Consider the following 60,948-nt stretch of genomic DNA (forward strand, 5'->3'; position numbering starts at 1 on the left):
AGAATATGCTTTCATCTCTCCCAGATTTTCAGGAGGAAGAAAATGGTAAGATTTGTTTCTAACCCACTGTAATTAGTACCTTTAAGAAACCTTTCAACAGCTGAATGCAGTGGAAGTTACCTACAGAAAAACTGCCCTCCCACAGGAGAGGGAAATGTTCAGCAGTTAGGAACCAAACGTGGCTCTCCTGCTAAACCACATGCTTCAGAATCAGCAAACTTGTAGTTCCAGTGCTGCTCTTTTTATCTGTAGTCCCACTATTGCTGCCTGTTCAGCGGTGGTGGTAACAAGCAGCGCTTTGACGTTTTATAGCATCATCTGCTCACCTCAGCACCCAGAGCATGTGATTTAAGCTTCAATGCACAAAGACACTCACAAGTCTGACCCCCACCGATGTTATAAGCTAGGTTTAAGACAAGGAATGTATTCCTACATTCCTTTGTAAATTCAGGCCTTAAAAGTCACCTTGTCGGACCCAATTTATTGCACCTCTTAGCTTAACAGAACATGGTAGCTTTTTAACCAGGCATAGCAAAGTGATTCAATAGTTTAGTATAGGAAGCAGAGAAAAATACCATATTCACTAATTTAGATACACAGGATGTTAATCATCAGGTTACAATGTGGCAGGAACAGTAGGAATTTTTCTTATTCTCTTAAGAGGGCTACAGACTGAAGTTAGTTTATATCCTTCCTTAGAAACATCCACAGGTTCTTCCTAATACTGTCACTGAAGCCAGTGATCTTCAAGATTTCTCATGGAAAAAAGCTCAGGCTGGTATCAGATGAGCTTTATAAGACAGATGATCAGCTTCAGGAACATAAATGGTTCACTGAATGAAGAGCAGTTTTTATTCCAATATTTGTAGGAAGATGAACCTCGAGATGTGTTCTGCAGGAGATATTGTTACCTTGACAATCAGTTCTTTCTGGAAATGCACGTATTGTCAAAAAAATGACTAACAGCTGTAGTCAGAATAGACCTGCAGGAAAGAAAACAGTTTTTAATCTAGTTTTTGAAATTGTTCACCCTGTACATTTAACACAGCTAGAGATATAGTTAGTTTCATCATTTCCTGACAAGTTCATTAGAAAGGAAAAGAACAAGTATCAGGAAAACTCTCTGAACACTGAGAGGGCAGCAAAAAGATCAATAAACATTTTTAAAAGCATTACAGAGCAAAATCTTCAGACTGACCCCTTAAAGAGTACCCTGTCAGAAAACTGCATAAATAAAGCTGGTTCAAATACAATCAAAAGATGTCATTTGTTTATCAATTTACACTTTTAAAAAAGCACGGGAAGAATTGGTTCCTCCTATCCCAACTGGTTGCTGTCTCTTCTCCTCTATGATAGGAGGAAAAACCTAAACCTTGACCTTGAGGCTTTCACGCAGACGTGAGAGTTGCTACTGGCATGAGACACATGCACCTGGGGAAAAGAGTAAACAAAGTAAGGTTAATCAAAAACAAAAAGTATCTCTGACCTTATTGCTTTATATTGAAATTAGCTACAACAACAACAACAACAAAGGAGAAAATTGATCCAAAAACTCCAATTACCCTGTCGTTCCTGCTTGCAAAGTATTGCAGTGCTTTGTAGAGCTTTGTTATTGACTTATGCTATATTTAATGAGTTATTTTTGCCTCGTGATATTATCACATTTATAGAAGTAATCTCATTACAAATGCACAAGTACATATTTTTTGATTGGTCTGCTAGATAGCATCTCTGGATTCAGCATCTTTTTCTGGTAATTTCCCCTCCTCTTTCCTTTAGGGCTGGGAATAGAGCAGTGTCAGTTGGGAAGGACCTTCAACCTTCATCATCGAGTCCTGCTGTCAGACTGCTGCCAGGCAGACCCCAAGTTAAAATGTTATTCAAAGCATTATCCTAATGCCTAATAATCCTAATATCTTAATATCCTAATAATCAGGACAAGTAGGCATCAACCACCTCTCTAGGAAGCCTGTTTGCCCCCATGTTTGACCACCCAAGTTTTACCAGCCTTTTCACCAGCTTTGTTGCCCTGGCCTCTGGATGCATTTGGGTATCTTCACGTCCTTTTTAAATTGTGGAGCCCAGAATTGCACACAGTATTCAAGGTGAGGCCACACCAATCCTAAATACAATGGGAGAAAGACCAAAAGCCTTTGCTCTAAAATACTGAAGCCAGATATGGTCAAAACTCATATTGAGAAGCTGATGTTGTACACCGAATGAAACATGTATTTGGAAATATTCATCCAGCTTTATTACAGAGTTTAATTTTCCAGGCTCCTTTCCAAAATTATTATTCTGTTTTAAAAAATGAAATACTTGTCACATTTTGAAAAATATTTTGATGGCATTTTTTTTGGACGAAGTAGAAGTGTTCTTGCAAAACGTTCTCACCAAATCACTTTGTGATGGAAGATGACTCAATGAGATTTTTTTTTTTTTTTCCTAAAGCTCCATATATGTAGCATGACTGTGATACTATGGGCAGCACAGGAACTTAGAAAATGTCCAAAACGTCAAAAGTAGTTTGAGGTTGTTGGAATACCTATTTGCTGGCTCCAGTTATACTATTCATTAGAAAGATATATAATGCCTATGTAATCAATAACATCTAATATTGAGTGAGTTTCAGTGTACATCTGTGTATCTTCATTTTGGAAAGGAATTCTGTTCATGGCTAACAACATCTTTCCTGTGAGAACAGGCTGAGAGCTGGGACTGCCCAGCCTGCAGAAGAGGAGGCACAGGGGGATCTCATCCATGTCTGAGGGGAGGCTGCAGACGGGACAGAGCCAGGTTCTTGCCAGAGGTGCCCAGTGCCAGGACCAGAGGCCCTGGGCACAACCTGGCCCCCAGGAGGCTCCCTCTGAGCTCCAGGAGCACTTCCGTGCTCTGTGGGTGAGGATCCCTGGCACAGGCTGCCCAGAGAGGCTGTGGGGTCTCCTCCTTGGAGGCCTTCCAAAGCCGCCTGGAGATGGGCCTGGGCAGCCTGCGCTGGGTGGCCCTGCTGGGGCAGGGCTGGGGCCTGGTGGCCTCCAGAGGGCCCTGACAGCCTCAACAGTTCTGTGGTGCTGTGAAGTACTACATTGGTCTGAACTTATCAGAGGAGAAGAAAGACAGATGTGCTGAGAAGCAAAACACAGTATGATAGCTAGTATTATTTGTCAAAAATGTTATTTTACTATAAATACTCAAAAAAGTTGCAAAATATAAAATAAAAATGTCCTTCATTTTGCCTTCACATAGCATACATCAAAGCTTCTGACATCTCTTAAGTACTTCAAAACAGGTTTCTTTTTGGATATATCTGTCAATTCAATAGACTTTGTGTAGGTATACAGCATTATGGAACACAGTTCAGGCTCCTCAACAAACAGAACAGCTTAAGTGAAGAGTTTTGAAAAGAGAGAAGTGGCTGAGATATTGTTAAAGTTGCAACAAATAGGCTGCAACACATAGCTATTAAGCTTAGGATGATGGTTAAACTGTTCGGATCAAACTATCTCTTCATCTGAGCCCTACTCTTGCATAGGGAAAATTTCATCTACCCAAAATTGAGTTGCAACAGCTCACCCTAAAACACTCAGAATTTGTCTGTCTGGCACAGTGAAATGCTGGAGGCGTCGGCATGATGTTCTGCTGATCTTGGTGTGTCCCACCAACAGCTAAAGCTGTGTAAGGTATTGCACCCTGCAGACATAACCATAAAGAAGTTAAGAAAACAAGAGCAATTAGCCCTCGGGGTTTTTATAGTAAGAAGCATTTTCTTAGCATTGCTGCTTTGATTTAAACAGATGAACACCAAAAAGGGCTGTGATGCCCTCTAGTCTGATCTTGTGTGTAACACACACTCAACAATTACTCAGTAGCTTCTGCGTCAATTTGTATTTGATTGCTAAGTTTGTAACAGAAGGCTGATTTAAAATGCTGAAGATATGGAGAGAGTGTCGTGCCCTTAAATGTATTTCTCTACCGATCAGATATCCCTACTGAATTTAAACCACAGATTTTTCTAGCCTTAGTCTGCCAAGCTTCAGCTTCCATCTTCTGCTGGATCTCACTGTACATTCTTCTGTTACAAAGCTAAATAGCTTTGTATCAGGACTATCAGAACTATCTCCCTTATAAGCTTCCTTCTTTAAGCTTCTGTGGATGAATTAAATTCCTTGTTTCGTCATTGTCAGACTTTTAAAAGCACGCACTCAATTACACTAACTGATGTATTTTCTTCTGCATTAAAACAATCTGAAGGGGAATTACTTTTTTTTTCTTTTCTTTCCTTTTTTTTTTTTTTTTTTTTTTTTTTTAATTGTGCAATGCTCAGAGGCCAAGCACAGCATTGTGGATTGAGCTTACAGCTGTACAATAAGAACAAATACTTGATATTTTTTCTTTCTCTTTTCAAAAATGAAACAAATTAAGACGTGATTCTGTATGCCCATAAAAATGCAGGGGAATATCTTAAGTTGATTTAAGTGACCATAGCTGTGCTGGAATTGGTAGAGCCATGACAACCTCCATATGCTAGCAGACTGCTTCATCAGAGCTAGCACTTCTAAGGCAGGATTGCCGGGCCACTTCTTTTCATGAAGAAGAAAAGCAAGGAGCTCTGCGAGCAGTGGAATTAATGAAGCTTTGTCTCCTGTATTTCCCAGCAGCTTGTACCTTCCTGTGTCTTTCTGACAACTTCCCATGGTATTTCAAAAGCTCTCTGTCCCGTACATCTTCAGTTCCTGCATCCTGCAGATCTGTTGGACCAGACAAGAAGTAGCTGGTACTTCAGCTAGCTCAGATCTAGCTGCAGCATGCTGACCTGGACGTGCATACCAATTGGGCAGTTTGCTAGCAGCAAGCAGAATAGGGAGAACCAAGTCCTCCTGTCCTTTCATTTTGAGTAGGCACTAACTTAGACTTTAGTACTCTCAGCCACTGACTTCTATAACATTTTATTAAGTATATGTATGAGCTCTCTCTACTAATTTTGTTTGAAGTTGCTTAAAAGATCCAGCAGTTATGAGGAGACACTGACACATACAGCAACCATATAAGCCTGATTCCTTGGGAAAAAGAGGCTAGAAATTAAATAATATATTCCCAGTAATGTAACAGAATTGACTGCTGTTACACTATTTCAGCAGCATAACGTAGGATGTAGTTTTACTGGGGCTGAAAAGCTTAAATTAGTACTTTTGCTTGCAGACACACTTGAGTAAGGCCATTTTAACAGCATGTTCCTATTGGAGAATCACAGAATGGTTTGGGCTGGAATGGACCTTAAAGATCATCTAATTCCAACCCCTGCCATGGGCATGGACACCTAGGCAGGGCCCTAGGCAGGGCCACCACTCACTAGATCAGGTTGCCCAAAGCCCCATTCAGCCTGGCCTTGAACACCTCCAGCGATGGGACATCCACAGCTTCTCTGGGCAAACTGTGCCAGTGCCTCACCACCATCCGAGGGAAGAATTTCCTTCTAACTTCTAGTCTAAATTTCCCCCCTCTTTTAGTTTAAAGCCATTACTCCTTGTTCTATCCCTACACCCCCTGAAAAAAGAGTCCTTGCCCAGCTTTCCTGTAGTCCCCTTTAGGCACTGGAAGGCCACTGTAAGGTCTCCCCAGAGCCTTCTCTTCTCCAGGCTGAACAAGCTCAACTCCTTCAGCTTGTCTTCATAGGAGAGGCACTCCAGCCCTCTGATGGACTTGCTCAAATACATCCATGTCCTTCTTATGCTGGGGGCCCCGGAGCTGAACACACACTCCAGGTGGAGTCTCACAAGAGCAGAATATAGGGGGGAGAATCACCTCCCTTGACCTGCTGGCTACACTTCTTTTGATGCAGCCCAGGATGTGGTTTGCTTTCTGGGCTACAGGTGCATGTTGTTGGTTCAAGTAGAGATTTTCATCCACCAGCACTCCCAAGCCTTTCTTTGAAGGGCTGCTCTCAATCGATGCCCCATTGCTGGAGGTGTTCAAGGCCAGGCTGGATGCGGCCTTGGCCAACCTGATCTAGTGGGTGACATCCCTGCCTATGGCAGAAGGGTTGGAACTAGATGATCTTTAAGGTCCCTTCTAGCCCAAGCCATTCCATGATTCTATAACTCATCACCCAGCCTGTATTCACGTTTGAGATTTCCCCAGCCCAGGTGCAGGAACTTGCACTTGGTCTTGTTAAGTGGCATGAGGTTCATGTGCGTCCACCTCTCAAGCCTGTCCAGGTCCAGAAGGATGGCATCCCTTCCCTCCAGTGTGTCGGCTGCACCACTCAGCTTGGTGTCATCAGCAAGCTTGCTGAGGGTGCACTCAAATCCCACTGTCCTTGTTAATGAAGGTATAAAACAGTACCGGTCCCAGCAGACCCCTGAGGGACACCACTTTTCACTGGTCTCCACCTGGACTTTGAGTTGTTGACGTCAAGTCCCTGCCTGCAGCCATCCAACCTATTCCGTATCCACCCTTCATATCCACACCTCTACAATTTAGAGACAGCCTTGCACCTCTATAACATCTTCAGATTTTAGAAACATGACACAATTAGCACTGCTAAAATGGCCAGAAGGGATTTGTAATATCCATCCACAAGAAGTAACAGAGGATTTATTTGCCAGTGACCGGATTCCCTTAGAGCTTTTAAAGATTTTGTAGAGCAACACCACTTCCTGACACTTTTTATTATTATTATTATTTATTTATTTGTTTGTTTATTTTTGTTTGTTTGTTTATGTGTGTGTAAATGTGAACAAACTGTTTTTGCTGCCTGGTGGAGCAACCCCTTCCACGACACTGTGCCCACATGAGGTAACGCTGGCAGCGGTACTGCGATAACCACCCTTGGCAAGCCACGGAGAGCCGAAGGGAGGCTCCTTGGGCGTTTGGCACCAAAAATAAATACATTAATTAAGATTTGAAGCCTTCCCTTCACCTAGCGGAGGCGCAGCCCCCGTTTATTGACGCGGGATGCCGTTCTGCCAACCCCACCGAGTTCCACCTTGCTTCCAGCCGCCTAAACCCAGCACCCTGAGGCCGTGCAGAGCCACCCCATGCCCTGTAAGCCCGCCACACTCCCGGGCTGTCCCCACCGCCCCTACAACACCGCTCCCACCCCCGAAGCCCGGCGCCCGCCATTTCCCTGCCGGGGAGCCCGGGGCGGAGCCGGGGCTCGGGGCGCGGCGGGGCCGCCCCTCGCAGCGGCGCGGTGGGCGCGGGCCGGCGGCGGCTGCGGCGCTGGGCGGGCTCCGTTAAAATGGCGCCGTAGGCGAGCGGCCCAGCGCGCTGCCGGCTGCTGGCGCGGGGCGGCGGGGGCCAGCCTCTTCGCCTCCCTCCCTGCTGTCTTCCTCCTCTATCCTCCTCCTCTTCCTCCTCCCCGGCAGCGATGGCGACTCCGGACCAAAAATCCCCCAACGTTTTGCTGCAGAACCTGTGCTGCCGCATCCTGGGCAAGAGCGAAGGTAACGGCTGCCCGCCGCCCACTGCCAGCCCTCAGGGGGGGCGGCGGGGTCCCCGGGTCCTTTCTGAGTTGTTCTGTGTGTGGGCAGTGCTCGGCGGGGAAATTCATGACCTAGCTTTCGTGGTATCCCTTTTATTATTATTATTTATTTTTTTTTTTTGAGCGGGAGAGGGCTTTCTGCCATGTTATGGGTCGCTCTGAAGTGCCTCACGCCTGCTCTTGTCTTCTGAGAAGTCCCTCCAGGTTGCCTTGGGGTGTTTGCACGGCAGTAGCTGATACCTTGGGGTGGTGACCTGTTGTACAAAATGTGCTTCAGACTAAAAATGGCCTGTAAACGAGTTTTCTTTAAAAGGTAGAAAACAAGTGATGAGGTATAAATACGCCCCCCCCCCCCCCCTTCTCCCCTTCTATGCTTTTAGAGATCTGAGCCCAACTTCCCTCTCCATTTTTAAAAAAAAAAATGACCTGCAAAGCCATGAACATCCCAACATCCCGTTTCCAGACCTGTCAGTCTGGAGGAATTCAGTGTCAGGAATCTCTGGTGTGGGGTTTCTCTCAGGATGCGGCTCCTGCTCTTCCCCTGCCTCCCCCAGATCGCTTCTAGCTTGTAAGCTGTGTAACACCTCGTGTGCTTTTATGTAATCACATTTATTTTGGTAAACTGGTCTAATTGTATATTAAAGTATATTTCACATCAGCCTACAGTTCCAAGCTGCTGTTAGAGCTTTGCTTTTAAAGCTGTTTCTCACTTTTAAAATCCCTTAGAAAACATTTCCCAATACAGTTGATGTATGCTCATATGTAAGAGCGCTTCAAACTTTTTCGCTACCAGAAATCCTGAATTTGTTGTGCTATTTCTGCTTTAAAAAATAAATAAATTGTCTTTATGGGAGCGCTGGAACCCTCTTTTAGGCCATTATCTCTATATTGCTGATGCTGAATTGCCTAATTCTGTTCTCTTAGATTTAAGGGTGAATTTCAACGTAATCCAAGCTTGTTTCTTGGTATTGGACATCTTATTTAGGTTTATTATGCTTAGAAAAATCCGTGTTTGTCAGTTATGGTACAAGTATTGGGGAGAGGTGGGCCACTTATACTGACTTTACGTGTAGCCTTCTTTTTCAAGCCTCAGTTTCTGTACATCTTTTTGTCTTCTGACTGGAGTGTGCCGGCAGTACGTGTGAAAACATGGAGGAGAACTCTGTTTATTTTTAATAATAAATGCCAAACCTATTCCTGTACGGTGAGATGCCACTCATGTAACTAAGATGTCTCGTGTGTGTGACAGGAGAAATTTTGCCCCAAATCATGGTAAGCTGCTGTGTGCAGCCAGTAGTTCCCTGTCTGCTCACTTCCCTGAGCACTTGAATCCTTCAACTCCTACTGAAGGATTTCTTAAAGTAACAACTTTTTCTTTTGAAAAGAAAGCATTGTCTGTTATACTTCCTGTAGCCCATGCTTTTATGTCTGTGGCAGATAGGAGGCCCGTCCTTACCTGCTCTTTATTCTTGTGTTATGAGGGACTTGAGCACTAAAGGCTCCCCCTTCTAACATGAGGCTTCTGAAACAGCCAGCTGTAGCACGTGTTAGTGTGTCAGCAGCCCAGCTACTGATGGACAGTTTATAGAGACAATAATACAGGAGGCCTTTGGATGAAATCCCAGTCAAGAAAGGTGTGTATGGCTTTCTTCTGTGTTAAGTAACATCTAACTGGTTTTCAAGCTTTTAACTCTGATTTCATTTCAGCACTGGACAAGTCTGAAGTACAGTATTGGTGTGCAGTTAGTGGTGTGCGTGCAACTTCTCCCATCCTTGGGTACTGATGAAGTTAAGCTGCTTCGTGTACACATTCTCTTTTTTTTGCAGCAGCAGGTTTTGCAAGTATGATCAGTTTGGTTTCTGTTAAATGATTTATGATGTTTAATTCTGTGGAGTTTTTTTAAGCATAGCTTCTTCAGTGATTCTGCTAGAAATTCCTGTAATAAATTAGTAACAAGAAGCTGTAGCTGGGTCCACCCAGTCATCTTTAACCACTTATGTGGTTATCCTGCTGTGAACTTCTGGAAATGCTAGCTTTTGATACCTTCCTAGAGTAAGTGCTCTAGTAAAGTACAAGTTATTGAAGTAATTAATATGGATTAGTAATAGAAAGCTGTGATTTGATGATCTAATGGATCTTCCTGCCTGTACACTCCCTGTGTTTCTCTGTACTTCAGAAGGCTTCAGCTGCTTGCCTACTATCGTGCTCAGCACTTGTTTGCTGTAATATTTGCAAGGAAACTATGGCTTCAGTGGGTGCTGAAGGGTTCAGTTTATGTGATGTCTGTGTTGTAGTAGTGTGTTGCAGCTAATTTGAGTTATGAGTGGCCTTACTCTGCAATGCCTGAAGCCTTCAGCAAACCTGACTGGGCCCATTGTCAGCTGGGGGATCTGCTTCTACATGTGACATCCTGCGTTCCCCACTTGTCCGAGGTCTGTGTTGAAGTGTATTTGTGCAGAGCTGTCCAGCAGTAGAGCTGTTCTCTCCCTCCATCCCTGATTTTTGGGACCACCCACTATATAGATGGCTTCCTGCGTTTCCAAAGTCAATCAGCTGCATAGACCTAGCTGCTGTTTTTTGGCAAACTCTTCTGCCTCTGAGAAACGTGTTTCTGTTGAGGTATGTAAAGAACTCAAAACAAAAACAAAACAAAAAAACCATACATCAATACTTTTTTTGTTAGAATGAAGGTTTGAAAGACCTCTGTTCCTGCGCAATAGCCTCAGTGAGGGTTTGAATCCCTCTTTTTCTGTGGTACCATGTGTCTGCAGGGACCCTAGTGCTCTGTGGCAGGAGTGCCAGCCTCGCTCTTCCTTACGTCCTCACAGTGTCTAAGAGCTGGTGGGCAAGTTCTGCATCATCGACCTTTCTGGGTTTATCCAGCTTATCTGCCTCACTTTTACACTAACACCTGATCTCCCAGAGAACTTGTCTGCCTGCACAGTAACTTCCGTAACTTATTTTCGTCCTTATCTGTGGACTCCAGCAGTTGTACGAGGTTGCATGCTGCTCCCCGAGCATGAATTTAATGCTCCTGACAAAGCTTCTTGTTCTTAGCATCTTTCAGGAACCTCTTGGAAGTCTCAGGCAGTCAGACTTTGTAGGCTGCTGTACTAGCGTGTCAGTTTTAAAAACTTAGTACATCAAATGATACAGCTGTTAATATTCAAGCTGTATCTCCCTGTTTTTGAAGCCTAAAAAGATCTCTGTATGTCAAACTCATGTAGTGTTTGGAGGTATGCGTGCTCTAGAAAGCGATATTTCAGTCTTTAGAGAGGAATTTGCAATCAGAGGCCCATGCTATGGCCTTAACTTAATCTGTCATCTCAGTGGTTTTCTTGTTACATTTTTATAATAATAATGTTTGTGGGCTTTTTTTGGGGGGGAGAGGGGGTGGGAGGGGAACACTGAGTTTATTCAAAAGTTGAAATGGAGGTTTAATTGTATATACTAATAGAAGGAAATGCAAAGTGACAAGTTAGATGAAAGGTCATAGCAAGGGGAAAGTTACAAGCAGACCACCTACCGATGTTGCTGATAGCTCACTGGGATGTTCCTCAAACCTATTTCCAGACAATGCAACGAGAACCAACAATATTAACAGAATTAAAGAATAGTTATGTTTCCTGTGCTGTGTTGCAAATTTTGTGCATCCTGTAAGTAAGGAAAGGTGTGCGTGTGTTAAGGACAGGCGTGTGAATACTGAAAGGACTGTTAATTAAAAATAAACTCTCAAACACTAGTTTATTGAAGATTTAGACTATTTTTTTCATATAAATTTTACATATTTTTATTACTCTTAATGAATTTAACTATCTTAAATGTCTTTAAAGCTGAAGGCCAATAGAAATAGAATCATAATGTTGCTTGGCATTTCAGACTGGTATTTTAGTCTATCAGTATGTGGCATCTTTATAGTAATATAATTGTATTCTTTCCTGATGATAATTCATACTGGCATAAAACTTTTGATACAGCTAAAATGCATAAAGAAGACATAGCAGCATTACTATATGGATGAAATCAGGAGCTTCTCACAGCGTGTGTGAGCAGCTTCTCAAATTTTACAGCTTTGATGCTTAGTTTTGCAACAGTAGCACATTAGGTGTTTAGCAAACACACTGCTACTATTAAAAAACCCTTTTTTTGTGAGCATGTGTTAGCTTACAGTAATGGTGTTTGAGTATTTTTCAGTATTTTGTTGTTCATCACCACCCATGGAACATTGCATGCGGTTTAATGTCATTGTTTTACAATAATGCTGTATCTCTATTTGAACAGAGCTCTTGTTTGGGAAGAGGCAGCTGTCTGGAAGGGGAAATAATGGAGAGCTTGCTAATTTCTGAAGTGTTTCAAGAAAGTGATTATTGACCGGTCTAGATGAACTTTTTTTTTTCCAGAGATGTTCTCTAGGTTTAGCTTACAGGAAAGTTAAAATAATCAAGTGTTTCATCTCTAACAATCTTAATATATTCATGTTTTGAAACAAGTCCTGAAAACAAAAGCAGCAATTGAAACCTTTTTTCCCCTTTAAACTTAGAGGCCCATAAACAATGATGCTAGAAAAAAATGTAAGACTGAAGTGAATTTCAATTCATTTCCTAGAACTACAGGTAAAGTTAGAAGCTTCTTCTTAGCAAAAGACTTGCTGAATTTCAGCATTTCCTCTTAAATACTGGCTTCTTGGAAGTATGCTGGCCAAGTGATTCTACTTTTTCTTCAACTTTTCCTTAGAACTTCACTTTCTTGTACTATTCTCCATTCTTTCTTACTACCAAGTTCTTCTTATACTGCTTGTTTTTTGCTTGTTCTACACTTGCACTCTGTGTGACTTTAAAATGTTACCTACCTTTTGGAAGCAGTTCAGTTTTTACACCTCATTGTTTTTAGGAGGGTATGAACAGCTGGGTGGACTGTGGATCTCTGAACTTGCTTGCTCTGCTCAAATGAGAGACTTTTTAACTTTTCTTGTGATTTGCGAGTGCTATTGCTTTGTTTAACTGTATGGCTGCCTACAGGTATAATTAATTTTCTGTTTATATGCATATTAATTAAAGGGTAATGTCTGTCTTTGTCTGCTTCGAATTCTTTGATCAGGCCTTTGGAAAATGAGTCCTGCTCAGTATGGTTTCCCCCTTTTCCGTGTGAACAGCTGTATCAGCTCTGTGCATCGCATCCCTTGAACTTGCTCTTTCATAACAGATTTATATTGAATCACTTTTTGATGGAAAGGCATGTGCACATACATAGGTACACACCTGTGTATTTTAAACCTGCCTGCTGTCTCAGTAAGTGGTTTTTGAGGAGGGATGCTATTAAAAGTATCTATTAGTTACACATGATGCAATTCTTTATTTTACTGACAGAGATCAGTAGTAAAGTCATGTTTAATCGCTTTAGGTACTGAAGTTATTTTACAGACTTGTAAGAAGTAATTTGCTGCTGAGGAAACTCCCTTAGCAAGTTTTGCTTGTAAAAACAAAAAACAAACAAACAAAAAAAAAACAAACAAACAAAAAAAAAAAACAAAAAAACCTGGACTCTATATGACTAAAGTAAGAGAAGCTGAATACAACATAGTAAAAATAATAATAAAAAAACCCACAAACAATGCTTTTATGACAATGCTATTGAATTTCCAGTGCAAATCTGTATGTGTAAAGAGTGGATAACTTTGGGCCATACCATTAATAGTGTAGTAGGTTTAATCTCCAGAGCTTTTTTGATAGAGTTGTAGTCTTTCAAATAAAGATCTTTCTCACATGCCTTCTTAGGACAGTATGGAAAAACTATACTAGGTTTCTGTGTTTAAGTAGTCTTGCTATAGTTAATGTTGAAATAAGTTATTTATGATTTTTGTTAAAGCTTCCCCCATTAAGTAGCAGATTTTTTCTTGTACTGTTGATAAATTAACAATTGTTTTTTTATTAGATCAAGAACTTAGGTTTAAATGTTCAAGATTTTTGGAAATCTGCATGAATATTTTTGTCTGTCTTGCCATCAATATTCCATTGTAACAGAAAATGAAAAACATAGCTAGTCTTACTGACTCCAGTGTCAGAGGCAGATTGGAAAACATGCAGATAGTCAAGTCCATGCTTTTTCTTCCATTATTTTGAAGATAAGCCCTTACTCTGATATCTTTCATTGTGCACACGTGCATGAGAGATACAACAGCAACAAAAAAGCCTTGCAACCATTTATAGCTTTCTTCCTGAGTCAGGTCTTTGGAGAAATGAGATTCCAGAGAGTCTTCAGAGGCTTTGTACGTATCTTTGCTGTGTTTTGTGATCATTGCATCAGGTGATTATGAAGTACCAGACAATAAACTCACTTGATTTCTCTTCATATGAATCTTGGTTCATTTTAATTTAATCTAAACCTGTAAAACCACAGGGAGCATCAGAGAAGAAGCATAGCACATTAATCTTTTTGAAAGACTGATACTAACTTCTTTTTTCAGAAACAAAAGAAGTGAGTTAACAGTAAATACACCCTTGCTTACAAGGGAAGAACATTATGTGTTGCTGACTGGTATAAAATAAAAACAATGCTCTGATTTCTATTTTTTTCTCTAAGCACTAAACTTAGTAATAATCATAACATATACTAAGAAGTTAGCAGAAGCAGCTGAATGAGTAATGCTGAATTATTCAGATGTAGCAGGATGTTGAACAATAGAATATGTAGTAGAGTTCCAAATAAAAATACTTATATCATAGGACGTGCATCTTAATATTGCAAGATTACGAATGTGTAGGAAATTAGTTGATTGTTTCAGGTCTTCTCTTCAGTAGGACCTCAGCATTCTTCAGCTGCAGTGCTGCCAGATTTCCCTTTCTGTACTTTCTCTCTTCAACAATTTCTCCTGTCAAACATCTCACATCCTAAATGTCTTTGTTCCTCCACGCTCCCTGGCTTCTGCCTGGGCAGGAGGCAGTACCTGACATTGCTAAACCTGTGCTGACAGACCAGAGACTGAGCTTGTGCTGCGTGCTGACCCCTGGCAAGGTTATTAGGGTGGTTGTTCTGCTAGTCCCCTCATAGAGACCTCAGGGACTTGTGGTTTTTGTTTTTTCTTAAAGGTTGGTAAGGGAGGGTAGTGGGAGTGGGCGTAGAAATGAACTTCCAAACATCATTTTTCTTAGAAAACCAGAGTAATACAACTCTTTAGTGAAGAGAAACTCTATGGGGAGGTGCCTGTGGCTTTGGCATGGTTGAATTTGTGTGTGTTTTTAAGACACCTCTTTTTTTTAATTGCTTCCTTTTTATATTTTTCTATAACATTGACCTAGCTCACTGGTAACTCTTTTCACACACTTTTTAGTCAATAATCAGTTTTTAATTATCTAATCTAGGCACATTTTGTAATGATCAAGTACTCTGACATTTAACCCTTGGCCTCATCTTGGCTTCGGTTAATCTGGGTCATTTGACTTGAAACTCTCTTTAGCAATTTTATTTTTAAATTGTAGTTCTAATCGAGCCACTATAATTAAAGATATCTAAGAAAAGATGCCTAAGAATAAGTAGAGAAACTGAACTGTCCCAGCTGCTCCTGAGGACACAATCAAGGAATTAATGAAAGATACAGTAACTCTTACTGTCTGGAATAATTTAGTGCAAACAGTTAACTGGCCCAGCATGGTTTTTAGGGGTCTGTTTCCCTACCTGCCACTTCAGGAAGTCTGTGAGTATCTCTGCTTCCAGTGGACCTTTGTCCTATTCCATTTCCCTTTTCCTTTCAAATGTGTCTGTCCAAACCAGGATCCCTTCTTATTTCTTGGCTGAACCACTGCAGTACCAAGTTGAGTTTGCACTTCAGTTTTCTCTGCAAGTTGACTGCTTAACTGAGTAGAACATGCTTTGGCATGCAGTGTTTTTATATATAAAACAGACTTAATACCTGGGATTCAGTAGTGTTTTTCCCTGAAATCAGGAAATGTGTAGCTGACACTACACTTTGCCCAGAGAAGCTGTGGCTGCCCCATCCCTGGAGGTGTTCAAGGCCAGGCTGGATGGGGCTTTGGGCAGCCTGGGCTGGTGGGAGGTGTCCCTGCCCATGGCAGGGGGGTAGAACTGGATGGGCTTTAAGGTTCTTCCAGCCCAAACCTTGTATTATTACAGTTATTCCTATATGAGGATTAGAAACTTATCCAGCACTTTGCACTTCAAAGGGCACTCAACATGTCCATAGGGTTACTGCTTGACTGTCTTTCATATCAATACGTGTGACTGTGACTATGCTACAGAGGCATTAATGCTGAGCTGTCCATATCTCCGTGTTACCAGATTAATAATCTTCCCACAAAGAATACATTGATGCAAATACTTGCATTAATGTTTTTGGTAACAAGATTATAATTTCAATCTTTGCATGATGAAAGAGCAGTGCAGGGAGGTGACTAGCTTGTGGGTTATGCATTGGAAGAAGAGCATAAGACCTGAAGTGATAAAACCATGTAAACTGTTTTTAAGACAAACTAAAACCACATCTGAAAACAACACACAAACTGGTAAAGCCACTGTTGCAGACATCTGAGTTCACATCCATAGGTAGGATAATCCAGTTTGGTGCTGGATGAGAACATGGTGCTGGTGAACATGGCTGCGTTGTTGCTATGTGTACCCAAATTGTGTGACTTTGTGCCCAGTCCCGCAGCGCTTCAGGCTGTGGAGAGCTGCAGGATAGCTTGAAGATTGCTGATGCTCTCTTAGACTAGGCAGGCCTAAATCAACACAGAATAGGAAAGGTTTATTTACAAGTTTCTGTGCAATTCTTTTTGCAGTGTACGTACAGGTGAGTATGCTTGAAATACCTGCTCATGGGTAAACCTGACTTCACTGCCCTCTGGTTAGAAGTGTGTCTAAGGAACATAATTTAACAGTACATGATCCAAGCTGGGTACATCTATGCCAAATTCAGTCATAGCAAAGCAAACTTGTGTCTAAAACTTTTGTTCTTTCACTTCTAAGCAGACTGAATTTCTATTAACTGAGAGGGTTTTTTTCTTTCTTTCTTTCAGCTGATGCAGCCCAGCAGTTTCAGTATGCAGTGAGAGTTATTGGAAGCAACTTTGCTCCCACCGTTGAACGGGATGAATTTCTTGTAGCAGAGAAAATCAAGAAAGAACGTACGTGCATCTTTGTTTCTTAGATATAATGCATGGAAGTCTTTCACTAACTTATTTTATTCATCTGAAGACGGGACCACTCTGCCTTGCAGACAGTTCTGTTGTTATGGCTGTCCTTGAAAATCTTGTGATAAAAATTCCAGGAATCCCCTAGTTACTGTCTCTGAGTGGCTGTTTGTATTAACAGTTCGGATGCTTCTGAATGCTCAGTTTAAATCTTCCCTTGCTGCAGTATGAATCATTTTCTCTCTCAGCCACTACAGAAAGAATGATTTAATATTGTACTTCTTTCATTTTAATATTTCTTGGAATTCATAAATTCATATTTATTTTTGGAAGACTGATATTTTTGAGGTGTACCTTAGCAATATTACCATTTGGCATAATGAACTTCATGAGCACCTGTGTGAAACCTAATGAATGAGCATTCTGGGGATGGATGGAGTGGAGTCATTGTTCATGCAACTTTCCTGATATTTCTTGACTTCAGTTTTTCTACAAGTTCATCTACAACCACCTCCTCAAAGCCAAAACATTAGACTGTGATAGTGTAAGTGAAGCTGTGGTTATATTATGTTGTGCTCTATGCTGCTTTTTTAGTCAAGTGTTACTCGGTGAATCCAATGAGGTTGTGAGGCATTCCTTTTAAAAAGCCAAGTAATGCTTTCAACAGCTTCTCAGCCCTACAGTAGAATGTCCAGAAGCAATTACTAATTAACTTAAAGCCTCCTATTTATGCTTGGGAGCTTCAAACATTCAGTCAGTAAGGACGATAGGGTTAGGATATCTGAAACCAGTGGCTGTAACCTTTTAAAGCATGTTTGTTTGTTTTTGATAAATTGGAGCTTCCATTACTTCCTGATAGGCAAATAAGCCCATCAGAATTTCTCCAGATGGACCTCCAAAACACTGTACTCTACAATAAACGCTTCTGCACATTGAATTTCTGTATGATTTGGCCAGTACTAGGCAGCACATCAGCATATATCCCTGTTCTGCTGTTGCCTATTCCCTCAACAGGCAAGGAACAATGCAGCTGATGATCTCCCTCTTCTTTCTCCCCAGCTTCGCCTCGTAGTTAAATGTTAATGGTCATGCAATAACTGACTGGGTACATCCCTCTAACTTTATATTTATTCTGGAGTTGTTTTGCAGTAGGTGACTCATTTGTTAAAATGTACTTTGCTGTGGCCTTTAATATTAATTAGCATTTCTAATGTTAAGCATCAATTGTTTTCCTATTAACGCTTCCTTAGAACTTGTCTTACCTCTTTTTTAAATGTGACTCTTTCTGATATAAAGTTGGTTTTCTGAAGACATCTTAAAGCTTTAAAGTACTCTTCTGGGCAAAGACTTCTATTATATAACTGGCTGTGATCAAAACTGTTACTTTCCTTGATATATGGAAGTTCTGTGACATTGAAGTTCTGCTTGACTTTGACCAAATGACATTGCTATTTTTGTTTCTTTCATTGCCTAATATGGAAATCGTGCTTTATGGCATTCTTACCCGTATCTGTTTGCAGTTGTGTTAATTCCCAAAACCTACAGAAACATAAGCTAGACTTTAAAAATAAAATAATAAAAACTTCTTTAAAAGATATCTCTTGTTCTAAGAGAAACATTTGCTTGCATTAGGTCACTCCCACTGCAAGAACTTTCAGGGGCAGGAGTGCAGATAGCATGAAAACAGGCAGAAGTCCGAGTGACAAAAGTGAAACAGTTACCCAAGAAAACATAATTATGCTTATGTTTTCCAATTTACCACAATATGATTTCTGACATGGTTACTATACTTGTTTCAGTTCTTTAATCTATATATTTTTTTTTCAGTTGTACGACAAAGAAGGGAAGCAGATGCTGCTTTGTTTTCAGAACTCTACAGAAAACTCAGTTCGCAGGTAGTGTAATAAATGTGTAAAGAAACAAAGCACACAGGCATTCTTTTGATGTTAGAGCTGTTTCTGGACAGCTCTGTCGTCTCTGTTTCTTCTTCTTTTATGGCAATGCCTTGCAAGTTTTTATTTTTTATTAATCTAGGGTTTAAACAGGCCTCATGCTTCTGAATTTGTGTCACAGGTTTTTATTGTGAAAGGTTAAGGGTTTGGCTTTGGTTCTACTGACATAAATATAAATCAAAGAGCACTGTGTTGGTATACTGATTGGAAAAAAATGTTAGTGTATAGAAGCCCATGATTCAGGGTAATGAATTGGGTAAAAGGAGGTGAAGATGTGAGGACACATTTATCTGAGGTAGGTGAAGAATCCAGAACAGATTAGCAGCAGTCAAACATTTAGCACAGTAGAATATGCTGGGCAGTAATAAAATAGTTGTCATTTGTACGTCTTTTTCACAACAAAAAATAATGTAAAAGATGTCTTCTGTGTAACAGAAAATTTACCTTCAGCTTGCTCTCACCCTCAAACTTCTGAAGCCTCCCTGAAAAGGAGGGTGAAGGGGAAAGGGGAGAAGAGACAGTTCTTTTCTAGCTATTGTACCAAAAGTTTATTTACTTTTAGGTTAGAGTTGGATCCAAGTCAAAGATGTTTTAAGTAGTGAGAGTGTGGAGGAGTGTTGGTAAAAGTTTAGATCTATGTAATTGTTTTTCTTAATAGCAATGAACTTTAAATTTAAATACTTGCTGATCTCAGAGCATGCGATAGTTCATGACATGAACACAGTAGAGAAAGTTCATAAAATAGTGTTACAGAGGCTATACTGCACATTCTCAGTTTATTTAGGAATGCAGCTCCAAGTTGGTGTTATCGTATGTTAAATTAATTTAAACGTGCACATTTTAGTAGATTGGATAATAAAAATTATAAATCAATGAGTTGGTTGTAACTCTTTATAAATCCTTTTTCTTTTAAAGGGCATTTTGAAAAATAAATGGTCAATACTCTACCTCTTGCTTAGTCTCAGCGAAGACCCCCGTAAGCAGTCTAATAAGGTAAGTGAGGAGATAATATGCTTAGTTTTCTGAGAACTAACCATTGCTTAGTTCGGGTGTCACCGAGTCACTATCCAGACTGAAATAGTTCTAGAAACCAGATCATGTGTGGTGGTTGTGTGTGAGGCTAAAAGGAAGAAGACATTTGGCACAAGTGTTTGCAGCTTTTTATATTAAGTGAATGCAAAATTGAGCTGTCTATCACTTGTAGCTTGAGCTGTGACTTCGCTAGATGGTTTTGTTTTCTTCTTGGTGGTGTAATGTCTGCTCATGTACTAATGAGTTTGAAATGGAGTAAGGAGAGGAAAATTCCTTCTCTGGTTGCAGCTCTGCTAGAGCCAAAGTGCTTTTACACTTATTGCTATTGACAGTTCACAGTCAAAAATAAGCGATGTTGCTAAAAGGGTTTTTGCTTACTGTAAGGGACTTGCTCTTTTGTCATCTTAATTTTAGCAAAGAATTTCTTTGCATAATCATGGTCTTCAGTTATTTTTTTGCATTCTTGAATATTACACTACATGTTAACTTGAGACATGACTTACAACAACTCAACTTTTTTCCAATCCGCTTCCTTTTCAGGTATCAAGTTATGCCACGCTTTTTGCTCAAGCATTGCCACGGGATGCTCACTCAACCCCTTATTACTATGCCAGACCTCAAAGCCTTCCACTGAATTACCAGGACCGCAGTGCTCAATCCGCCCAGAGTTCTGGCAGCATGGGGAGCAGTGGGATCAGCAGCATCAGCCTATATGCCCTCAATGGGCCAACACCAACTCCACAGTCGCTCCTTCCAGGGTAAATTTAGCCTTTTAAGTTCATAAATAAGTATGGAGAAGCCTAGAGATCATCTGCTTTATTTCCTCTTCTAGCTTCCTCCACCACCACCACCTCTGCAGTTTTATGTAATCTAGGATAAGCTATCTTTGATCACCTCTTGATATCACCTCTTGATGATTCTCATACAGCTAGTTGGAGAAGAAACTGGGGACTGTTTAAGTATCTGTTCCTAGGGGTCACGGGGACAGGGATTTCCCCTTGGAAACAAGGGTTCCTATATGCTTCCTTGTTAGGATGAAAAGAGTCGGAAAAAGCCATCTCCTATCTTGAAATATATAAGTTTTTAATCTTTGAGTGGTTTTATGGGATTCCCAATTGCTTTTTCAAATTATTTTTACTTACTTGAAAGAAAAAAAATCAAAAAATTCACTTTGTTAATGTAGGATACTACCAAGCAGTACCTCTTCTACCAAGGTCTTGGGATGATGGCCTATTTATATTGAAAAGAATAAAGGCATGCCATATTTAGGTCAATGTCAGCATCCTTTAACTGATTTTAGTATCAGTTTAGCATTTTTGACCTGTGATAAATGATACAGTACAGATTAGTGTCAAAATAGATTATCTGTGCGGGGTTTTGTTACAAAATCAGCTTTTCATCTAGATTTTCAGTGTTTTGTTCTTCCTATTGAATCAGTTAAATCCTTAGGACGTCTTGTCACTGTATTTCCTTTGTACAGTGTTTTTTTGACAGTTACAATACACAAACCTGATCGTACTTACAGGCATAGCTCATGTTCTAGTGGGAATTGCCAGGGTTTGTTTCTGGCTTCTGTTTAACATGCAAATGTTCCTAAGAACAATGTTTTGGAGAACTAAGTTCTTTGTGCCAAGGATTTACCTCTCTTTCACCATGCCATTGTTTGTAAGAGTAATGACAGATTTATTGATGTTGGCCTGAGGAGTTGACTTCTACAAAAAAGTAGACTACAGCAAACAGTTTAACCTAGATTTAAAATCAATATGCTGAGTGTACGAGCTCTTCTAGTTGCTTATTTGTAGCTGATGTGTACGACTCATCAGAGAATAATCTTCCGTGTAAACAAGCAAGTGAGAGCCATGTCCAGGCATATTCTAAATTCTCAAATTGCTGTGTTCACATCAGTCCAGTCCATTACTAATATCTATAGTCCTCTTAGGTTCCATGATGTAGTGACACAGCTGATATTTTGATGTTGAAAATGCCCATCAGAAGGTCCAGTTGTGACCAGACTTGTTCAAGTGCCCAAATATCTTCTAAAGACATTCTCATCAGGTTGATGGCAGGTGCCTTTATGGTGACTTTGGTTTTGCATAGGTATATAAATGCAGACATTGGACTTTACACATCATATGTCATATTAGTAATCAAGCTGTAACTGGTTCCTCCACCTTCTCTGGTTGTCAGCATACTTCCAAACTTGCATTTTTTTAATTACAGCCAAAAAGCTGTAATGAAGTGACTCATTAAAGCACCCAGTAGTTCATGGGTTTGATCCAAACATTGGAGAAGGTGTGGAAGAGAAGGAAGGAGTTAAGTGGTCTTCTTGACAGCCAAGATATAGGTTGAATGGTTGTCTGAGGTAAGTAGGAAATTGTTGAACAGACCCTTCTCAGAGCCTGGTGTTCAACATTTTTTACTCAGGCTGGCAGCCTGTCATAAGTTGTGGTCCCACAGGGACAGCTGCTATGCCCCATGCTGTTCAATATCTTCGTAAGTGATCTGGATGATGGGACTGAAAGCACACTCAGCAAGTCTGCTGAAGTAGACGTGGTGGTTTTACTCAGTTGGGCAGCTGAACTCCACCACAACCACTCTCTCACTCCTCCTTAGAAGAAGAGGCCGAGAAGAAAATATACTGGGGAAAAAAACAACTCATGCTGAGATAAGGATAATTAAATTAAAGGGAAAAGGGAGAGGGGGAATCGAGCAAAGGCTGCATGGAAACATAGAGAAGAGAAATTACTCTACTTCCCATCAATGAGCAATGCTTGGCCATGTCCCAGGAGGCAGGGCCTCAATACACATAGCTGTCGTTTGGAAGGATGGGTGGCTTTGTAATGAGAGGCCCCCTCTCCTTCCCTTTAATTTCTGAGTGACACCACGTGGTATGGAATATCCCCTTGGCTGGTTTTTAGAGCATCTCCTCCCCACCTCTTGCTCATCCCCAGCCTCCTGGCTCTGGGTGGGCTGGAGAGAGTCCTGCTGCTGTGCCAGCACTGCTCAGCAGCAGACACAGCACCGGTGTGACACCACTGCTGTTCTAGCTACATGTGCAGAGCTACACAGCAAGCTATGGAGCACTTTGTGGGGCACTGCATGGGAAGTCCCCTCCATTCCAGCCAGACCCAGTACAACTGTCAGTAGGGAGAGCCATCTTACTGAGAGACCTGAACAGGCTCAAAGAGTGGGCATGCAAGGATTGTACTAAGTTTAATAAAGACACATACATTTCACAGAGTGTGTCCTTTCCTCCTGTAGCTGTTCATCGAATCCCACAACTTTGCATTTGACTTGTCTTCTGTTAGCCTGGAAGCCACAGCCCCCACCAGCCTTTCCTCTTCAAGTGTCACAAAACTCATCCTAGCTACCCCCACAGCACTTGTCCACGCTCCTGAGGACTGTAGCTGACATTCTCCCTCCTTAGTGGCCCCCAGCACTGCATAGAGCCCTCCAGCTCCCCCTGACACCTGCAGCCTTGTTCCCAGTGCCCACTTTCCTGGCTCCTGACTGCACAGCAAGCCCAGCCGTGCAGATAACCACCTGTGAGGACACCAAGGTTTTTCCCTGAACTGGGCCTGCAAGCGGCAGAGAGTCCAGAGAAGGGAGCACAAAACTAACAAAGGGGTTGGAGCATCAGACACTTGAGGCTGAAAGAGCTGGGACTGCTCAGGCTTGTGAAGAAAAGGCTCAGGGGATCTAACCCATACGTGTCCATACCTGACCAGGGGAGCAAGGAAGACTGAGCTTGAGTCTACTCAGTAGCACCCAGGGAAAGGACAAGAGGAAGCTGGCAAAGCTTGTGCCACAGGGAGCCCTGCTGAAGCATAAACCTTTTACTGTGAAGTGGCTCATGGAAATACGTGTGAAACACTGCAGGGGGTTGCCTGGAGAGGCTGTGTAGTGTCCAAGCTTGGAAGCATTCAAAACCTGACCAGACGAGGCCCCAGGCTACCTCCTCTGGTTGACCCTGCTTTGAGCAGGAGTTTGAGTTGGTGATCTCCAGAAGTGCCTTCCAGCCTCCACCATCCTGTAATCCTTATACAGTATAGGCAGGTATATCAGTGAGGTTATTTCATCTGTCTGCCCGCTTAGGAATATCAGCAGAACCTGTGCTGTTCCCAACTTATTCTTGGTCTGACCTGTTCAAACTGTTCCGCTTTATAACAATTTCATGTCTATCTCCTTAGTCCTGTAGCCAGTGAACTGGGCAACCCAAATCAGGTCTTTCTGTGAGCATTTGACCCCAGCACAAGAAGGATGTGAATGTATTAGAGTGAGTCCAGAGGAGGGCCACAAAGATGATCAGAGGCCTGGAGCACCTCTCCTCCGAAGATAGGCTGAGTGAGCTGGGATTTTTCAGCCTGGAGAAGAGAAGGCTCTGGGGAGACCTTACAGCGGCCTTCCTGGGGCCTACAGGAAAGCTGTGGAGGGGCTCTTTGTTAGGGAGTGTAGTGATAGGACAAAGGGCAATGGTTTTGAACTAAAAGAGGGCAGATTTAGGTAAGAGGTTAGGAGGAAATTCTTCCCTCAGAGGGCGGTGAGGCACTGGCACAGGTTTCCAGGAGAAGCTGTGGATGCCCTGTCCCTGGAGGTGTTCAAGGCCAGGCTGGATGGGGCTTTGGGCAACCTGGGCTGGTGGGAGGTGTCCCTGCCCATGGCAGGAGTAAACTTCTCAGTATCTATCGTGCCCTTTTGTTTCTTACTGTGCTTTCTTGTTGGAGTATAACAGCCTGAATTCAGTGCCGTGCTCTTGCTGAGGTGTTACAAATGCTAAACACAACCCTGTTGCTCTGTCTTGCTTGCTGTGTTCTTGTTCATCAGTTACATGATGCTGCGTGGCCATGCCATGAATTATGGTGTGGTGAGTGAGAAGGCAAATTCCTTCACCTCTATACATGAATGTTTGTGTTGCAGTCTTGTTTTATCTCTCCCTGCAACTGTGTTTTCACAGCTTTGTGGTATTGTTTTAGTGCTTTTTAAAAAATTATTATTTTAAATAAGTGAATATTTCCAGATTCCGGTAGGGGAAGATGGAGGATCTGTCAGGGGTAAAAGTCCCTTGCAAATATTTTCGACTTTGTTTTCATTGTCATGGTACAGAAATCAACTTCATCACCATGGTACAGAAATAACCAGGAAGATAACTCCTAGTCATAACGTTTTTTGCCTTTAAAGCTGTTTTAGTGAGAAGAATGACAAGTTTGAAAGGGAGGGAAATTGGAACTATCTAGATGCTCCCTCCTCCATCACATCTTCAGGCACTTGATACAAACTACCTGATACACAGTAGAATGAAAGTGAACTTTTTCCACTTTCTCTACTTTCCTTTAATTCTGTCTTGTGTGTAACTACAAATTCAAATAGCAATTAATTTTATTTTGTTGTGGTTTGAGATAGGAACAATTGTATTCGCTTCTAATCCATTTCAGTGTATCTACGCAATTCTGTAAATGAAGTATCTCACCCTCAGATACGAGATTATATTTATTGAAATTAATTCTCCCCTTTATTGCCTTTTTTTGTATGTGTGTGGATTTTGTGTGTGGACCTTTGTTAATATTCCTATTTTCAATAAACAAACAAAAGCCCTCAAGTTTAGGGCATCTTTCATAATTTGCATACCCCAAACCAGCTGATGGATATAGAGTCAAGGTTTTCAAGATGTTTCTTCCTTTTGCCCTTTTAGACAATCCTATCAAGCTCCAGGTGTTGGAGACTGCCTCCGTCAGCAACTAGGGTCACGCCTTGCATGGACTCTAACGGCAAGCCAGCCTTCTTTACAAAGCGCTACCTCAAAAGGCTTTTCAAATACCGTCTCCCGTGGTGTGCCAAGGTCAAGGCGAGAAGGGGACACAAGTGGTAAGCAAAGATGCATTTGTTGAATTTAACTTTCTACAACTCAAATTGTTTTATCTACAACCACCAGTATTTTTTGAAATAGTTTTATAGCATGTTGAATTTTTTGAAGAGTTTTTCTAAAATGTATTTGATAGAAGGATAGACATAAATATGCAAGACTGTAGTATATTTAACCACAGTTGCTTTAGTTGGTTGCTAATTCGTTTTTGCAACATTTGATTTGATGTGTTTTGGTTTTCTTAAAAGATTATGACTTTATTGCAGTGTTTGTCAGAATCAACTGATTGTGGTTACATGGAACAGATACTTTTGTGACGATCAAAAGATGCTACAGCTTTTAAAAAGTCAGAACAACAATTCAATGAACAGAACTTGCTGAAATCCACTAAGCCATTTGTGATTCAGTCTTTTAAAACTTGGAACTGTGCATTGGGATACAGAGCCTTTAAAACTATTTATTTTTTAATTAATAGATTGTTTATGGTGGTTTTATTTAGAGTAATTGCCATGTTACTGTCAATTAAAAAAATAGACAAGTATTACTAATTTATTTCTTTAAGTGGCTGCAAACTTGAAACTGATGTCTGGAGGATGTATTCTGAATTTACGCAAGTGTAGCTAAGGAGGAATTGTTTACCAGATCATCTCTGCAGCAATTGTTGTGGAAGTTTCAACCCACTCTGCCTTTACTATAAAAGTGGGAGACTGTTCTGAGTAAGAGAGCTAATGGCAGATGTTATCATCCTACATTGCTGTTGCTGGCTGGTTTAAAAAGAAAAAAAAAAAAAAAAAAGATGAGGTGTTTTGTATTTTTAATAACTCTTCTGTAATGATGCAGGGATAGTTATAAGCTTAAAATATGCTCTGTGAGCCCCTGCAGAAATTACCATGTATTTTAAACTCCATCTAGATTCTTTACTGCTAACAGTGCACAAAGCAAATGGAACAGAGTTGTACTGGTGTGGCTGAGGGCAACACTGGGCAGCTAGAACCTAATTAACACTACTGTTGATGTGTAAGAGGATGGACAGACTTTTTCTCTCTTTCAAATCATAGAATCATACAGTGGCTTGGGTTGGATCAGATCATTCAGTTCCAACCCCTTGCCATGGGCAAAGATGCCACCCACTAGATCAGGTTGCCCAGGGCCTCATCTGACCTGGCCTTGAACACCTCCTGGGATGGGGCATCCACAACCACTCTGGGCAGCCTGTGCCAGTGCCTCACCACCCTTTGAGTGAATAATTTCATCCTAACTTGTAATCTAAATCTTCCCTCTTTTAGTTGAAAACCATTCCTCTTATTTTTGCTGTACTAATTGCTCTAAAGAGCAGTAGGTCTTGTTTTTGTTAACCATCCACGACTCCTCATTCCTACATGGAATAGCTATAAGGACCGAGTTTTCTTACATGTAGACACTTGCTGAAGTAGTAGAACTGTACTCAGAATATGAAAGACTATTTTCAAGAAGATACACATTTCTGTGAATAAAAATTCTTATAATTCCTAATGTATTTTTCTTTTAAAATTTGTTGCTGTTAACTAGAGCTCTCGTATAACTGTACTTATGCAGACAGTGCAATCAGGAGCATTGTTGTACAATTTAGCAATTAAAGGAGTGTGCACTTCAGTCTTCTACCATTTCACTAAGACATCCTAAAAGGAACTAGCCACTTTTGTGTACATCTTGGACTTATGAAAGGAGTGTGAATTTTAAAGAGCATCTTAAGGTGATGGCTACTTTTGCCAAAATAGGAATACCATTTGTTGTTACTGTTGTTGTTTTTATGCTGGGATCTGTTTGGGAGGCAGACTGATGAGAATAAGAATGCTGTCAAATTTGGAAGAAGTATGTTGAAGCATCTCAATTTCTGGATTACTATCAACAGGAGAGTTGAAATCCCTACAGTCTTGGTGTCATAAATGAAGTCACAAAAGTAGATGGTGCTGTCTAGCCCAGAAAATGTGGGAATAGTTGCAGGAACCTGCATAGCATCTTCTTCAATCTTTTATTTCCTGTAAATCAATTAGCATCCCAAATCTCAAATGTAATCTAGCATTTAACTAGTTATATGAGCAAGACTGCAGAATGTACCTAAAGGGGGTCTACAGGAAAGCTGGGGAGGGACTCCTTGTCAGGGAGTGGAGTGATAGGACAAGGTGGAGTGGCTTTAAACTGAAAGAGAGTGGGTTTAGATTAAACATACAGAATAAATTCTTCACTCTGAGGGTGGTGCGGCACTAGCACAAGTTTCCCACAGAAGCTGTGGCTGCCCCATCCCTGGAGGTGTCCAAGGCCAGGCTGGATGGGGCTTTGGGCAACCTGGTCTGGTGGGAGGTGTCCCTGCCCATGGCAGGGGGGTGGAACTGGGTGGGCTTTAAGGTCCCTTCCAACCCAAACCTTTCTGTGGTTCTGTGAATGCTGCAATAGTTTTACTAAATCAGAGATTCATTAATTGTATTTACTTTTTTCTCTTTGCCAGCTCTGTAGCTGTTACACAGCTGGCAGTCTGATTGTGATTAATCTTTTTACACTGAACAGTGGTGTTCAGCATTGCGTAATGCTTTTAAACAGGCAGCTCTCCATTCTGAATTAACTCTGATGTTCTCCTCTCTAAGTCCAAACTAAAAGCTTCAACTGTGTTGATTAAGAAAGGTGAAGTTACTGTGATGCTTGCCTCAGAACTTGTTCTGGTGATTGAATTAGAGAAGATAACAAGTTTAAGAACTCGCTGAAGTGTTTGTTAAAACACAACATGCCCCATGTCACACTAGCTGACCTGATCTGACACAATTCAAGGTATTGGTAGAGGCAGGCATGGGGAATTACCAGCTTTCCTGTCAGTTTGTTATATTAAATGTCAGAAAAAAAAATATATAATTACAGGTTATAGGTTATATGTACAGATTTTCTGATTTCCTTTTTTTTTTTTTTTTTTTTTTTTTTTTTTGCTAGGCATCTACATAGTTTGTTGAATCTGTGATCCAACTTGATTGTCCCACCAAATCTAAATCCTGTTTTCTTTTCTTTCTAGGCTCTGTTGAAATAACTGAAGCAAACCTTGTAAGAGATGTTTTGTATGTCTTCCAGGGAATAGATGGCAAAAACATCAAAATGTGCAATTCTGAAAATTGCTATAAAGTAGAGGGAAAGGTACTGTATGGGGACTTGTCTTTCATATGTCAGCAGAGTGGTGTGTAAGACAAGAATAGCAACAACAATTATGTAGATAAAAAATACTAACCGAAGTCATTACTTGCTCTGCAACCCCCCGCCCTTTTTTGTTTGAACAACAGAGTAATTTCAGTTACTATTAAGCAATCTTCTATTTTCAGTCAAACACAGTTCTTTGATGCCTTCAGCAGGATGGAGGAAAGTCACCATCAAACAAATGCAGGGGCAGTATGAAACAAAATTACCTTTTTTGGAGGATGACAAGGAAACCCAGATGGTTGAAATTTGTGTGTGCTTTTGCCTACTTTAACATTTGGAGGCAAACATGTGGAATTCTAATATTTTATGTTGTGGCTGAAAGATTGAAAGGAACATGTCTGTTGCTGTTAGCATAGTGCTCAGTCCAAACTTTTGTGTGTACATGTGCATAGAAATAGGCACAGAAACAGATACCAGGCCTATTATTATACTAGGGAAGTATAATATCAAAGTTTAGAATTGAAGACATTTTGGAGCTTGGAATTAGTTCTGACTGCTTTATCCTAGCTGCTGCGAGTGAAGGCACAAGACTGAGGAACAACTATAGCTATCATAGTGAGGACTGAAAGTTCTTACGTCTTTCTGTTTTAAAGAGCAACATAAATATGCTGCTATTAATTTAAAAATAATTGGCTGGGTTAGGTCCAGGAAAGAAACCTGCATTTCATAAGTTGTCCAGAGGTAGTACCCAAGCTGACCTGATCTAGCTACCAAGATAGACTCTCAAGAATTAAGCCAGTACAAAGACTTCTAAGTTAATGGCTTAAGTTGAGTATTTTGGTCATCATTTGCCTTCATCAGTATATAAAAATGAATGTCAAGCAGATGCAGGTTTTTGACCACGTTTTTATTGGATAAAAATGAGCAGCCTGAGTAATGGCATGTATGCTAGGCACTTGGCATTATGGACTTGATTACAACTTAAAAGAGATCAGATGAGGCCATGCAGCTGGTGCTACTTGCTTTAGTATCTTCTTACTATTCAGTATTTAGAGGATACTGCATCACAATTCAGTTTCAGCTCACTAATTGCTTTTCATGTTCTTGTTCGATTGGGAAGACAGTGCTTCTGATTGCATTAGGAACTTTATACTATGACAATATGACTTACTCCCAAAATAGCTGGGAGCTGCTTTGGGGTCACTTCATGTTCAAGAGCACAGTAGACTTATGATATCTGAACTGACTGCCTGTTTTTCTCTGTAATAATAGCAAAAATTGAAATATGTAATTGCTCCCCTCATAGCTTTATAATGACTTTTAGGGCTGCTTAGTGGCAGGGTAGTGGAAACCTTATGTTCATTCAAATCTTGTTAATAAATGTATTGCTAAGGATGACATCTTCTACACCTGCAGATGCTGCAGAGTTTGTAATTCCTCCACACCTTCACTGTGTTAATTAAGTTCTGTATATAGATTAAATTATATATGGCAGAGGAAAGATAGGGTAATGGATTTTTCTAGAGGAATGTGGAGAAAACATAGTAAGTGGTATTGCTCATTACTTCTCTGCATAAATTCCACATCCAGTAGGCTAGTTTGAGGTGAAAAATTGTTTCACTTCAATCTCACAATTATGCTAATACAGGGAGTTTGGTTATTCAGGTGCTTTCTGGTCAATAATGCTGTTTCCTGAGAACTCAGTGTCTTCTGGGTTATTTTTGTGAAGTCAGTTGTCTTCCGTCCTTCTTTGTTGGCACTTGTACTGAGCTACAGTGAAGACTACATTGACGACCTGCAGCTGGAACTTGTCCTGATGAATGAGGAGTAGCAAGATCATACCTACTCTGGTTGTGTTGCCTGCATGTTTGGCAAAAAAAAAAAAGTCAAAGCACATAGTTTTCCCACAGCTGCATGAGTTTGAACACAGAAAAGAAGCAGTCTTCTATTTTTTAAAAAATATTACTCAAAGTCTATTATTTTATTCCCAGAAAGTAACATATTTAACGATCTGTTGATTCTTGCTTGAATGTTTTCTAGGATCAATCTTCTTATTAGTCTGCTGTTGACTTTCAGCACTGTGTAAGCCAGCAGCTTCCGATTGTATCTAACAGATACACATATAATAACTCTAAGCCAATTTTGCTTCTTCCTCATTTGATTCTCGAGGATGTCTAATTGTGCTTAATGCTTGCCAAGCACTCCTTAATGGTAGATTTCTAAATAGCTCTTATGTCATCACTTTGGTTATAACCGTGGACAGTATTTCTATCTATGTCAAATCATAATGTATCCTACAGAACCTGTTCAAGTAGTGAAAGCTGGTCTGTACAACCAAACAAAAGAGTCAGGGGCTGAACTCTGGTCTTACAGTGAAGCCGTGCTGCCTGGTTCAAGTCCACACTGCTGTGCCTATCCCCCTCGGTAACTGATTTTTATCTTGGAGAATGTACTGCTAACCAAAAGGCTTAATGAGTGAGGTGGATCTCTAATTGGCTCGCTAGTGCACTTCCTTGCTTTTGTTTGGACTGTTCTGGTAGCTCTCCAAGTCAAAATTGTCTGTAAAGATCAGATAGGCCCAAGTGTTATGGGCAAATGTCAATCTCTGCCTCTTGGCCTAATGGATAAGACATATTCTTTGGTTTTATTTGTCAAACAAAATTTTGCAAACTCATTCATGTGTGTTCTTGGGCAATGTGATGAAATGGGGTAGAAGCAGATCCTAGGCAGGACCAAGAGGATGAGCAGCATCTTACGTGCTGGTAATTTGAAGGAAGAAATGTACTGTTTAAGAAGAGAGTAATTGTTAAATAGGTTGCTGGGAACTAAGGCAGGCTTGCAGAATTAACTGAGATACTGTATAAAAGAAAAGGAGGAACAAACTAGAAAAGCTCAGAGATACTCGTGATTAAACAACTTGTAAAGCTGTTCCTGGTGCATCTGAGTTAAACTTGGAATTCAGATTCTGTAAGTTTTGGTTCCTGATGCCTAGTCTGGCATTGGGTCATTTATGTTCTATTAAAGATTTATTTCACATGTAGTAGTAACTAATTGTTTTCTTCAGGTTTCTTTACTGGCTTCGGTCATTGACACCTTTTTCTAGAGACCTGATATTTTCAGCATATCAGGATAAGATGAAGTGTGATTCTGAATCACCTTTTTGTTACTGTCATAATTGTCTAATGTACAAGGAATGTACAGTGTGAATACTATAACGTTAAGATTCCCAAAAGGGAAGATCCTAAAGTTGCCAGTAATATATTTGTTACTGCTTTCTTTCCATGGCTTATGTGTATAAACTTAATGCTAATTACATGGTTGCCTGTGTTTTTTGGCACTGTCTCTGCTGTAGAAGTTAATATGATGGTTTCCCGAGTTGTCTTGTTTTATGTGGAAAAGAGACTTCTGTGGTGTGATTTGACTTCAACTTACAACTTCTGTTTCTGTTAATTTTGTAGGTGAGCTTGTCCAAATCTCTCAGAGATACTACAAGTAGACTCGCAGAGTTGGGATGGCTACATAATAAAATAAGAAAATACACAGACCAGAGGAGTTTGGATCGTGCGTTTGGACTTGTGGGTCAGGTAGGTCAGCTAAAGAAAACTGATTTTGCTACAATATTTTAGTCTTCTTTCCTTTAGAAGCTGCTGAGTAAAATGCAGTGCTGGAATGGTGGGTAAACTTTGGAGAACTTGTAGCTTGAATCATTCATCCTTTCATTTACACCTTTCATGGACTGCTGCTGTTGGTATGGGTCTGAAGGCAAGGGAAAGGCATTTGCCCTTGATGGTCCTGAGAAGGACTTGCTTCATTTATAGCTGGAAGGTCTCATGCATAGGTTCCTTCTTTCTGAATTTCACATATTTGTTGAAGCGATAATGCATTTTTATAAACAAAAGCATTGCTTAAGTGGGATGGTGACATTTCGAAGCTAATTAATCACTACTTCAGTTGTTAAGGTGACCTATGCCGGAGATGCTCTTGTCTTGTCAGCTAATGTTTTGCTCATGTGTTAACACTGTACTAACTACATGAAAATGCAAATACCCTGTTATCTGCTGCTCTTTCTTTTGAATACAGCATCAAAAGAATGTCAAATTTTGTTTTTATAGGTTTCATCAGCATGATTTGTAGTCTACAGTAACTTCACAGCTGCTGTAATACTCAAAACCACATTTACTGCTAAGGCATTCCCGTTTCCTCTCACTTGCTTCCTCTGTAAAACTGGATATTATCCCTTCTGAGTCGACAGAAATGTTGTCCTTGCCTCTAGGCATAACATCCTACCTAACCTGCAAAGAAATTGAAGTGCTTCTCCCTTCAATCTAATTTTTCTTAAGAGGTCAGTAGAGACACTGTAGTGCTTCCTACTTTTCTGATGTTCTATTCTGTTCCCTTCTGTCTCTTATTCTAAGTAACCCTTTTAGTTACATATAAATTATTTTTCTAGTGATCCAATGCTGATTTCCATGGTTTATATAGTAGTGTTACTGTATATGCATTTTTCTTCACTCTCCACCTTCTGTCTGGGTGAAGTTTCTTATTCTTTATCTAGTAACTTCTTGCTTATGCTTATTTTTACTGTCTCTGCCTTTTATCTTCAAGCTTACAGTAAGGAGAGAACTTTAATTCTTCAGTGAATTTAAATGTGCAGTATCTCAGATATCATATGTAGCAGAGCAGAAGGCTGTGCAGCTAGTTAGCTGAATCTGCATAGCTTTAATGCTGTTAATTTTGCTCGAGGCAAATATATATTATATTTTTAGTGTGTAACTGTACAAATAAAAACATATTTCTACTCCTACTACCAGTATCTGGACGAAAAGAGTATGTGTTACTGCTCTTCATTGCTTTTATAGCTGACAATTTCAGGTGCTGCACAAGGTGCTTTAAGAATTTGTGCACAAGAGTATATTGTGCATTCTGAAGATTATTTTGTTACTACTTTAAAAGAGCACTTGTCTAAGCACATGTTTAAACCACATGTAGGATAAGATGTGTGCAGGATAAGATGATTGCTTTTTACCAAGCAAAATAACAGGAACAGACAATTATTGAAGTAGAGATACACCAATATACTGCACTTTGACATTTGCTGCTTAGTGTGGAAGTTTTACTATGTCCTCAGAAACCAAAAATTATAATCAGCAATGACATATAACTTGCTTTATATTTTGACATTTTACCCATTTGGAAAAAATACCCAGTTGAGGTAATGGGCATTTTAAACTTTTTCTCTTGAGCAAGCATCCTTTTTCTTTCCTGAATTCTCTTTTGCTGTAGATGAAATCAGAATTCTAGGATAATGTCCAGTTTTCTTTGGCATTTTAGGAAACAAAAATCTGTAGTTCATAATGCAGGAATTGGTACTGGATATAAATTTTAACTTCCAGAACTTCTCTGAAAAGTAGATGGATGGTTACATCTTAAATCTTCTGAACACTGAAGTCAGTGGTACTGACCTCACTTTTTCTGTAGATGCATACATGGCATATTTGAATGTTTTCTTGGAGTCTCTACTCTGCCCTCTGTCTTGACAAATGCTATTTTAATAGGTTCAAAAATGTACTGAAGAAGCAAGTGAGAAGAAATGAAAAGTGCAGTTACACATGAGGGGATTTCTTTTTGCCCTTCAGTATTCTCTGGAATAAAGTGAATTTTGTATTGCTTCCTAAGTGATAAAGTTGAATTGAAGAAAGGAACTTTCTTTCTTCGATCAAGGATACAATGACAAGATTAATGATTTTTTTTTTCTAGGCTTCTTAGCATCTTAGCAGGTAGGCGTCTTAGCAGGAAAGAAGATATATTTTTTTCTTGTGCTTGTAGTAGTGATTTCTCCCTTGTACATGCTGCAATGAATAAATATTTTACTTCAAGCTCTTGGGTTTGTGTGAGGTTTTTCTTTTTCTCTCTCTCTTTTTTTTTTTTTTTTTTTTTTCCAAATTACTTAAAATGGGTTGAGGGGAAGGGCCTGGGGAAACAATTTAAAAAGAAAAGAAAAAGGTTGGGTGCTCTTGATGTTTTAAGCTTTCATGACAATGGTACCTCTATTCTGCTTGCAATCTATTAAAATAGAGATCAAAATAATTACCTGAGAATTGTTTGAGAAATCAGTTCTGAAGAATTTGTGCGCACGCAAGCACTTCTCAAACAAACAAAAAAATGTTTGAAGTCAAACACTTTCAACTTTTTCCAAAATTAATGAGCTGTATTTTTATTCAATTTTAGAAAATGTTGCAGGATTTTTTTAGTCTATCTGTAAGTTAAGAACAAAACGAAAAAAAAAACCAACAGGTCTCCCAAACTGTAGAACACTGTCCATTAAGACAAGAATTCCGTCAGGAATTACTTAAAAAAAATCTTTATATATTTATATTTAAATAACGCCAAGTACCCATTCTATGGGTTTCTTAGGTTATACTTAGTATTATTTATTTCTCGAGTGTCAAGTGAAAAGTACCCATTGCATGGCTGCCAATGGGTAAAAAGCCAAAAGCTTAGATTACTTGATCCAGCAGCACTTAGTGGGAGTGTTCTTTTATGACCATTATGTTTTCTAGTTCATGTCATGTAGTCTATACTGTGCATATGATGACAGCTGCCTGACTTAGATTCTGTTTTTAGAGGCCTTCTTGAAAATGAAACTATTACTTTATCACTTAGTGTCTTTTACATAATTCAAAAAAAGCTCTTCGGGGTAATGTTTCCATTTACACATCCCTATTGTAATTATGAATGTCTTTATTGAGATGATGACACAGTCTCACGACAATGTGCATGTTCTTGGAAAAGGACTGCATCTCCAATGGAAGCACTTATATGTTGGAACATTTTCTAAGATTTGTCCCCTAAAAATGTTATTTTTAGCTCAATTCCTTTTAGGACACTTCTAACTACCTTCAGAGTATGATGATGGGATAAGAGCTGCTCCAGATGAAAGCAGAAAGATATTTCCTGATGATTTTTTTTTTTTCTTTCTCTTACAGAGTTTTTGTGCAGCCTTACATCAGGAACTCAAAGAATACTACCGACTTCTGTCTGTTTTGCATTCTCAGGTAAACTAGGAGGCTCTTATTAAACTTTATAATTCAAACAGTGTAAAGCACAGCAACTCCTAAAAGGTAGTACCTAGGAGTCCCTTTGGATAGGGAGGGATGTATAACAGTTGCTATTGACAGTGGATGCAATTCTCTGTAACGTGTGCACTCGTTGGATATATACGTATGTTTATATCAATGAATATTTTTTCTTAGAAATTCACTGTTATGTGATGTTCTACATAAGCAAGAAATATGATCTGTGTTTCTGTGTTTCCTTTATGCTTCGCTTTGTCAGTTTCATTGCGTGATATTTTTATCATTCAAATCCCAAGCAGCATGACGTGTTTGTGAAGGGTGAATAACATTCCTTCTGTATTTCAAGCAGTGCATAGTTCAGTAGCTAGTAACAAGGACAGTTTCAACTTTTTGTTTTGTCTGAGGCTGGTTGTGCATTTTCCTTGTCCCTTCTGCTGATCGAGTCAGATGTTTCAGTGTTATATTATTTTTCTGTGCTGCATAGACCAACTCAATGCTGATAGTCTGCAGTTTGTCCACAAATTTATATAGGTATGTGCATCTAGATGCTAGCTCTAAAATAAAAAATATTTTTTTCTTTGATACGTGCTTTTTTTTTTTTGTATGGGACTTTCAGGAAATTCATTATTGCTAATTAAGAAAAAGCTATGCTGTGAGAATTAAACCAACATTTAATTAAAATGCCATTTGAAAGAACAAAGTAGAAGAACCTATCATTTAAATCATAAGCTTTTGTGTGATTTTTCAAAGCCTCTAATCCTTTTTTTACTCACTTGCAGTTCCTCAACATTTCTAACTTTGGATTGCCTGTCATTTGTACTAATGTTTTCTTTCTGGCTATGATCGGGTTAACCTTTTTGTAAATATTTCCTTCTCTGTATATAATATGTCTGGTCTCTCTCTCTGGGTTGCTGTAGCTTTGATTTATTCTAACTTCCAAAACATTTTAACCATGAAAATATTACACGTGCTTAAAGCACATCTTTCAGACCTCTTTACCCTTCCTGCTCCACTAAACTGTTCAAAAGGAGAGATGAGTCTGATGGAAGGAGATGCGTGTAAGAGAAAAAGGAATGGAAGGTTCTACTGTCACCTTCCAACTACATTTGCCTCTGTGTTGGGTTGACCACAGCAAGCAGCCAAGCACTCATTCTGCCTCTCACTCCTGTCATTTGCAGGATGGAGAGAAAACGGAAGGCAAAAACACTTGTCAGTCAGGTTAATGATGATTTGATAGGAAAAGCAAAAGCTGTGTGCACAGGCAAAGCAAAAAGAGGTTTCATTGGTGTTTTTCCAGTTGTAGAAAGAAGTGCATAGTTGGTTTTGTTGTTTTTGTTCTTCTCGGAACATCCAAATAAGATCTTTCTCTGTGTCTTCTAGGATCTCTTTAATTGTCGTATTTTATCGTTATCTATATTATTAATAGCATATTCTTTCTCAGCTCATACTTACTTTAGATCACTCACACTACCTTGATGTTCTTCTGCATTGACTTTAATCCTATCAAACTTTACTTTTCAGCAATACCATGAAGTAAAGACAAGAGGTGTCATTTCCAGGATTCAGAAGGAGCTTGTTCTGTTTTCCTGTTTCTTTTTGCTGTACCTTCCAAAGAGAACAGAACATGCTTCTTCTTTCTCTTCCATCCTTTTTCCCTGTAGAATTGCAGTTTTCCTGGAAGAATCTTTTGGGGAGATAACCACTTAATCAAGTTGTCCCAAATAGAATACTCATTCCATTATGAGGTTATATATATATATATATATGTAAGTTAGTGTTTTCAGGAATTAGAGGTATTAGTATGCAGTCTACACACTGGAGCTATCATTCCATGTAGAGATGTGCACACCCAAGTGAACCTTTTCAAACATCTTCCCACTCACCTACCTGTGCCATTGACAGAAGAATCTGATATAAACAGGTTTTCTTGCTTACAAGAAGCTCCAAGTTTTCATTAAGTTGAATTCACTTACAGAAGCATTAGGCTAAATACCTGTTATATGATGATAACTCACCTGAACCAGATGACCTTTGTCCAAGGGTTCTGAAGGAGTTCAGATGTGAAATCACAGAGGAAGAGGAATTGCTTGAAGAGGAAAAATCTCAGGGGGGCTGTGGCTGAGACTTACTGGCTAACAGAGGACAAGCCAGATGCAAAGTTGTGGGATTTGATGAACAGTGAAATGAGCAGGAGGTTAGTACAAAACAAGAGTGATCATCTTGCAAAGTGTACTTCCCGATGGTGTTGTGGCAGAAGGCAGTATCTGCGTATTGAAAAGAGGATTAGACAAATGTGTTACAGGCAGGTCAGTGAACTGCCATTAAAAAGGGTGAGCAAGGGTGTGTCCTCTGACATGCAGAAGGCTACAGCTGGGATGCAGGGAGCCTAAGGGGAATGGAGTATAGGGAGGGGTCAGCTTTGCATGTTTTTGCACACCATTTTTTTTTTGCTATTATTGGAGATAAAGCAATAGTCCATCTAGACAGTGTTCTGACAGAGCATGGCATTTCTTACGTTCATAATCAATGGGACAGAAATTTTGAAGAAACAAGTCAGTGTTCTCAAGACTTCTACCAGAATATCCCCAAGGTGCGCTTGATGACTTGTCTACTTTATTTTAAACAGTGATGGAAAAATCTACTTTTTTGAAAGATGCTGCCTTGCCAAACTTTATACTTTAATTCCTTGACACCAGATAGGGGATCGTGTCTTAGAATTGAGTACATAATGCATTCCTGTATTCATGAGTCCGTACAACTTGTTAGATTAGGAGTTCAGTTAGCTGCAGTTCAGGCACACTACATAACAAGAATCTCATCAAAGGGTTCTCTGTTACCTTTTTCTCTCTAACTTTTTTACATCTTCAGAGCTTTCCCCCAAACATTTTCTTCCTCTGAAAGAGTCTTCCTATATGTACCACATACTATTCCATAAGTTTTTCATGTCTTTTCCTTTCAGACTCTTTTCAAATTATCAGCCCTTTCAAAAATACACATTCATGATGAAGATGTTACTTCAAAATCTCTTCCCTAGTGACAAAGGGCAGTTCTTGCTTACATCTGCTTATTATTGTCAAGTTCTAAGTTTTTCTGAGATGAGTTGTTTTCCTTTTTTTTTTTTTTTTTTTTAATAAGACAGACCTGCATTATTAGCAGTTATTTTCTTCTGTTTTGCTAGACTAAATGGGTCTTGAGTTTTCTAATTGTCTCTGCTTTTGTTCTGCTTGCATTTGACAGCATTCTCTGCACTTTGTGGCTATGCACGTTCTTGAGCATTGGCAACCAAAAATCAAATGTGCATAAATTCAGCCAATGCATTTGACAAAATATGTGCTAGATTAGGAAGCAAAATCAGGAAGTTGAATGAATTGGTTGTAGCGTACAGGAAGAAATAAATCATTTTTTTTCCGAAGACTTTATCTGCTTGGACTGTTTTAGGACTGCTTGCTTCTGTATTCTTAGCTTGTCTTCCTGTCCTGCTTACTCCATCTGTGCTTGTACGATACATCTGCATCTCGAATGCAAGAAATTCATTTGTATTTTCCATGGTGTTGTGAGACTCATATGTGTGGTAGTCACATCGTGACAGTTATTTCTCACCATAGATGTTTGTACTGATGGTAGCAATTCCTTGATCTTGCTATATAGCTAATTTAAGTTCTGATGGCTTTTCAAGAAAGACGTGAAACAGAATTTGTACCATGTTGAACTAAAGGAAGTTAAGTTGTCTGTGCAGTAATAAACACTGTACCTCCTATACCCTTCGTGTTTTCCTTCAGATATTTTCCTTTACTCTTTTCTGAGTATCTCTTTGGCTAGTGTTTGCTGTCTTTCAGGATCTGTGTTCTCCTTTGCCCTTCTCTCTTTTCGTGACTAACACCTTGGTTTATTTAACTTTCTTGGTCTTTGCACTCTGTCTGTCCTATTACACTTCTGCTCATCTCTATCCTTTCAGCTGCACTTGATTCTCTGTTTCCACCTGTGTGGCTCTCAGGTTTTGGACCAATGATTTTTATAAGAGAACATATAATGGTGGGTATTTCAAGTGTATTAATAAAGAGCTAATGTCAGAACAAAAAGTATGAAACACCATTTCATGCTTCAGTACTTGCCAGTTTTGTTCCTTGATCTATCTATCTGTTTCTAATTTGATCAGCTCCAATTGGAAGACGATCAGGGCGTGAATTTGGGACTTGAGAGCAGTTTAACACTTCGTCGTCTTCTAGTCTGGACGTATGATCCTAAAATAAGGTTAAAGACCCTTGCAGCACTTGTTGATCACTGCCAAGGTCTGTTTAATGTTCATTTGCCATTTTGGGGGAAGTTATTTAACTTTTGAGTGGTTATGCATGCCAATTATAAATATCAATAATGTTACTGATGTAAATGTTGTTTTTGAACATTTTGAGTAGCTAATCCTCAGAAGTATCTCTTTTTCTCATTTTAAACAGAAAACAATCAACTACAATGCTGTTAATATGCACTTAAACTTGCTTTTTTTTTGTTTTTAATAAGGGCATGCTTAAGATATTCTTCAGATTTTGGGGACGTGCTTTTCATACTGTTTCCAGTTCAATTTTAGTTACCTTTCAGAGAATATTATACTGCAGTAAATCCCACTAGCATACTCCAAAATGGCTGGCTCAGTCTTTTCACTGTTACGGGTGTTCCTCTATGCATGTTGCCATGTATAGGAGAGATTTGCAGCTTTTCTGCAGATTTGTGTGAAACAACAGAACTTCACAAAGCTGCAAATATCATGTGGCTGTGCTAGCAATCCACAACAAAGACCTGAGGAATGGTGTTGGAGTTGACCAAAAGTTTGGCCACTAACCAACCTATAAGTTATGCTGCTTCTTGAGGGTACGTCAGCTTGGCTGTCTTTGAAAATAAATGGAGATTGCAGTCCTTTGGAAAGTTAATCTTAACTGAAAACGCTTGTATCACCTGTTCTACCTTGATTATTGAAATTGGTGACAATTTAGGGAGGGGAAAAAAAAAAAGAAGGCTTCACTTTGAAGACGTTCATGAAAACTTTGAATGTTATAACCTGTGCTGCAAGGAACACTTAAGCTGTATAGCATAACAGCAAAAGAAGTTCTAGATCTATTTTTTTTTTCTTGGAGGGAGGAGATGTCATTACAAGATGACAAGATCCTGCCTAAAGGGGAGCTACTGGGGAGACTAACTGAGAAGCAGAAAAGATGTTTATGATTATGATGCACACAGAACATCTGAGGAAGTCAAGACTGAGGGAAACAAATGCTGAGGCTCGTTTAATGCCCTTCTAATTGGCATGCTGGGGAAGAAAAGAAGCATAAAGTCCACCTTTGTGGATGATCTGGCACTGTATATTTTGGATTCCTCCAAGCTGCCATGTACTGGACAGAATAACGTGTCAAAAAACTAGGCTTAATGCTTCAGTGAGATAAATGATTCATGCTTTAAAAGCTAACCATTCCCAGTCAATGTTTAAAAAAACACTTACTTTTGCTACATTTTAGAATCACTATTCAATAAGCCCTGAATGACATACGGGTAGTTAAAATTGATGGCTGCTGAATTTAAGTGTAGTGTATATATTTTTCTTTCATACATTTTTTGTTTCTCTCTCTGATGATCTTACAGGGAGAAAAGGCGGTGAACTAGCTTCAGCAGTTCATGCCTATACTAAAACAGGAGATCCCTACATGAGGTCTCTGGTTCAGCACATTCTTGGCCTGGTATCCCATCCTGTGCTGAATTTTCTTTATCGGTGGATTTATGACGGGGAGCTGGAGGATACATACCATGAGGTAATTCTTATATGAGAAATAATTCATCTCTTCATTTGCTTTATGGGAGAGTCTGTGGGAAGCTTAGAGAAGAACTGGAGAAATAAACAGTGATATAAACATATATTAATTGCTCATATTATACAATAACAACATGAAGCGTGACGCTTCTTCATGGACTGATTATTTTTGTGGTGTCCAAATGTTGTGGAGATGCATTATGTTGTCTTTGATGAATCGTATCCTGGGTCTGTTTAGTAGAGGCAGAATAATGGATTAAGGGTAGATGCTTGCATCTGAAGAAATTGTATACATTACTATTACTACACAAAGCAAGAAAGAAGACAGATGACAGAGTTCTCTAACTATTTAGAATGCAAGTCTTGTATTTGGATAAAAGCTTAATCTCTTCTGAAGTAAGAGACTGAATATTCTGCTTTGACTACCTGTTGTTATCCCCAGCTTCATAAACAACTTTAGTTTGTCAAATGGGGTAGAACAGCTTATGGTTGCAGATTTTCTTTAGAAAATCTACATGTATTTGTTGTAACTTCTATAACAGCACATTCTAGTAACACTCCTTTTCTTCTTAAAGAGTTTATGTCGTTTTAAGCTGTCCCAATTATTTTTCCCATCTCCAATCAGTACAGTCTTGTTAAATTGAGATTTTGTTTAGTACCAAGAAGCCAAAGAATCATTTTCAAAATGAATTGACCGGTCCTGAGAAGGATTTGTGTAACTTGACTTGGATGTGGAAAGTGCTGTCTGATTTCTGAAACTGTCCATCAAAATTCAAATGAGTACAAATATCACACATGGCTGATCTTTAAGGTCATCTTGAGCAGACTTGCATAAAATATCTATGAATCTTTATGTCCAAAAGTGTAGAAATGTAGCCTTGTCTTTCCAGCTACCCCTCGGACTTGAGAGGTTGGGGGTTTTGGTTGTTTTTAAATCATTCATTAGCTTTCAACTCTTTGTCTGCTTAAAAATTTATATGCTTGCTCTGAGGGTGTTCTTAATACTGCAAATCACTGTTGGATATGTGTATATTGAAAGCTACTATTTATCATAGGCGGTTTTCAAACAAAAACAATTGACCATTCTTGCTTGAAGTGGTATTTGAAGGGGGTGAAAAAGTTCTTATCCCAAAAATGGACGTCTTGTCTGACTGGATGAGGACAGAATCTTTCCACAACTCGTTTTAATAAAACTAATTGTGTAGATTTAGTTTCTTACATATGAAAGTATTTTATTACATAGAGCTGAGAGACCTTGGCATTTGATTCCTCACTTGCTGAAAGATTTCTTATTTTCTGCAATTCTGCATCTCCTAAAATAGGAAAAAGTCCAAAGGAGGAGTGAGTGAAAATAGAATGAATAAAATAAAAGCATATTGCAGTTATATTCTGACATTTTTCTCCTACTCTAATTGCCTGAAATACGTATGCTTCTGTATTTCCTAGTGGATGTTTTATGGATAGCACATCTTTCTTGAGGTAGCCAAAGTTTCATAATGTACAGAGGAGATTAAATTATATGAGTCCAATTTTCAACTTTTTTCTTCAGAGTTTGTATTGGACAAGATCCAATCTGAACATGAGCTTCCAGGACAACTTTAGCTTTTCTAGTTAAAGGAACAACTAAGAAATATTTTTTTTTCAGTTTTCGTAGTTCACAAATGAAAAACGGGGGGAGAAAGTTTACCTTCCTTTTTTAAATATTTATTTCAATCTACAGTTTTTTGTGGCTTCGGATCCTACAGTGAAAACTGATAGATTGTGGCATGACAAATACACTTTGAGGAAATCAATGATCCCTTCTTTTATTACAATGGAGCAATCAAAAAAGGTATGTATTCAAAAATTAATTTTCTGATGATTTGTTTGTCTGTGCTGCTATTTTAGGTTCTTATTAAGAAAATGGAGACCAAATTTATCAGTACATATTCATCTTAAGAATATCAAAGTTAATAGAATTATTTGCTGAGGAAGACTATAAGACTGTGTTTATTTTTTTTCCATTCTTTGGCAATAATCTTTGTTTAAGGAGATCTTGAGGGGGTAAATGTTTGTGTTTCACAGTGTTTTGTGTTGGCAGTGAAGTTCTGTGGTTGGGATTGTAAAGCTAGGATTGAAGAAATGTGACAAAATACTGTGTTGTCCTGCTGGTTGTGGGTGGCTTTTTTGTTAGCTTTTGCAAGTCGCTATTAAAATTAAAATAAAAAAAAACTCTCATTTTCAGGTCCTCCTTATAGGAAAATCCATAAACTTCTTGCATCAAGTTTGTCATGATCAAACTCCATCCACAAAGATGATTGCTGTGGCAAAGTCTGCAGAATCTTCAAAAGGAGGTAGGGTATCAGTGTTGGTCAACTTCTTCCCTTTGAACAGAACTCTGTACAATATGTGGTTTAGACTATAAGCTGACATTTTTGATAGTGGGGTGGAAAGGAGTACAAAAGTCCCTCCTGTTTGCCTTTGTAAGATAGCTTTTAAATGGATACTTGCATTTTACAGAAAACGTGTGAAGATGAGCATGCTTAATTTTCTTAATAGGTTTGCTGGGTGGTTGTTAATGTACTGGGTTTCTGAATGAAACCAGGCACGATCAGCCTGCTTTCAAATGACTTCAGGTGGGTGGGTAGGATGAGAGCAGGGATGTTCTTGAGTCCCTCTGTGAGAATGTAGTACTTGAGACACCTCCTCATCAAATACTCTATAAGAATAGTGTAAATTAATTCTGTGATTAAAAAAAAAAACAACAAAAACCCATTAGTTGTAAATAAGAGAATGAACAGTAAAAGCAGTCAGGACGGAAGCCTTTCTGTAAATTCATTCTACCGCTATAATACACCAAAAGAAAATTGAGTATGTGTGAGGCTTGTAAAATCATTTTGGAATTTTATTTAAAATTGAAGTGGCTGGTTTTTGAACATTTAAACCAAATCAATTTAATTCCAGACTTCCTTCAGATTATTTCCTATTATTTAGAAGAAATTTCAGTTCAAATGCTTAAGAGTTTATATGCCATTTATAGTTAATCTTTGGCATATTCTTTACAGTCAAGTTAGCATTGTTATGATGAAAGACAGCAAATACCCATAGGAAGTACTTGTTTTAGAGGTTTTAAAAATTAGCAAAGAAGGTAAGGTAATGCCTATGATGCTGCTACATCTGGGAGAAAGTTTCTTCTGGTGAAATGATATTTCACTTTAACTTCCTGTAACTTACTTAATATACCGAGGAGAACCTAATGGTTAAGCTGTAGATGACTGTGATCATTTCTCTGATGCTATTGAATACGTAGGTTCTAGAAGCATAGTGATGTCCTGCTAGTATATACAGCTTTTGTTAAATGCATTAGCCAAGTATTTTTCAATCTAGTTCTTTACTTAGTTTTCTAAGAAAATCTTTCTTTGCACTTTTTGACCTCTTGTACGATACTTTGTGTTGCTCCTGCTCTCAAATACAACGTTATTATAGCTAACATAAAACCCTGGCTTTGTGAGGTTCTTCTTTTTTCTTTTTTTCTTTTATTTTTTTATGATGAACCTTGGATTAGTTTTTCTATTAACTCTTCACAGCGCAGCATTTTAACATGAGCATATGTATCAAAGTTGTTCTAGTAATAAAATCACATTTGTGTCTGCAAGAAGATTCCATCTAATGCTGTGGGGTGGGTGTTTTTTCTCTTGTACCAGTGGTTGCCTAGTCAACTAGCTGCTCTTAAATTGCAGAGAAGGGGTCAGGCTGAGGTGAATAAGGGCTGTAAAAGCATTTGAAACATCATCTTGCCAGTCACTCCTGAAAAAGGCAAAAACATTATTGGAATACACTACTTTTATCGCTTTACTCAGAGCTTATGGCCATGCTTTTCTGATTTTTTTTTGTCTGTGTTTCTCTCACATTGATCGTGTCGATGTTGGAAATGCATCCTGTCCTCCTTGTTTGTGCCATCTGACAACAAACTGAGCATCTCTTCAGATAATTACTTATAATAAAACGACAGAAGGATAGAGTGCCAGACTGAATTTGGGTGCTTTTTCTCACTTTAATTCTGAACGTTTCATGGTTTTGGCTGTAATTTTAACTTGCTTTGGAACCTTAACTTGCAGAATCACAAAATCAGAATGGTTGAGGTGGGAAAGGACCTCTGGAGGTCACCTGGTTCAACCTCTTGCTCAAGCAGGTTGCCCAGGACTATGTCCAGCCAGCTTTTTAAGATCTCCAAGGAACATAACTGGACAACCTATCTGGGAGACCTCTATCTGCATAGTAAAGGAGGGCTGTCTGATGTTCAAATGGCTCCTCAGTTTCAGTTTGTGTCTGTTGTCTCTTGTCCCGTCACTGGGTACCATTACAAAGAGCCTGTCTCCATCTTCTTTGCTCCATCATCTTTGCACCCTCCTGAAGGGGTGGGTGCAAAGACGTTGAGGTGCACTCTGAGCCTTCTCCTGTAGGATTAAAATTGCCACCTCTCTCACCCTAGGAGAGGTGCTCCCAATCCCTTCATTGTTTTTGTGCCCCTTGGTTGGACTCTCTCCAGTATGGCCATGTCTCCCTTGTACTGGGGAGCCCAGAACTGGGCACGCTGTAATTCCAGGTTTGGCTTCACCAGAGATGAAGAGAGGGGAAGGATTGCCTCCCTCCACCTGGCGGCAATACTTTGCCTAATACACTCTAGGATAACACTAGGATAAATGTGCCTTTTTTATGGCACATTGCTGGCTCATGTTCAACTTGATGTCCACCAGGACCCTGACCCCCTTTTCTGTCAGGCAGCTTTCTTGCTGGGTAGCTCCTGGCGCGTCCTTATGCCTGGGGTGGTTCCTCCCCAGTTGGAGGACTTAACACTTCCCTTTATTCAACTTTGTGAGCTTATGGTTTTAAACTTCTTGTCTTTCCTCGGTTTTCTTTTGTTGATGAAGTAAGAATGGTATAAAAAAAAAGCTACCGTCTGAACCTGTGTTAAAAACAGGAAGCCAGAGGTGCAGGACAGAGTAGAAGCTGGCACTCCAACCTCAAGCTTGGGAACTTCTCAACCAGGATTTGCCCAAGACCACTACATTCAATAGCAACTCGTAGCCCTGTCAGTGCTGTTTGCCTTTTTCTTTCCAAACCCACTTCTGTCTTGCACTGTGCCCAGAGATAAATTTACACAGCTTTAAAAACTTGTGTCTAGGCTTCTTTTCTTGTTGATGAAAGCAACCTTTTTGAAATAGGGATGGTGCATTGCCTGTGCTGTTGTGTATGTATGCAGAGATGATGGGTTACAGCTATGCAGGCAAACTGCAGGCTAGTTTGTTCCTGCTTTGGCTCTCAGGCTCTCAGCATCCTGTGAAAAGACATTCAGGAACAGATCATTGGGGTGTTGTAGCTTACTGCGATCTCTCTGTGAAACTCTTCTTTTAACTTTCCCCTTCTGGAAGTTCTTCCTTTCTCCTCTAAAGCCAGCCATGAGGCACATCAAATGGCTGGCACCTCTGTGTGTGCAAGCAGCCACGTTTAAACTCATCCTTTGAAGACAGCAGCTAAGAGGCCAGGATCTGCTGATGGGGAGAGGCTAGAAGAAAACTGGACTTGACTGGACTTTCTTAATGCCAAGTTGCCCCATAGCAGTGAGACAAGTGCATTTGTACCAGTGAGACAAATGTGTTTGCACCAGCTAACAGTTATCCCTTTCTCCCAGCCATGGGTATGGTGTTGCTATGTGCTTCCTTATGTGAGCAATACAAGAGTTGCTTTGTCAAATCACACCAGACTTCTGCCTTGATCAGAGTGAGCAGACTTTGGTGAGGTATTTGTCTCTCCTGGTTTGCTGTCAGTGACAGGAGAAAGAGTACTTTAGGGACTCCTTACCTATGGTCTGTATTAGTTCTCACATTTCCTAAGTTTCATGTGTTTCACCTGACTAAGTAGTACTCTGCTGGTGTAGGGAACTTGAGCATAGCAATGCTTTATACAAGGAGCATGTCTGTGAATGCTCTGCATGTGCTTGCACTTGATGTCCCATGGAGAGCTTTACAGGTTATTCAATGAGAGTTTGGAAATCTTAGTGAGTCATTGAACCACACACTATGAGGTCTCCCTCAATAAACAGTGAATCATTTGTTAGAGTAATTGTCCATTTACTTAGTTTAAAAGCAGTTTACTAGTTGATGATAAATCTCAGCAGAACAACAGGTCAAAATTGGTTCTAATGTTTAATGTCTGCAGTATGGGTTGAAATGAATCCTTGAGCAGGCAACATGCGGTCTTACACTCATTTGGTGTCTGGACCTTTAGTTTCTACCTTTTAGTGCAATTGTTGTAGAATTAAAAACTTGAAAATGAGAGTATATAATGCTGTGGAAGGTAGGTAAGCCACCTGGCAGTCCAGTATTTGGAGTTTTGCTCCATGTTGCCTGAAGAAGCCATGCTTTTCTTCTTGTATCTCATAACAGCATTGTTATAATCCCTTTCTTAACAAGCTCGTAGTTGTAGTAAAGAATGAAACACACTCCCTACTAAGCAGTTATGTCCTACCTTCTGCCCCCAAATTGCCACACATTATATGTGGAGAAGAAAACACCAGGTTGCTGACTGTCCCCCAGACAATGCAAACATATTCCCTCCTCTCTCTTTCTGACTTCTGTGTGGGAACTCTTTTCTGTTGAATGCTTTGAGTGATTCTTAGAAGATTTTTTTCTCCTGCCCTTAAAAGTGACTTCTAATTTAGATCTGCCTCCACCAACACTTTTCTCTAACTCTGCTCTTTTTGATGCCTTTTAAATAATTTGATTCTGTAAACTGAAAAATTTCAGCAAACTAAAAGAAATTTACTTTCTATGTAGAAGTGATAAAATAATGAGTTCATATGGGAAAGTACAGGCTGAGTACAAATTAAAAGCAGAGCTACGGGCTGCTTTAGACTTGCTTTCACTTTGGCTATGCCTAATGTATAATAGAGTGGATGAGAATAAATAGCAATTTCTCTGCTGGTATGTTTCAATTTCAAAGCTTGTTTGCCTCTTTTTTGTTTGAAAAAACACTAATTTAATTCTGATTTCTTTTCTAGCTGCTGATTTGTTCACAGATCTGGAAAATGCATTTCAGGAGAAAATTGACGCAGCTTATTTTGAGACCAGCAAATACTTGCTGGATGTCCTTAATAAGAAGTACAACTTACTGGAACACATGCAGGCCATGAGACGCTACTTACTACTTGGTCAAGGAGATTTTATCAGGCACTTAATGGACTTGCTCAAGTAAGAGTTTAGAAGGGTAATTATGTTGAATTTCTGATGCTCCCAAGTATGCATGATTAGCATAGAAACTGTTTTGCTCAGAAGAGGACACCTTAATTATCTTACTACTCAGTGGTTTACTTGAACATCTTTTAATTTCTATTTGGGGTTGAGTTTCTTTGACCCTGAGGCTGAAATTTTGCTCTTTTTGGTAGGAAGTACATACAGTACCATTTTTGCAGTGTCTTGAAAAGCTGTACTAACGTAGCTTTACACTGAGTTTGTGACAGCCCCAAGGATGTTTGCACTTTGCTTCCTCCTGTCAGCAAATTTAAGCCGAAAAGTTCCGTTTCTGGTACTCTTGATGTCACGAGTTAGTATTGTTCTGAATGTTATGCTTCTATATTTTGTATGCGTTTGGTGTAAAACATTGTGTCAGAACCTCTCAGTGCATTTTTAAAATTTAATTGTTGCATCAGCAGCCTCTGTTTTAAGCACTCAAGTGTACCTGCAAGTATCAGTTTCAGTACATTGTGTGTATTTGCCAGCTGGCTGCTTCTACATGCTGGTGCTTCTGATAAAACTTAGTCTACTAGAAAGGTCCTTTGCAAAGTTTTCCTTTGGACTAGGAGGCAGGCTTTGCAATAAAGCTTCCATTAACTTGTTTGTACGTGACCAGGCTTTTTTAAGTGAAAAACAGGGTGAAGCAGAACAAGGTCGGGTATGTAGTGCTGGTATTACATGTGAGGTAAAAATAGTGAGGGGATTTCCAGTGCTGATGGGGGAGAGGATTGCAAGGCATTTGCTACTTGCATGTTGCAGCTCCTTGGAAAGTTTAAGTTGCGTGGAGGTGGTGGTGTTTTTTTTTGTCAGCAGTTCTAACCCCATGAGACGGCTATTGGTTAAGTATCCCAAAATTGTGAAATAAAATTAGTGTGCTGTGCTAATGAGTAAATCTGCCTCATTTTAGATACAAATGCAACTCAAATGTCAGAATAGCTATGCTAGCAACCCTGGTAACTTGAAATGAGTGGCATTAATTCGGGATTAATTTACTTCTCGTGCTGATGTTCAGCTATATAGCTGCACACAAATAGACAGAAATGTTTTGATCATTGATTTGCTTTGTGGTTAAGATTGAAACAGTAATATGAGAGGTTTTAAAATTTTCAGGAAAGTGTTTCACTGTGTGCTGCAGTTAGTAACAAAGTGCTGTTGCAGAGTATCTCAGTAACATGCCAGCACAGCACTCCTAGGCAGTTGAGGGAAATGCATTTTTTCTTCCTGCTCTATTCTGCACCAGTGTGTCCTCACCTCAAGTAGCATGTGCCGTTTTGGACACCACAGTGTGAGAAGGATATAAAACTATTAGAGAGTGTCCAAAAGAGGGCTACAAAGATGGCGAAGGGTCAGGAGGGGAAGAGGTGTGAGGAGCAGCTGAGGCCCCTTGGTTTGCTCAGCCCCGAGCAGAGCAGGCTGAGGGGAGGCCTCATGGCGGCCTGCAGCTCCCTCACGAGGGGAGCGGAGGGGCAGGCGCTGAGCTCTGCTCTCTGGGGACAGCGACAGGACCCGAGGGGACGGCATGGAGCTGGGACAGGGGAGGGTCAGGCTGGGGGTTAGGGAAAGGGTCTGCACCCAGAAGGTGCTTGGGCACTGAGACAGGCTCCCCAGGGCAGTGATCGCAGCACTGAGCCTGCTGGAGTTCAAGGAGTGCTTGGCAAACGCTCTCAGGCATGTGGTCTAATTTTTGGGTGGTCCTGTGCAGACCCAGGAGTTGAACTCAGTGATCCTTGTGGGTCCCTTCCAACTCAGAATATTCCATGCTTCTGTGACTTTTTGTTTCATAACTTCCAGGCCTGAGCTTGCACGACCAGCTACAACCTTATACCAGCATAACCTGACTGGAATTCTTGAAACAGCAGTGAGGGCAACTAATGCGCAGTTCGATAATCCTGAGATTCTCAAACGATTGGATGTTCGACTTCTGGAGGTCAGTTGCATCTTGGTGACTCTCATATGAAACATAAATGAATAAAGTTACATTCTGTGTGTATGTGCGTGAGGACACAAATCTATGTGAAACAAAATTTTGGTATGTGCATGTGGTAAATACCATTTTGTCCCCTCTTTTTCCACTGAAGCTTACTCTGAATTATGTAAACCTCACTTAATAAGTCTTCTTTTCCTATCTTAAAAACATCAACAGTTGGGTGAGATATATCCCATCCTTGTGTCAAGGTTTATTTGGGCTTAATCTGCTGCTTTTGGTGACAAACTCCTGTATCCTGTATTGAAGTGAATGCTTGGTTTTTCATGGTCTTCGAGGAATAGAAGGATAAGCAACTCTTGAGCACTAGCACGCTCTGGTTATTCACTAAAAGTAGTGTATCTTTTAAATACAGGTGTCTCCTGGGGACACTGGATGGGATGTCTTCAGCTTAGACTATCACGTTGACGGACCAATAGCAACGGTAATGTTGTATATTGCTGGTTGTGAACATGTCTCCTATGCTGAACTGGATTGCTAAATATTTTGTTGTTGAAATATCCTTTTTATTCTGAAGTGTATGATCGGATAGACCCCTTTTTTTTTGGCATCAAGGATGCACTCGCTATATAAACCGTAAGCCAAAATCTCTGTTCTTATATATTACAATTGAGTGCTGAAAAGCTACATTTAAAACATGAATTACTGAAAATCAGTAATGAATTTGTTCCAGCAGAGATTTTAGCACATACTTAATAAATGGAGTGCTCCTCTTCTGCCATTATTACTAGGCTGTAGCAGCTGCTTTGAGATAATTTGAAGGGAACTAGAAAATGTATTTGGAGAGAACCTATTTGTATTACCTAAATAAAATTTCATAGATGTTCAGATGTGGAACAACTGAGAAAACAAATATATTCATAGAATCAATAACACAATTGATCAGAATGTATTTAGCTTCTGTAAAGATATTCTAACATCAAAATGTGAGTCTGACCAGCAAAAGGAATTGTCGTGTATATGTGTAATTTGAAAAGAGTGAAATGTTTTGTCTTTATTATGCTTACTCTATATCACATTTCCTCCCATATGGGATTGGAAGTGCTCAAAACCTCCTAAGAAATGATTTTGTCCTAGTATGTGGACTTCTAATTTTTTTTTCATGCCTTTTTAAGTTGGCATGCTGGTAGAACAGTAAATGCATTGGTACTTTCTCAGCCTTTAATGAAATGGAACTGACAAAAGCATCAGAGCAGTGCTATGCCTACGTGGAAGAGTAATTTATAGAAAAACAAATAAGCTGTAATGCATTTCTACTTCATTTTTCTTCAGTCTTAGGAATGCAATGTGAAAACAGTGACAATGTGGGAATCCTTTTGGTGTTAAAATGGAAAAAATAAAATGGCAGTGTTGTAAGCAGGCATAGTTGAAGGGCACTCTGGACCAGAGCAGTGCTTTTATTGAATGTTAAATAACTCGGTTCAGGTCTTGAAGGAGAGTCTTCCTAGGAGCTCTGTACTTTCCAAGGATTTGTTCTACCAGTATTTACCGATAAACTACATGGGTCAGAATAGACAAGACTGCAAAAATATTCTTTGTCCTTCAAAACACACGGTGTCTCTGTTAAATTTGTAGTCATCTTTTGTTCGTTTTATAGGTGTTTACACGTGAGTGCATGAGCCACTATCTGAGAGTATTTAATTTCCTCTGGAGAGCGAAGCGAATGGAGTATATTCTTACTGATATATGGAAAGGACACATGTGCAACGCAAAGCTTTTGAAAAGTATGCCAGGTGAGAGGCCTGAGTGGATGACATACTTGTAAACTGCATTTAGATTGCTGTAGGTTATTTTTAAACTATTTAAAGAAAAGTCTGTTATTACAGAGGAATTTTATATTTTGTTGCTCTAACTGACTGGCTAATGACAGATGATGATGAAGATGAAATAGCATTGCTGGATATGGAGGTTTCCTGTTACTTAGTCCTTGATTATGAGTTTTTGTAGCAACGGGCAAATGAAACATCCCACGTCTCTGAAAAGATTGTTACTCCTTCATCCCCTTTTCTTCATCTTCCTTGATGACTTTCTATCTGTACCCTGTGCCTCCCTTTTACTTCTGCTGGAAGAACTGAGTTTCAAACATACACACTTCCAAATTTACCAGTTTTATCTTCACTTGTTCATTTTGCATTTATTTAGCAAAGAACAGAAGAAGCTAAGATAAAAACAAACAGGTGTTTGAGCAGAAACAAAAAAAGCTCTTGAGTATAGAGTGACTCTGGCATGTGCTTAAAGGATTGGGACTTTTTGATCCCCCTTCTCAGTTGAGAATACGGTGGGTTTTTTTGAGCATTTGTACAGGCTTAATCTTGACTTTTCTGACCTAGCTACATATTTTTTTGGTAAAAAGTAACTGTTGAGGCTTACAATTCTTTGTGGTATAGTAGTGTTAACAAAAATATATTTGTTTTTGTAATTGGAAACTGTTTGGATGGGAGTGGACACCTTGGCCTGAGGAAGTTGCTGGTAAATAAACTCTTAAAACGATGCTCCAGTGTGAAAAGCTGATCTCGGGGACTATATGGGATGACTTTCTGTTGCCTTTCTGCTTCTGTGAGATAGGATTACTTTACTGTCATTTCCCTGTCCCAAACAAGTGCTTGTTTGACTCAAAGCCAGCAGTCTACTGTGTTCGCTCCTTCTGTTCCCTTTGAGTCAAGGGTACAGTTAACAGGTCTTATTCTCATCTCTGTCACTTGAGGGTCTTCAGGCTGGAACTGTTTCCTACTGCTAGAGTTTTGTTTATTCTCAGAAGACCTGCTTGGGAGGCCTTTCATATGCTTTAATATGGAACAGTCTTCTGTAATCTTTCTGAGATGAAATCTCAGTTGCTTGTCACCTTCAGTTTTGGCTACTTTTTAGTTAACACAAGTATTTAAAATGCTAGTCAAGATCTTATAGCTATTGTTGGCAGAAAAAGCCTTTTGTTCTATTTCTGGGTGTGTGCCTCTGAGAGAGGAGAGTGTGTTTTACAAAGACCTGCCTTCTGCCTGGAGGGACGGGAGTCTTTCTCACTCTCTGGCATGTCTAGGTTGGAAGCTGTGGATAGATTTATTTTTTTTCCTGCAGTACTTGGAGAGTCCACCCCAGCACTGATTTGAAAAGAAGCAGAAGTTGCTTTATTTTCTTTCTTCCTTCAGAATTGTACCTTGCGCTTCTGGTCACAGCGCAGTAAATGGAAAACCGTAAGTGATAGGAGAAGCAGCTGCAGGGTGTTGTTTTTTTTCCAGTCACCAAGAGGTAACGTTGACTTTCTAGGGTATCTTTATTCACCATTTCCAAAACACCCTAACAAACAGCTAGGGATTTTAATGTTTTAAAGGAGTTCTTCTAGACCATAGTGTCAAGCTTGATCTTTTCCTACCAGGAATTTGAATAAGAAATTTACAGATGTACCCAGCTCGGATACGGTGAAGAATTTCTGTTGTGTAGCCAGACCTAAACTTTTTTTCATTGACCCAATTTAAAGCAGATGCAATAAAATACGTTAGGGATAGTTTTCCTGCAAAGGCATAAGAAACAAAGAACGGAGTACCTTGTGCTGTCATTCAGATCGTTGGATGGTTCTGTAACATCCTAGATATGAGAATGTAAAATTCCTTTTGTAGCAGCCATGTAACTTGGTAAATCACTTCGGCAGCTTTTTAGAAGTGAATGCCTCTGTTTGGACATCTGCCTGATTCCTGAAGGATGAGTGATGTGCTGTCTTACACATTAACAGCTGAGGCCAGCAGTGACTTATCCGTGGGTCTCTGGTGGATCAGGAAGTTGAGCCTGGGCAACCAGAGTCACAAATTCCCTACCCCTGTTGTAACCACCCTCTCTTTTGTTCTCAGTGTGGTAATATAAAATATGCCGGCTGCCTTATGAACTCAAGGGGTATGAGGGACAACAGAAGCAACAGCAGATCTGTGGCCTCAGATTTGCAGCCAAAAGACAACATGGAACATTTACTGTCTTTTGGTCCCTTGGGACTGAAAGGGTCTTTTTGACTTTATGATGCTCTGAAAGTTTCCAGCAGCCTGAGCACACAATTGGTGTGGTCTTTGGCTAATGTTTTCTAGGAGTTAATGGTACAATGTTCCTTGCTCATCTGTTGCCTGCCAATATTGCTGCTACATTCCAAGACTAGCGGCTGTTTTATGATGTATTCAATTTGGTAGAAAAAAAAGAGTATGAGGCTGGTTTGATGGCTGTGCCTGTCCTTGCAGTCTTTAACATGCCATCTCTTTGGATTTTTTACAGAGCTTTCTGGGGTGCTGCATCAGTGTCACGTTCTGGCATCAGAAATGGTCCATTTCATTCATCAAATGCAGTATTACATTACATTTGAGGTATACTCTATCCACACAATTGGTTGCTTAAAAATGAAATACTTTTAATATTCTGTATGTGTTGTGTGTCTTAACTTTCAAAGAGCTTGTCATCTAGCAAATCAAAACAGCCCAATCCTGAATCATTGTGCTCCAGGTGCTTGAATGTTCGTGGGATGAACTCTGGAACAAGGTCCAGCAAGCTCAGGACTTAGATCATATCATTGCAGCTCATGAAGTTTTCCTGGACACGATCATAGCTCGGTGTTTGCTGGATAGTGATTCTAGGGTAAGTCTTCTCCTTCGCATTAAGTTGTAATCTGTGTGATCTTGGCTTATGGGTTAGGGTTAGGACATTCTTCCCTTTTGGTACAGGAGGAAGGGGAAAAGTCAGTTTTCTCCCTGTCATATTAGACCTTGTTCAGTAGGCTGTGTACTTACTCCTTGCACACGTTGACAGATGTTGATTTTGAAACTTGTTGCACTTTTGGTGAGTTTCTTTTGGTTCTAAGAAGCTGCATTGTCATGCAATAACTGACTTGAAACTTGGCAAAATAACCTCTCCAGTTGGGTGTGGGAACATTTAATTTACGTTTAAATTTAAAAATATTTTAAATAACTTAAAATTTACATTTTAATTTACATTTCTCAAGAGTGGTAGTAACTTAAAACTCTTTTGCTGTGGAGCTCTTTCATTGTTTTGTTGCTGAATTGCCTCTCAGGTACTTCTCAACCAGCTTCGAGCTGTTTTTGATCAGATCATTGAGCTCCAGAATGCCCAAGATGCAATGTACAGAGCTGCTTTGGAAGAGTTGCAGCTGAGGCTACAGTTTGAAGAGAGGAAGAAACAGCGTGAGCTTGAGGTACAGTAAGGAGATTCCTAAAACATGAAGATGAATTGAGGCAGATATATTTCTCTTTTGATATCTCATATGGAGTTTTTTGATGTCATCTACAGCTATGACAGAAGTGAAAAATGTATCAATACAAACATAAAAGTCATCATCAGTAGCTAATGTATTCAGACAGAATCCCTGACTGTCACTTCTAATTTCTGTCTTGCCCAAAACCTCTAGGTAAATAGATTTTTGCAGTGGTCTTTGGAGGACAAGAAGTTTAGGGCTGTGAAGGAAATGATACAATCTTGAATATTCTGAACCTTCTTGCAAAGAATGCCATAGCTGCATGCCTGCCTCCATACTGCCAGGCCGTGGGATGTGCAGGGCTGGTGGGAGACTCACTGGCTTTGCTTGTCTCAGTTTTCCTTAGTAATGGCAGTCTTTCTGTGAAGAACATGAGAACAACTTCTATAACTTGCCATTCCAGAGGAGGAATGTTATTTACACACCTTGAATATTTTCATGTGCTGTACAGCCACCAAGGGGAGAGATAATGTCAGTATTAGAAGCTCCACATTTGGCTCTCCGTGGCGATGTTTGGTTTGTGTGAGCATGATGGTTCAGCCAGGCAGAAGGTGGATCCAGTTGTTGTGTAATGTTTGACTTCTTACTCATTTTGTCTGTGTTAGGGCAAATGGGGTGTAACTGCATCAGAAGAAGAAGAAGAGAACAAGAGGATAAAAGAATTTCAAGACTCAATACCCAAAATGTGCTCGCAGCTGCGAATACTCACTCATTTTTACCAGGTACCCCTTAGCTATTCTTTTTTTTTAATATGGACAATAAGTTAGTTAGAAAGAGAGGACACAGCACTGTGTGCCACAGCAGCCCTTCAGGGGTAGAGCCCAGGTCAACTGAAACCCAGGACCTTCCCCCTAACCCTTCTCGTGGCTTTCACACATGAGAAATTTGTGATGTGGTGTAGCAAGACTTTTAACTACTCTTATTTATCACCTTTGGCAAACCTGAAGTTAGGCCTTTTTTTATGATGTTGATTCTGAGTTTGACTTAAACCTCTAGGGTCTGCTTGTTGTCAGTATTTCCTATATTTTTGTAATTAATATCTGTAAACACACATTTAAATGTAGTAAATGTAAGTATGCATTGTTTCCCTAGCTAAATAAATGAGCTTGAAGTGGTTTTGCTGGGTTTTTACCCAAATTTTCATTTTTTAGCTTGTAAAAGTAAGCTAGGTTCTTAACAGCAGTTGTAGTCATGAGTTAGCACCTGTACATGCATGTGCACAGCATTTTCCAGCCCTTCTATCTGATGGTTTCCACCAAATCCATTTCTATATTGAGTGTAGCTTTGCCAAGCTATAGCCGTCCTGAATGAAGTGCTGCATTGTCAAAAGAGGTAGTTCACGTGGAATTTTGGAGGAAAACAGAAATAGAAATATTGATGGCTTTTGTTGGCAGCTGTAGATATCCTAAGCTTTGATATGAGAACTTCAGATCTGGGAAGAATTTCCCTCCTATATCCAAATACTGCAGTTCTCCCTCCCAGCAAAAATGCAACCAAATACCTTAAGAGTTGTAGGCTAGAATAGATTGTAGTTTGTGTGCTCAGTGGGACTGCTACAAGTTGGCAACGTACCTTTTGTAGATCCAATACAGCTTGGACTGCAGCAGACCCTGCAACAGCCCTATTTTTGAATAGGGCTTTTTAAAAGGCCAGCTTTTTCGTGTGGTGCCTTCCTGGCCAGCCTTGGTCATCTTTGGAAGTAAGGAGGTAGTAAATGGGACGTGCCTAATTCTAGGCACGCTCACATTAGTATTTAGTGGAGATCAGGAATAAGCTCTTGAAGTGAGTTGTCCCACTCCCCCAAAGCTGTGTGCTCTCCTGCATGCTGTGGAGCTCCTGCAGCCCCTGGGCTAGAAATGTGCCTCCAGCTTCCTGAGTGCAAGTCCCGAGTAAAAGCTGCTTGAGGTATCTAGCCTAGCCCAGCTCTGCAGCTGCTTTGCTATTCTGGGGTGCTACTTGGTTAGCACAGCGTACATCAGATGCGTATTTTTAAACAAGCAGTGGTTTAATGCTGGGCTGGCCTGCATTGTACCTGCAACACAAGAACAATAAGGTTGCCTGTTTGGGTAGGTTGTGTCCTGAATGTCTCCCAAAAATGGCAGGAGCACAGAGGCGCTCCTCTCCAGCCCAGAAGCCAGACTGGAGAGTCCCAGCTGGGCAAGCGGGGTGATCTGTTTGAAAGCATGAAGTGTGTGTGGCAGAAGTTTGAAGATAAAATGAAGTTACAGGCTTTTTGGAGAAAGAGTGAATCCCACATAACTTGATTGCTAAAATTTGAGTACAAATTCTTGTGCTTGCCATTTTGTGGCTTCCCTCTGCCTCCTTGCCAGGCTCAGACACCACCTGGCATGCCTGTGCAAAACACACCGCTGATGTCACCTTAGCGGTCTCATTGTTTTTTCTTTCTCATTCAGGGAATCGTCCAGCAGTTCTTGGTCTTGCTGACAACCAGTTCTGATGAAAGCCTTCGATTTCTTAGCTTTAGACTGGACTTCAATGAACATTATAAAGCAAGAGAACCAAGGCTTCGTATGTCTTTGGGCACTAGAGGCAGACGGAGCTCACACATGTGAGACAACTGCTAAGGACTGCACCTCGGTATCCGAAGGATGTTGAACCTCTTGTTGGACAAGGCAATCAGTGTTGACGTAATAAAACCAAATCGTGCGTGATAGGTGTCCACCATTTCTGCAGACAACATGTTTTCAGTCATGTGATCGTGTGACACTATATAGCAGAGAGCAAAAAAAGTAGTTGTTTTTTTTACACTAACGTTTATAGAATTATCAGAGTCAATGGGCTTATTGAACCTCTTCGAATCATCCTTAGGTCATCCTTTTAAACAAATGCCAATTTTATTTGAGGCTTTGTAAGCTCTCTCCACTAACTTATATTTGTGTTGAGGAAATCACTTCTTTTGTTTTAGAAGGCATCATTTCCTTTTTTAACAAGAAAATAAGAAGGTTATTTTTTCTATATGTAATTGTTCTATTTGAAAAGAGCTTTTGTTAAAGCCAACAGATCAGGACACAGACCTAATGTCCTCATTACGAAGCTATCCAGCATTTCATTATGCTGATTTTCAGTTTTGTGATGTGTTTGACTGTGTAAGAAACTTTGTATCTGGAGACATAGACTTATATTTAATTTTTTCTTTGTTTTCAAGGTTTACAATTTGAAATAAAAAAAAAAATCTAATAGGTAAATTATGTGGTTCCTGTACAGGAGAAACCTATAGAAACAGAGCCAGGAGTGAATCTATTGCACAGAAGATCTAACACAGAACAGAAGTTAAAGCCTCAGTACAATAAAGGGAAAGTGTCAGTTAAGACTGAAGGGATTGAAATAATTAATGTTCAAAATCTGATGTGTAGAAGCAAACTGAATTGGGTAATGTTGACTTCATTCTCTTCCCTTGCCTATTTTTTCATTGTAAATATTTATATATTGCTGTCCAGATGCTGGGGAGAGGAGGGGTTCTTCTTTTGCAAAGTTGTCATTCTATCAGGTCATTTATTATGTTTCACAAGTACAAGCTTAGAAAAATAAAAACACAACTATCTTTCAAGCATTTGTTTTGCTTTTTGTAATTAACACATTATGATTCTTTGACAGGGCAAGGAAGCAGGGGGTATTCACCTATGGATTCTGCACTGCAGTCTTTTGGTACTAGTATTATCTGTACTTACAGCTGTGTGCAATTTGTTAACGAATAGTTCCCCTCAGGTGAAACAAGTCTGTGGCCTTTTTTTTGTCTTTACCCTTCTCAAATCCCTGGGAAGCAGCGGCAACAGCCAGGTTGTTGAGGCAAGGCTGGATGTGGTGACAAGGGAGGTGAACTCCTCTGGGAATGATGCATAAAACTTTCAGCTCTAAACTATCAGGTTTGCCTTCCAGGATTCTGGTGCTGGTGGAAGCAGTGCTCCCCAAAATGTTACAGTGCAGGCCTTGGGGCTCTTGGCTTTTGTTTAATGAAGCAGGTAACCCTGGGCCCCTTAAAGAACCTGTCAGTGTGCCTAGATTCAAGGGAGTACTTGCAGGCAGCATTTCAGCCGTAAGAAAATACGGACCCTGAAGCAAGTGATAATTGGTGTGCCAGAGGAAAGCTGGAGGATTCAGAACTCAGCATCGTGTCCTGAGTTGCTTTACAGGTAGGAATATTCTGTTTTGGTGTGTGTGTGTTGGGAGTGTAGTATTCGTACAAAGTCTGAGAGAACTAAGAAGGTTATGGGACTGTGTTTTGACCAATACCTTTCTTCCACCAAAATCACTCAAAAATTTGTCTGCATTAGTATTCTTTTCCCCACTTCCTTGAGGGATGTGTTACACGACCCTGTATGTCATCAGACAATCCACAGGCCAGGGATGTAGCATAAACATCAAAGCTAGAGGACAAGATCTAGAAGAAAGTTTAGTCCTCTTTGCTGCTAAAATTATTGCAGCAGGACTCAGAAAACTCTATGGTAGCTATCAAGCTGAGAGCAATCATTTTGGGGTGATTCCACAGAAATCCATTGATTGGGAAGAGTCATCGGTTGCTCTCTCTGCCGGCCACACTGAGGGGAAGGAACACTTTGAACACAAGGCACAGAATACCTGGGCCAGCAGGGACAGGGTGTGATCAGGCTCCCCCACCTACCCTCGTCCTCACTGCTCCTTTGTGGGTGGAGTCGTGTCTTTTACCCCATAACTCGTAGCATTAACATTTCTTTCAATCTACAGTTTGTTTCAGATCCTACAGTTGAAACTCATCAATGGTGGCGTAATAGCCACACCTTGTGGAAGTCAGTAGTCCCCTTTTCAAGTAAAATGGAACAATGAAAAAGATTTACGGATAGATATGTGAACCTTCTAATCATCTTTTGGCCCTCTACTGTTATGGCCAGATTGATATCAAGAGAATGGATCAGAAGTTGAACAGTATCTACTTCCAATCCTCTTTTAGGCATGGAAAGAACTA

General features: G+C 39.9%; 1 protein-coding gene across 1 annotated transcript; it reads left to right on the forward strand.

Annotated features, from left to right (window-relative positions):
- Positions 1-7,293: 7,293 nt before the first annotated feature.
- TUBGCP3 (tubulin gamma complex associated protein 3) lies at positions 7,294-59,556 on the forward strand. The gene is made up of 22 exons (XM_032199803.1): positions 7,294-7,445; positions 16,511-16,618; positions 18,452-18,519; positions 19,492-19,569; positions 20,149-20,366; positions 25,298-25,470; positions 28,506-28,624; positions 32,083-32,208; positions 35,611-35,679; positions 39,857-39,989; positions 41,329-41,495; positions 43,215-43,325; positions 43,719-43,827; positions 48,534-48,723; positions 50,557-50,692; positions 51,105-51,173; positions 52,347-52,482; positions 54,998-55,086; positions 55,223-55,354; positions 55,788-55,928; positions 56,594-56,710; positions 58,403-59,556. Exons 1-22 carry the CDS (start codon positions 7,370-7,372, stop codon positions 58,559-58,561), a joined length of 2,724 nt encoding a protein of 907 aa, XP_032055694.1. The 5' UTR covers positions 7,294-7,369; the 3' UTR covers positions 58,562-59,556.
- The last annotated feature ends 1,392 nt before the right edge of the window (positions 59,557-60,948 follow it).

This window comes from Aythya fuligula, chromosome 1 (assembly GCF_009819795.1).
Source record: "Aythya fuligula isolate bAytFul2 chromosome 1, bAytFul2.pri, whole genome shotgun sequence".
Lineage (NCBI taxonomy): Eukaryota > Metazoa > Chordata > Aves > Anseriformes > Anatidae > Aythya > Aythya fuligula.

What these genes read in the sequence shown, in the direction of transcription:
- TUBGCP3 (XM_032199803.1), top strand. Translation starts at nt 7,370, where the DNA reads ATGGCGACTCCGGACCAAAAATCCCCCAACGTTTTGCTGCAGAACCTG. An exon ending in ACTTGTTGATCACTGCCAAG is followed by an intron (nt 39,990 to 41,328) that starts GTCTGTTTAATG and finishes ATGATCTTACAG; the next exon opens with GGAGAAAAGGCGGTGAACTA. An exon ending in GCTTTTGAAAAGTATGCCAG is followed by an intron (nt 52,483 to 54,997) that starts GTGAGAGGCCTG and finishes GATTTTTTACAG; the next exon opens with AGCTTTCTGGGGTGCTGCAT.